Source organism: Phascolarctos cinereus, unplaced genomic scaffold, assembly GCF_003287225.1.
Source record: "Phascolarctos cinereus isolate Bilbo 61053 unplaced genomic scaffold, phaCin_HiC Scaffold_9;HRSCAF=440, whole genome shotgun sequence".
NCBI classification, from domain to species: domain Eukaryota; kingdom Metazoa; phylum Chordata; class Mammalia; order Diprotodontia; family Phascolarctidae; genus Phascolarctos; species Phascolarctos cinereus.
Window position 1 is genome coordinate 120,760,652 of NW_027556402.1, and position 72,089 is coordinate 120,832,740.

Here is a 72,089-nt window from a genome sequence, read left to right on the forward strand (position 1 = left end):
AAGACGCTTTCTAGGTCCTCCTTTTGATTATGGCTTTCAGGTAGTCCAATGATTCTGAGATTGTCTCTCCTGGATCTATTTTCAAGGTCAGTTGTTTTTGCCCATGAGGTATTTTATATTTTCTTCTCTTTTTTCATTCTTTTGAATTTGTTTGAATGATTGTTAATGTCTCATAGATTCATTAGCTTCCACTTGTCCAACTTAACTTTTAAGGAGAGGTTTTCCTCAATTAGCTTTTGTGCTTTCTTTTCCATTTGGCTGTTTTTATTTTTTAAGGAGATGTTTTCTTCAGTTGCATTTTGTATCTCCTTTTCCATTCAGCCAATTCTACTTTTTAAGCAATTGTTTTCTTTTCCCAAGCTGTTGACTCTTTTTTTTTCATACTTCTCTTGCACCACTCATTTCTTTTCCCAATTTTTCTTCTACCTCTCATATGATGTTTAGCTCTTCTATGAGTTTTTTTTTTCTGGGCTTGTCACCACTTCCCTTTTTTTCTTTGGGGTTTTGCCCATAGATGTTTTGACATTCTTGTCCTCTTCTGAGTTTGTGTTTTGATCTTCACTGTCACCATAATAACTTTCAGTGATCAGATTCTTTTTTCATTATTTTTTGCTCATCTATTTTTGCCTTTTTCCTTTCTTTTAAATTTGAGCTCTGCTCTCAGGGTGGAAAGGGCATTGTATCAGGCTTCTTATGCCAGAGACTTCAGGCCCTGGCTGCTTACCTGGTGCTACACTGATGTTGCCCTGAGGCCTACAGGGGACCCTCATGTCTGGTACTGTGCTGATGGGGTGGGCTACAGAGTGGCTGTCCTTGCTGGAGGTTTGGTAATTTAGCTGGTGCTGATCCAGGGTCCTAGTGCTGGTGTCTGGTGTGTGTTGAGGCTGGTGGGGTATTTCTGCATTTCCTTGGGGCTACAATGATGCTAGTGGAGGTCTGGCCACTGGAGGATGCCTGTTTGCCTGGGGATATACTGAAGTAAGTGGTTTTCTTAGAGTTAGAATCTACTAGTTCTGTATATGATGAGCCGTGTGTGTTTGGGGGGGCAGTTGCTTGTTAAAATGTACTGGGGTTCAGGATCTTCAGCTGGTTCCCTGATTTAGGGCTTGCTGCTTGCTTTCTGGGATACTTCCTGTTCTGGACTTTGCTGCTTTTTCCCCTGAGTGAGTGAGACCTTTATTGACAATCTTCCAAGTTTCTTGGGCTAAAAGATTGTTTCATTCCATCTTTTTGCTAGTTCTGCTGTTCTGGGATTTTTTTTGTGGGGGTTCTATTTTATGGTTGTTTGGAGGTGAACATGGGAGAGTTATAGCAATTTACTACTTACTTCCCATTTCAGCTTGTGTTGTCTCTTGAAAAATTTTTTTTCATTAACAACTGCAGCAAGTAATTTGTAATTGTTTTCCATCCCCCTTTAATCACCTACAATTTTGATTTTCCAGAGATACTGAGTTACCATGATTAGAGGTTGCTAAAAAGATTGACTATTCCAACAGTGAGCATCTTAGTATCATTGAAAGTATTGCATAATTTACCTAATTTGATTGAACTCAATCTACTCCATTTCAGTCATTTCTTGGTCCAAGTTATTGCTTATTCATTCAACTATGATGTTTTAATTTACTTAATTTTTAAGATAAGACCTACTATTTCATTGTTGTAGGCAAGTTCCACTATTGAAATTTACTTCTCAAATGCCACTCAATTTATAGTCTTCAGGAGTTTATAGCTGAGAGATCAAGTCACCTCCCCATATATCCATAGTTAATGTGTGTCAGAGGCAAATTGTGAATACAATTCAGCCTGTCTCTGAAGCTGTCACACTATATGTATGACATTGTACATAGGGTTGAAGATAAAAGGAAAAAATAAATATATTTCTTACTTTTTATTCTACTTGGTTGAGGGACAGAAGTAAGACAGGGGAATACATTAAAAATGTTTGTCTCAGATATTGTTTTTTTCTTCTATGAACTGAAGAACTCTTCATCTGTAACATTAAATTGTAATGTTTTAGGTTTTAAGGTTTTGCCATTATATTTGTCATGACTTGAATTTAGTCTTATTAGAAGTTCTAAGGAAATTTTAGAAAAGGCAAATGCAGCATCTTGTATTATTAAAAACATCATGTTTTTCTATGCATACTAAGATTTAAACTCTTGATCTTTAAATGCTGTCCCACAATTTCATGAATGTGATATGCCACATCAAGGCCAAACTACCTCTTTCTTGTTTTATCTAGACAAGAAATTCTTAACATTTTCATATGTCTTGGATTTTTGCGACCACCTTTGAAACCTGTGGAGCCCTTCTTGGAACAATGTTTTTAAATATGCAAAATAATATTCATAATATTAGAAAGAACCCAATTATGCAAAATTAATTTTATCAAAATATTTTTAAAATATAAATTCATAAATTCCACACTAATGAACATTGTTTTCTAGATATTTACATCTTCAAAACTTAATTTAAATATGCCCTGATGACTTTGCTAGCATTTTTAAAAACTTAAACTATAGCTACATTTTTTTGGTTAATTGATAATTATTTGACCACCCACAAAATGGAAAAATAGCAACTTATCCTCACTTATCCTTTAATGAGCTTAAGTGATAACCCTACATATCATAGCATGTTTTCTTCTGCCCCAGGAAAAGAAAGTGTAAAAAGTTATGTACCCTAGATATTTTCTTACAATGTTGTGGTAATAGTTTAGGACAACACTACATAAAATATTTATACAATACTATTCATTTAGCATATATGTGACATTAATATTTTATTTGTGGCATTTCTCAGTACCCTGGATTGTGCATCCATAGTGACACAAGAGAGGCAGAAGATTTTTACTTGAAAGTTAAGCCTGGGAAATTCAAGGGCTTCCAACTACTAAAAGTTATACTTATTAGCTCTATAAAGAGAAACAATCTAGACAGCTTAGACAGAGGCTGGGTATTTTATGGGATTTTATTTAGCTTTGTTATGCTTTCCCCAGATATTTGAGGGAAAATATATTTTAAAAGTTCTGTGTTTCTTCTTTCATTTGGGGATATTTGCTTGAATAATCTACCTAAGTAGTATAGAATGACATTCTTCTTGTGTCTCTATAATGCCACTTCAACTGCTCTAGTAAGTGATGAATTCCTGAACTATATAAATGCTGTATGATATGGCATTTGAATATGGTATTTTTGTAAGAGAACCCTTAAGTGTTTTATCTCTTTAATTCTCATTTTTATTTAAATTTCCCTCTGTGCTACATGAATGTAAACAGAAATGCCCATCGACAAAAGTTTCACTGAAGTCTAAAGAGTATAAACTTGATCACCTTCAGGATTGTGAATTCAGAAAGTTTAATTGCCTAGATAAAAATACAGCAGATATATTGTTTTCAATTGATCTTTGGGATGATTATCAATTGCAGAGGTAGGTTCTTCTGAAAGGGAATACTTACCATTTGCTCTGTGCATATTGAATTAAAAATGTATCTTGGTTTCAAGAAGAAAACTAAAATGTATTAAAACATCTCATACACACTCATGCACATACAATTGTCAAAGTTGATAGTTATCGAATTCTGCTTTAGGGATCTATTTTACAGTTTATTCCTTTGAGAGTTTAGCAGTTTTATTGGGAAAGAGATGGGAAAGGACCTAAAATGCTGACCTGAATGATGAAAAACTCAAAAAAAAAAAAGACTGACACAGTTATAAAAATAGGATTTTACAGATGAATTTAAGACATACACCATACACTGCAGGCCAATATTTCATGGATATTGTTCTTGGCATTAACTAGAAAAGTGAGCTATTATGACACGACTTGGAGGAGAAAACTGACGCAGAATTGTTAAGGAATTGTTGAAAAATGGGGGAGTCATCAAAAAAGTTTATTATGCATTAGTATTTTTTAGTTTTTTGTCAAGTCATAAAATGCTCTTTTCTCCTTCAGGGATTTAAAAGCATTGCTTTGCTACTTTACAATAAGATAAAGGGAATTTCAAAATCAATGCATTATCAATTAAATATTATTAGAGAAAGATCTGGCCAGTAAATAGTGACAAATCTACATTAATAAGCACTTTTTTCTACATCATGTATGCTATTAAACAAATATATAATATTTCAAAGGATCAAATTCTAAATGTATTTTAGAGAAAGTTATATGTGTATATGTATGTGAACATATATACATACATGTATATATATATATATATATATATAATAAAAGACATAGGCATATATCCACATGCACAGATAACATATATGCACATATACACTATATATGAATTTCAATGATATTATGTGTGTGTATGCATTCATGTGTAGGTGCTGTTACATAGATGTGATATAGCTATTAATATAGATATAGATGGAGATATAGACATAAATATAGAAATAAATATTCTCCCATTCCATTGCTTTTCTTATTGTAGTTGACTGTATCTTGTTTGAGAAGAAGCTTTCAAGTTTCATGTAGTCAAAGTTATCTAGTTTAGCTTTTATAATTAACTCTATTGCTTCTTTAGGTAATGGTAATACTTTATGGTTATGAAAGAAACGCAATCTACTTTGCTTCTATATTGTTTTTTAATAGAAAGATCTTTTATACCAATGTCACACATTTATTTATAATGTATTGTGGTATCTGGTGTAGGCTACTGGTGTAAGGCTAATTTATGTGAGATTGATTTACAGTTTTCACAGCAGTTTTTATAAAATAGGAAATTCTTTTTTTTCCTATTAAATCTATTTTCACATTAGTTATGTTGTAAAGATTTAGAACCAATAAGAGGAACCATAAGGAAGAAGAAACAAAACAAAACAGAAGAAAAAAGAACGAGCAAATAGTATGCTTTGAACTGCATTCAAACTCCATATTTCTTTCTCTGCATGTGGATTGAATTTTCTGTCATGAGCTTTTGGAGAAATCTTAGATCCTTGAATTGCTGAGATGAGCTAAGTCTATCAAAGTTAATCATACCACAGTGTGGAAGTTACTGGGTACAACATTCTCCAGGTTCTGCTCACTTCCCTCATAATCAGTCCATATAAGTCTTTCCAGATTTTTCTCAAGTCTGCTTGCTCATCATTTCATACAGCACAATAGTATTCTACTACATTTATAAACCACACCTTTTTCAGCCATTCCCCAATTAATGGGCATCCCCTCAGTTTCCAATTCTTTGCCACCACAAAAAGAGCTGCTGTAAATATTTTTGTTTGTGTGGGTCCTTTTCCCGATTTTACGATCTCTTTGGGCACAGCCTTAGAAGTTGTATTTTTGGATCAAAGAGTATGCATAGTTTTATAACCCTTTTGGCATAGTTTCAAATTGATCTCCAAAATGGTTGGATCATTTCACAACTCCACCAACAATGAATTATTGTTCCAATTTTCCTACATCTTTTCCAACATTTATCATTTTCCTGTTTTGTCATGTTGGCCAATATGATAGGTGTGATAGAGTACCTCAGAGTTGTTTTAATTTGCTTTTCTCTATTCAATAGTCTTTTAGAGCATTTTTATATGTCTATAAATAGCTTTAATTTCTTTATCTGAAAACAGCCTGTTCATATCCTTTGACCATTTATCAATTGGGGAATGACTTATACTCTTATAAATTTGACTTAATTCTCTACATATTTTAGAAATGAGGCCCTTATCAGAGACATTGGTTAATAAAAACATTTTCCCAGTTATCTGATTCCCTCCTAATCTTGGTTGCATTGGCTTTGTTTGTGCAAAAACCTTTCAATTTAAAGTCATCAAATTTATCCATTTTGCATTTCATAACATTCTTTATCTCTTGTTTGGTCATAAATTCTTCTGTTCTCCATAAATCTGACAGGTAAACTATTGCTTGCTCTCCCAGTTTGCTTATAGTATCAGTCTTTATATCTAAATTGTGTACCCATTTTGACTTTATTTAGGTATATAGTTTAAGATTTTGGTCTATGCCTAGTTTCTGCCATATTCTTTTCCAGTTTTACCAGCAGTTTTTGTCAAATAGTGAGCTCTTAGTAGAATTTAAGATTTGGTATGGCTAGGCCACCTTCCTTAATATCTCTTTTCATTAGTTCCCTTTATATTCTGGACATTTTATACTTCCACATAAATATTTTTATTATTTTTTCTAGCTCTATAAAACAAATTTTGGTAGTTTGATTGGTATGACACTGAATAAGCAAGTTAATTTAGGTAGAATTGCTATTTTTATTATGTTAGCTCAGCCTACCCAACAGCAACTGATGTCTGTTTGTTTGTTTTCCCAATTATTTAGATGTGCCTTTATTTGTGTGAAATGTTTGTAATTGTGTTCATATGGTTCCTGGGTTTGTTTTGGCAGGTAGATTCCTAAATATTTTTAAATGTCTACAGTAACTTTAAATGGAATTTCTCTTTCTATCTCTTTCTGTTGGGTTTTGTTGGTAATACATAGAAATGCTTTTGCTTTATGTGAGTTTATTTTGTATCCTGCAAATTTGCTAAAGTTGTTTATTATTTCAAATAGGGTTTTTTGGTTTCATTTTCTAGGATTCTCTAAATATATCATCATATCATCTGCAAAAAGGTGATAGCTTTGTTTCTTTTTTGACTGTTTTAATACCTTTAATTTCTTTTTCTTATCTTATTGATAAAGCCAATATTTCTAGTACCACATCAAAGAACAGTGGTGATAATGGACATCCTTGTTTCACCCCTGATCTTATTGGAAATGCTTCTATCTTATCACAATTACATATAATGTTTGCTGAAGATTTTTGTAGATGCTACTAATTATTCTAAGGAAAATATTTATTCCTGTGCTCTCTAGTGTTTTTAATAGGAATGTTGTATTTTATCAAAAAATTTTTCTGCACCTATTAAGATAATCATGAGGTTTCTTTTAGTTTTGTTGTTGAAATTATTAACTATTCTGATAGTTTTCCTAGTATTGAACAAGGGCTGCATTCTAGGTATAAATCCTAGATGGTCATAGTATATTATTGTAATGATAAGTTGCTCTAATCATTTTGCTAATATTCAATTTCATTTTTTGCATCTATATTCATTAGGGAAATTGGTCTATAATTTTCTTTCTCTGTTTTGACTCATTGTAGTTTAGGTTTCAGCACCACATTTATATCATAAAAGGAATTTGGTAAAACTCCTTCTTCCCCTACTTCCCAAATAGTCTATATAGTATTGGAATTCATTGTTCTTTAAATGTTTGATAGAATTTGCTCATCAATACATCTGGCCCTGGAGATTTTTTCCTAGGGAGTTCATTGATGGCTTGTTCAATTTCTTTTTCTGAGATGTGGTTATTTAAGTATTTTATTTCCTCTTCTGTGAATCTGGGAAGTTTATATTTTTGTAAATATTCATCCATTTCACTAAGATTGTTAAATTTATTTTCATAGAGTTGGGCAAAATGGTCCCTAATTATTACTTTAATTTTCTCTTCATTGGTGGTGAATTCACTCTTTTCATTTTTAATACTGATAATGTGGTTTTCTTCTTTCTTTTTTGTTAATTAAATTAACAAAAAGTTTATTATATTATTTTCTTAATAAAATCAGCTATTAGTTTCATTTATTAGTTCAATACTGTTTTATTAATTTATTTATTTTTTTAGTTTTCAAAATTCACTTTCACAACATTTTGTGTTCCAAACTTTCTCCCTATTTTGTCCTTCCTCCCACTATAAGATGGCATGCTTTCTGAATACCGTTTCCCCTAATCTGACCTCCCTTGCATCTCCCCCCACCCTTCTATTATCCCCTTCACCTTCAATATTCTTTTAGGCATGATAGATTTATATACCACATCATCTATATCTCTTATTTCCCAGTTGCAAGTGAAAACAATTTTTTAACATTTGTTTTTAAAACTTTGGAATCCAACTTTTCTCCCTTCCTGATTCCCCTCCCACCCTCACTGAGAAGGCGAGAAACTGGATACAGGCTATACATGTGCAGTCATGCAAAACACTTCCATAGTAGTCATGTGAAAAACTAAGTCTACTTCCCTTCATCTGATCCCCTCCCCCATTAATTCTATTCTCTCTTTTGACCCTGTCCCTCCTCAGAAGTTTTTTCAGGTTGTAAGGCTGGAAATTTCTTTCACTCTGTCTTTTTGTGGGTTCTGTTGCTTTAGAATTTGTTTACAGCCATTTTTACAGGTATTTGGAAAGGTTTGGGGGAGAGCTCAAGCAAGTCACTGCTTTTACTCCATCATCTTGGCTCCACCCCTCTACAATAGTATTCTCAATTTCAATTTTATCAATCTCTGCTTTGGTTTTCCATATTTCTTTTTTTTTAATTTTTATTTATTTTTAGGCAGTTGGGGTTAAGTGGCTTGCCCAGGGTCACACAGCTAGGAGGTGTTAAGCGTTTGATCTGAGGCTGGATTTGAACTCAGGTCTTCCTGACTTCAGTGCCGATGCTCTATCCACTGTGCCACCTAACTGCCCCAGTTTTCAGTACTTCTAATTTGGTTTAATTGGGGATTTTTAATTTGTTCTTTTTCTAGTTTCTGTTTTTCAACTGGATGCCCAATTCATTGATCTCTTCTTTCTCTATTTTATTCATGTAAGCATTTAGAGATATAAAACTTCCCTAAGAACTGCTTTTGTTATATCTCATAAATTTTGGTGTCTTGTCTCTTTATTGTCTTATTCTTTTGGATGAAGTTATTGATTGTTTCTATGATTTGTTACTTGACCCACTCATTCTTTAGGATTACATTATTCAGTTTCAATTAATTTTTAGTCTGTTTTACCATGGCTCTTCATTACATATCATTTTTATTGCATCATGATCTGAAAAGGATGCATTTAATATTTCTGCCTTTTTGCATTGAATTGTGGGGTTTTTACACCCTAGTACATGGTCAATTTTTGTGTTAGTATCATGTGTCACTGAGGTAAAAGTATATTTTTTCTATCTACATTCAATTTTCTCCAGATTTCTACCATGTCTAACTTTTCTAAAATTCTATTAACCTCCTTAACTTTTCTTTTTGTTTACTTTGTGGTTATATTTATCTCATTCTGAGAGGGGGAGGTTGTGGTCCCCAACTACTATAGTTTAACTGTCTATTTCTTCCTGTAACTTAATTTTTCCTCTAAGAATCTGGATGCTATACCACTTGGAGAAATATTAGTTTAGTAATGATATTACTTCATTGTCTTTGGTACCTTTTAGCATGATATAGTTTCATTCCTTATCTCTTTTAATAAGATATATTTTTGCTTTTGCTTTGTCTGAGATCAGGATTGCTACCCCTGCTTTTTTTTTTTTACTTCAGCTGAAACATAATAGATTTTACTCCTGCTTTTTACCTTTACCCTTTGTGTATCCCTCTGTTTCAAATTTGTTTCTTCTAAACAACATACTGTATAATTATTGCTTTTAATCCATTCTGCTACCCATTTCAGTTTTATGGGAGAATCCATCCCATTCACATTCAAAATTATGATTACTATCTGTGTTTTTCTCTCCATCCTATTTCCCCCTCCTCCTTCTCACTAGTATTTTGCTTTTGACCACCACCTCCCTCAATCTGCCCTACCCTTTATCTACCCCTTCCCTTTTCTTTCTCTTTTCCCTTACTACTTCTTTCCCCTCTATTTCCCTTTTTCTTTCCCCTTTCCTCTTCTTCTGCCTTTATGGCAAGTTAAATTTCTATACCTGAGTGTGTTATTTCTTCCTTGAGCCAAATCCAACGAGAATAAAGTTCAAACAATGCTCATCTCCCTCCCTTCTTTCCCTCTACTGTAGTATGTATTTGTCCCACTTCATGTGAAGTACTTCTCTGCTTTCTTCTTTCCTCTCCTCCCATTACAATTCCTTTTCAACACTTCATTAGGTTTTTTATAGTCACATCAAACTTAAACCTTTCCCCTCTGTCAATGGATATCCCTTCTAAATGTCCTAATAAAAATACAATTCTCAAGGGTTATAAACATCATCTTCCTATATAAGGATGTAAACAGATTACCCTTATTGAATAACATGTCCCCCCCCTTTCTTGTCTACCTTTTTATGCTTCTCTTGAATCTTGTATTTGAACACAAAAGTTTCCATTGAGCTCTGGTCCTTTCATCAGGAAATTCTAGAAGGCCCCTATTTCATTGAATATCCATCTCCACCCCTGAAAGTTTATGTTTGAAGATGGCAGAGTGAAAGCAGTGACTTGCTTGAGCTCTCCCCCAAACCCCTCCTAATACTCATAAAAAAAGGCTCTAAACAAATTCTGAATCAGCAGAACCCATAAAAAGACAAAGTGAAACAACTTTCTAGCCTAAGACAACCTGGATGATTGATAAGAAAAGTGCATCATGCAGGGCTGGGAGTGGAGTGCAGAGTGGCTTGGGCGGGTAGGCCGCAGTGAACTTGGAGCAGGCCTCAGAGGACTGAGTCCCGGGCAGCTGTGGCAGTGTCCAGACTCCTCAATCCACGAATTCCAAAGACAATTTAGAAGGTCAGTGGGAAAAGACTGTTTCTGTGGGTGCTGAGAGAGGAAAGCAGGTTTTCAGCTCCATTCCCCAAGAGTGTGGTCCTGGGGCAGCTGCTTCCCAATCTTCCAGGTCATAGACTGAGGGGGAATCCAGTGGCTGATCAGAGAGGGATTGCAGGGATCTCTTTGCCAGTGCTGAGGCAGGAATCTCTTGCTTTGCCCGTATTTGGATCTGGGTCACAGTTCTGGGTGGCAGTGCTGGGGTGAGGAGGAACGCTGGCATGGTGGAGCTTGTAGTAGCTGTAGAGAGAAACCCCCCTCACAGTTACAGGACAGAAAGTAGTACTTGTGGTCACAGGCCAGGAAAGGAGTAAACACCTCACCCCTTATCACACCACCTTGGAAGAACTAAAAATTTACAGGTCCCTACAAGTATCTCTGAAAAGAGCTATACAAACCCCTGAAGCTTGGCGCAGTATATTCTCCACGTTGGAAGCAGATTCTTACCTTAACAAAGAGTTTAAACCTCAAGGAATTGGCCGGGAGCATGAGCAAGCAGTGCAAAAAGAGTCAGACTATATTATCTTACTTTCATGAAAAAGGAGATCAAAATATACAACCAGAAGAAGACAACAAAGTCAAAGCTCCTACATCCAAAGCCTCCAAGAATAATATGAATCAGTCCCAGGTCTTGGAAGAGCTCAAAAGGGATCTTGAGAAGCAAATAAGGAAGTAGAGGAAAAACTGGGAAGAGAAATGAGAGTAATGCAAGAAAACAATGAAAAACAAGTCAGCAGCTTGCTAAAGGAGACCCCCCCAAAAAAAAATACTGAAGAAAATAACACCTTAAAAAATAGCCTAACCCAAATGGCAAAAGAGGTCCAAAAAGCCAATGAGGAGAAAAAGGCCCTGAAAAGAAAAATTGGCCAAATGGAAAAGGGAGTCCAAAAGCTTACTGAAGAAAATACTTCCTTAAAAATCAGAATAGAGCAATTGGAAGCTTGTGACTTTATGAGAAATCAAGACACTGTAATACAAATCCAAAAGAATGAAAAATTAGAAAACAATGTGAAATATCTCATTGGAAAAACAACTGACCTGGAAAATAGATCCAGGAGAGAGAATTTAAAAATTATTGGACTATCTGAAAGCCATGATCAAAAAAAGAGCCTAGACATCATCTTTCAAGAAATTATCAAGGAAAACTGCCCTGATATTTAGAACCAGAGGGCAAAATAGAAATTGAAAGAATCCACAGATCTCCTCCTGAAAGAGACCCCCAAAGGAAAACTCCTAGGAATATTGTAGCCAAATTCCAGAGTTCCCAGGTCAAGGAGAAAATATTACAAGCTGCCAGAAGAAACAATTCAAGTACTGTGGAAACACAATCAGGATAACACAAGATTTAGCAGCTTCTACATTAAAGGACCAGGGCATGGAATATAATATTCTGGAGGGCAAAGGAGATAGGATTACAACCAAGAATCACCTACCCAGCAAAACTGAGTATAATCCTTCAGGGGAAAAAATGGTCATTCAGTGAAATAGAGGACTTTCAAGCATTCCTGATGAAAAGACCAGAGCTGAATAGAAAATTTGACTTTCAAATATAAGACTCAAGTGGAACATGAAGAGGTAAACAGGAAAGAGAAATCATAAAAGACTTATTAAGATTGAACTGTTTACATTCCTGCATGGAAAGATAATATTTATAACTCATGAGACCTTTGTCAGTATTAGGGTAGTTGGAGGAAAAAATTATATGTATGTATATAGATAGATAGATATAGATAGATAGATATAGATAGATAGATAAGGCACAGGGTGAGTTGAAGATTAAGGGGTCATATCTGGAGAATAAAATTAAGGGATGAGAAGGATTATACTCAGAGAAGAAGAAAGGGAGAGGTAGAATGGGGTAAATTATCTCACAAAAAAAAAACAGAAAAGAAAAGGCTCTTACAGTGGAGGGGAAACGGGGGAAGGTAAGAGGGAATGAGTGAATCTTATTCTCATAGGATTTGGCTTAAGGAGGGAATAACATACACATTCAGTTGGATATAGAAATCTGTCTTACCCTATAGGAAAATAGGGGGAGAAGGGGACAAGAGAGCAGGGGGATGATAGAGGGAAGGGCAGATTGGAAAAGTGTGTAATCAGAAGTAAATACTTCTGAGGAGGGACAGGGTCTAAAGAAAGAGTAGAATAAATGGGAGGGCAGGATAGGATTAAGGGAAATAGAGTTAGTTTTTCACAACATGTCTACTATGGAAGCGTTTTGCATAACTGCACATGTACAACCTATACGGAGTTGCTTGCCTTTTCAATAAGGGTGGGTGGGGAGGATGGAGGAGAGAAAATCTGAAACTTAAAGTTTTAAAAACATATGCTTAAAAAATGTTTTCCCATGCTACTGGGAAATAAGGAACACAGGAAATGGGGTACAGAAGTCTATCCTGTTCTACAGGAAAATAGAAGGGGAAGGGGATAAGAGAAGAGGGAGGGAGAAACAGAAGAGAGGACAGACTAGGGGAAAGGATATTCAGAATGCATGCCATCTTGGTGTGGGGGGAGGGTGAGATGGGGTGAAAATTTGGTACTCAAAAACTTGTGGAAGTGAATGTTGAAAACTAAAAATAAATACATTTATATTAAAAGAAAGTTTATGCTCAATTTTGTTAAGTACTTGATCCTTGGTTGTAATCCAAACTCCTTTGCCTTTAGGAATATCATATTCCAAGCCCCTCTGATCTTTTAATATAGAAGCTGTAAGGTCCTGTGTAATCCTACCTCTAGCTCCACAATATTTGAATTGTTTCCTTCTGGTTGCTTGCAGGATTTTCTCCTTGATCTGATAATTCTGGAATTTGGCTACAATATTCCTTGGAGGTTTCAATATGGGATCTCTTTCAGAAGATGATTGTCAGATTCTTTTGATGACTGTTTTACCCTCTGGTTCTAGGGCCTCAGGGAAGTTTTCTTTGATGATTTCTTGAAAGATGCTGTTCATGTTCTTTCAGGCAGACTAATAATCCTTAAGTTATCTCTACTGGATGTATTTTCCAGGTGAGTTGTTTTTCCAATGAACAATTTTACATTTTCTTCTATTTTTCATTCTTTTGAATTTCTTTTACTGATTCTTTATGTCTCATAGAGTCATTGGCTTCCAGTTTCCCAATTCTAATTTTTAATGAATTGTTTTCTTCATTTAGCTTTTTACCTCCTTTTCCATTTGACCCGTTTTAATTTTTAGGGAGTAATTTTTTTAAGTGTCCTTTTTTCCCATTTTGTCAATTGTGTTTTTAAATGAATTGTTCAATTTTTCTTCTACCTCCCTTATTTTACCTTTAACATCCTTCTTGAGCTCTTTCAAGAAGGCTTTTGGGCTTAAGACCAGTTCATATTCTCTTCTGAGGTTTCAGATGTGGGTATATTGACAATGTTATCCTCTCCTGAATTTGTGTTTTGATCTTCCTTGTGATCAAGATACTTTTCTATGGCCATTGTTTTTCTATGTTGCTTCTTGCTCATGTTGCTTGCCTTTTATCTGTCTTTTAAAGTTGATCTCTGCTTCTGGGAAACTTGGTTCTCCAGGCTTCTTACACTGGTGGCTAGGGGACTAGTTACTGATTTGCTGAGGTAAGGCTTACCACTGGCTTTCTGGGACACCTCCCTTTCGGTACTGGTCCCCTTCAGCCACAGCAAGAGGGACCTTTCCATTAAACGCCCTAGCCTCAAGAGCAAAAAGACAACTGTATCTAGTTCTTATGCTGACTCTACTATTTCATCATTTTTCCTACTGTAATATTCTCTGGATTTTTCAAGATCAATAAGAGAAGGTAAGAGTGACTTACTGGTCACTCTTCCATCTTGGCTCCCAGAAGTCGAAGTAAGTGATTTTCAAACATTCGGTCTGTGGGCTAATATGTCCAGGATCAGTCAGTGATGCTGCTGCTGCTACTGATTCAGTCACTCCCAAGGACTGTTCCCGATTTGCTGGTACAGGGGCTGTATTGGTACACCCTGCATCCCTGTGCTGGACTGTGTTTCTGTTTCACCCAGTTGTGACAGATGCCTCCCTCTGAACTTCTAAATTGTCTGTGGTGTCTGTGGGCTGAGAAGACTGGAACATGCCACTGCTTCTGGTGATTCAGTCCCCCGAAATCTTATCTGGCTTTGCTTAGGCCGTGTCTGTGCTGAGCCCTGCATGCTGAATGCTCCTCTCTCAGGCTGGTACAACAGACCTTTCCTACAGACTTTCCAGGTTATCTTGGGCTGGAAATCTGCCTCACTCTGTTTCTTTGTGTGTTCTGCCTCTAAAAAGTGACTTTGAACAAATTCTACAATGGCATTTGAAGTCTACAAGTGCTATTTTTCTTTAACCTCACCTTTATCATTATTTCTTTGATATTCTAAATATTTTATTTTCCAAATGATTTTTTAAAAAATTTTATTGCCTTCTAAAAAAGAAAACACAAGTATATTGTGCTAATTAATTTTGGTTACTTATCATTTCTATGATATTGGTGTGGACAAGTCACAAACACTGAATATTTCTGCATTTATTTCGTGAAGAATTATAGGGTGCATAACTTTGCTTTACATTTTATACTCCTTTGCATCTCAGAACATATCATTCCATTCTCTCATGTGGTTTCTAGTAGATACAGAATATTCTTATGTTATTTACATTTCTTTGACTTTATAGTTGAAAAGTTTTCTGCTGGTACCTTGTGGCACTTGTTGTTCTCCATTGTAATGATTATATTTAATGACTATCTTGGAATTTGTAACAAAGGTTTTTGAGGGTTTTTTGCTTTTGTTTTATTTTTTTATGGGGTTATGTGAGTATTCCTTTGATTGGTACTTTTTCTGCATTCATCAATCTGTGGAAGTTTTTTGTATTGTGGTATTGAGAGTTTTTGACTTATGTTGTTCTGAGTGACTGTAATCATTAAGTTGTTTTTAGAAATCCAGTTATTTTGGGGCAGCTAGGTAGTGCACTGGATAGAGCACCAGCCTTGTATTCAGGAGAACCTGAGTTCACATTAGGCCTCAGACACATAACACTTACTAACTGTGTGACCCTGGGCAAGTCACTTAACCCCATTGCCTAGCAAAAAACAAACAAAAAAAAAAGAAATCCAGTCGTTGAGAACAACATGTGGCTCTATTTTTTGCTTTTTTTTTTGTGATGGGGCAATTGGGGTTAAGTGACTTTCTCAGGGTCACACAGCTAGTAAATGTTATGTGTCCAAGACTAGATTCGAACTCAGGTCCTTCTGACTCCAAGGCCACAGCTCTAAGAACTGCACCACCTAGCTGCCCCTGAGAACAATATGTTTTGCTTGTATAGATAACCTGTTTTCTGTTAATAATATTGTTGTTTCTTTTCTTCTTCATTGTCCTTAATGTCTGTGCATGTAAATTCATTTACATAATGTGTATATGTGTATATGTGTTTATATGGTTGTATGTATACACACACATATGTATTTGTCTATCTTTTGATTCTTTGGTGAGACTTGTTTCAGTTAATTCAAGATTTTTTTTCCTATTCTGACAATTATTTCTGTTGCTTAAGCCACAGATTCTGTTTTCGTGAATTATTTCTCTCTTGTTTCTATGGTCTCTTGTCAATCCACATGGGGATCTTCCTTATCAGATGTTCATTCATTATTTTATCTTTCAATATTTATTTATGGGTGTCAGGTTTTGTTAAGATGATTCTGGATTCTATCTTCCCTTCTGTTGTTAAAATCTTTCCCATTAGTTTATACGCTTGCGGTCATGATTTATAGTAAAATTTTCTTCTTCCTGAGATCCTTGGTAATTTTTGTATCAGTCATCCCACTTTGGGGAATTAACTTTTCACTATCCTCTGCCTGTACCTTAAATTAATTTTGGAGCTTGGGAAAAAGTTGCCTCAGTTGTAGTCCTGTCCCCTTTCCTTTGTTCCTGCTGAAGCTCCATGCACAATAGCACCCTGTTCCATTTCTCTCTGTTCCTCAATTCACTGGAAATACAGCATGGCTGCTTCTACCCTAGAAATAATAGACTTACATTTTCCTACTTGTTAACTCAGAATGGTGGAGTGTGGACAGGGGAACTGCATCACTGATTTGTATTCTGTTAGATATTATAGCTAGAGCTTTGGCAGAGCTGAGGGCAGGCATGTGTGTGTGAGGGGACGACTCATGGAGTAGGAGGTGTTGAGTGATAAAATTAGAGATTCAGTCTTTATTACCTCCTTAGGGTTCTTCATGCCTTAAACTTTATAGACAGATGCAAATATTTTGCCTCTTACTCATAAATGATACCACTTTGAAGATGTCTGAAAGATTGAAAGGATTGGAGAAAATATCTAGTTCTCATTTTGTTGGTCATATGATCCAGAAATAATAATAATAATAATAATAATAATAATAATAATAATTTATATAGAGCTTTATGGTTTGCTAACAATGTTGCACATATTACCTCATTCAGTTTCCATAATAGCTCTGGGAGGTATTTCCATTTGAGAAATGAGGAAAGCTAGGCTGAGAGCAAGGTTATATTAGTTGTCCTATGTCACATACTTTAAGTGTCTGAGGAAGTTTTTGAGTTCATATTTTCCTTATCCAAATATAGTTCTCTGTCTATTGTACCACCCAACTGCCAGAAGTATTTGTGACTCACTCTGAATTTCACCAATTAAAAATTGGTGATAATAAGAATAACAACTAGCTAAAATTTCTGTATTGTCCATTATGTACCAGGCATTGTTCTAAGAGCTTTTACAGTTATTTCATCCTCACAATGATGCTGTGATTTCCATGCTATTATTTTCCCATTTTTCAGATGATGAAACTGAGGCAAACAGAAATTAGTTGACTTGTTCAGTGTCCTGACTCCAAGTTCACTGAGCTACATAGCTACCCCTAGGTAAAGATAATAATTGCAATGATGATTTTGATACCAATAATAATAGCAATAACAGTACTATAGAAGATGATTTTGAGACTAGATAGGTTAGAATAAAATTGGTTAACAGGGCAGTGTAGTCAAGTTATGTCACTAATGGTGAGAAAACACCTACCAATGAATTCAAGTCTCCAGACCTGGGTGAATTGCACTCTAATGTACTGTATGATTACCATAGATAAGACTGCTAAAATTTCAAAACATGATGTCCTATATACTGGATATAGTACCACTATACTCTGTCTTGAAAATGCCATGTATGAAGTATAATGCTAACTTCTGAATATCTCTCTTTAAAGAGGACATTAAAAATCTCAAGTGTGTCTAGAGTTGAGTAGCCTAGAATTAAACAAAAATAAAAAAAAGAAAAGATGAATCTGTGTCATGTGAAAATGGTTTCAATGACTAGGAACTATTGAACCTGCAGAAAAGAATTAAAGAGGATATAGTTACTACTTTCGACTATTGTAAAGGTTGTTATATGGAATAGGGATTACACTTGTCCGACTTGAGTCCGATGGGTAGAATTAGAAGTTGTGTTTTAAGTTAGAAGTCAGATTTCAGTTTAATATAAGAAAAACGTATAACAATTAGAGCCGTCAAAAACTGAAATGGATTATCTCACAAAATGTTAATTCCCTGTCACTGTAGATATCCTTATTAAAGACAAATTGACCTCTTGTCAGGAATGTTACAGAAAATATCCCTGCTTCAGGTGTGGTATACACTAAATGACTTCTAAGATCTTTTCCAACTCTCAAACTGTGATTTTTAAAATGTCACATTTGGTTTTCAATGGAAAAGCATATATAGTAATGCACAGACTAATCTGTACAGTATTTATATTGGTTCAGAAGTGTATTATAAGTTACAAGCACATACCTATATACATGTATAATATCCAGGAAAATGGCACCATTTGCAGAGAAAATATCAATTGTATGTACTCCCACTATTTTAGACTTTAAAAATATTTTTCTAACTAAATTTGTGAAAATGTATCATAACTATTATATAAAAAAATGTGATTGAAAATGTCTAGCAGAAGATGAATTATAAAAAAAAAATATTTAGAAACACACACACTTTTGCTACCTTTCCCCAGCAGGCCTGCTCAAAACATTTCATTTTCTCATTTAAAAAAAATAAACTTTAAAAGAACATAGTGTATTTACTTCATGATCTACACCTTTTTACTATAATTTTCATAGTTGATGTTTGAGGCTTATTTTCTGGCATAAGAGGATTTTGGTAGGAAGAGGGCTATTTTCTTTCACAATATGAGCATATTTTAACACACAGAACTGAAGTAAATCAAGCACTTATTTGTAATAATAAATCTCATTTAATTTGTGCTTTAAAGTTTTCAGAGAGTGTAATGCACATCACCTCATTGGAATGTCACAAAAACCCTGTGAAGTGAGTAGTCTTTATTTTATTATCTCCACTTTACAGAAAATTGAAGGTCAGAGAGGTCACAGATATAAGTGTGGTGTATGAACTTTGAAACCAAATATTCTTGAATACAAATCCAACAATTAAATTTGCATTCATTTCAGGTATGGTATGCACTAAATAACCTCTAAGATATTTCCCAACTCTCAGACTGTGATTTTTTACTGTACACAAAATTGTATACAAAAAAAATGGAAATATAAATGACACATTTATACCTTTTATTATTTCTTGTCAGATAATTGCATTCTGAAATACTCTATTGCATCTATGATCTCAATGATGGTTGTATTCATTCTTATCTAACAAAATGCCATCACTCCACGTCTACCAGTTCTATGAATCTCTTGACAATGTCCTTCTTCTAATTCAACCAAGAAGGATCTCTTAAAATCATGACCATACCAGTGGGACACAAAGGTTATACATTGGCTACCTCTCAATCTCATCATAAGACCAGCACATTTTTTTGGTATTGTTTTGTTTTGTGTTTGTTAGTATTTCTTTGATTACATTCTTGATTTTATTGACTTCATTACATTTATTTTTTTAAGAATGTCAAATCTTACTCATACCCATCATGAAAAGAAATTAACAAAGTTTTGATTTCATGCTAGGGAAGAAGAATGTGACAGATTTCATTTGCCTAGGTTTTAGCAAATTAGTTTTCTCAAATCTCTTATACTATTCTTACAGATGAGGGGGAGAGTTCTAATATGCATCAGCAGCACAACATACCATCAAAAGAAGCAAATGCACAGAGGGAGGCTTAATCTCCAAAACTAGGAAGAGGATAGTTCTGCTGGATTCTGCTCTGTTTACACTGCATTCTGATTCACGTGATCAGTTCTGCAGGTGCCACATTCTAAAAAAGAGATTAACAAACCAGGATACATAAAGGATGGACAAAAGCAGAAGGAAAGTGTTCAAGGTCAGGCTGTGCAGAGATCTGTGGAAGAAAATAAGAGTGTTTCGCTTAAAAGAGAATTTTTTTGTGAAATATTAATAGTTGCCTTCAAATATGTAAAAGATGATCTTGTAAAAGATGGCATAGACTTTTCAATTTGGCCTTAGAAGTCAAACCTAGAAGCAATAGATAGAAGGTGTAAAAAAGCAAATTTAGGCTTAATGTAAAGGGAAATTTCAAAATAAATAACTACAAAAAATTGGAGTTGTACAGAAGTAGAAAATGCTACCAAGTGGGTGGTGGTGATTTCTCTTCTTCTAAAGGTCTTCAAACAAACCTGAAATATGCTATGTTACATTACATCACATTACCTTATGTTATGCTACATTACTTTACCTTATGGTACAGAAGGTATAGCAGTCAGTTGAAAGGTAACAAGTCAAATAAAGTAATCTTACAAGCATTTATTAAGTATCTTTATGCACTGGGCACTATGCTAATGTCTGGTGCTAAAAAGGAAAGAAAAAAAATAACAGTCCTTGTTCTCAAGGAGCTCAAAGTCTAAAGGTGGAAATAACCTGCAAACAACAATGTACTAACAAAACATGGAGAGAGAAAAGAGAGAGAAAGAGAGATATACAAGATATGTGTGTGTATAGTCAACCATCAACTTTTGAGGGGGTAACATTCCCAGAAAAATTGAACAAAAAGAAAACATAAATGTTGATAAATCCAGCCTATGGAAAATAGGGGATTAGGTTCCCACAACCACCAAAACTATAATATTTTTAATGAGACATTGCTGAAAATATGCTTTTCTACAAATAATTATTTATAACAAAACATTAATTCTGATAATGTATGTTTTTTCTAAAACAATAACTATGAAATATCTGATAAATGTTGTTGTTATCATATCAGTTACATCTACTCTTTATGACCCCATTGGAGGTTTTCTTGACAAAGATATAGAGCAATTTGTCATTTCCTTCTCCAGCTTCTTTTACAGATGTGGAAACTGAAGCAAAATAGGGTTAAGTGACTTCTCAAGGGTCACATAGCTAAGAAGCGTCTGAGGTCAGATTTGAACTGAGGAAGATGAATCTTCTCAATTCCAAACCCAGTGCTCTTTCCACTTCACCACTTCGCTGTCCAGCACAATAAGTAAAATTGGTTACATACAAACCATTTTTCTCACTAGTAATTCCTCAGAATTATGTGACCTTTTGTGCTAATGTCACCATTAAGAAATTAATTTAATACAATATTTACTTTTCATAGCGCATGAAATCTACAGTGCCATACTGTACAGCAAATAAAACTATTAAAACTAAAACATTTTGTAACATGAAACTTACCTTCAACTCTAGTAGATGACAGTATGAGGATATTGTATTGTATAACAAATAGTTGCTTTGTTAATACCAAACTTGTGGCCCACAGTGGCTGTAGACATTAAATCAAGAAGTATATTGTTGGGGGGATGGAGCCAAGGTGGTGGAGTAAAAGCAGTGACTTCCTTGAGCTCTCACCCTCCAAATACCTATTTAAAAAATGGCTCTAAACAAATTCTAAAGCAGCAGAACCCACAAAAAGACAGAGTGAAACACATTTCCAGACCAAGACAATCAGGACGACTGATTGAAAAGGTCAGTTGCACTGGGCTGGGAGAAGAACACAGTTCAGCATAGGTGCAAGGGCAAAACAGGCCTCAACCAAGCTGAAGCAGGCCTCAGCGGACTGAATCACAGGCAGCTGTGGTGGTTTCCAGACTTATTAACCCACTTATACCAAAGAGGACCTAGAAGGTCAGTAGGAAAAGTTTGTGACCTCGGGGAAAGAGAAGGTCTGTCCCAGCCCCAGTTCTAGTGCAGCCTCTGGGCAGTGGCTGCTTCTGGAGCTCTCAGCCCACAAACTGAGAGGGAGTTGAGTGGCTGATCAGAGGGGGATTGCAGGGATCTCTTTGCTGATGTTGAGGCAGGATTCTCTTGCTTTACCCAGGCTTGGACCTGGGTCACAGTTCTAGGTGGTGGTCCTGGGGCAAGTAAGAGCATTGGTGTGGTGGACCTTGTAGTGATGCTGAAGAGAGAATACTCCTCACAATTCAAAGTCAGAAAAGAGTACTTGTGGTCACTCATAGACAAGAGCACAGGCCAGGAAAAGAGTAAACATCTTGCCCCTGATCCAACCACCATGGAAGAACTGAAAATTTACAGATGCCTAGAATTTCACAAAACCCCCAAAGTTTAGGACAGTACATTCTCCACACTGGAATAGGTTCCATACCTTAACAAAAAGTTTATAATTCAAGTAATTGGCTGGGATCATGAGCAAACTGTGCAAAAAAAAATCAGAACATAGAATCTTTATTTGGTGACAAAGAAGATCAAAATATACAAGCAAAAGAAAACAAAGTCAAAGCTCCTACATCCAAAGCCTCCAAGAATAATATGAATCAGTCCCAGGTGATAGAAGAGCTCAAAAAGGATTTTGAGAAGCAAATAAGATAAGTAGAGGAAAAACTGGGAGGAGAAATGAGAGTGATGCAGGAAAATCATGAAAAACTAGTGAACAGCTTGCTAAAGGAGAACCACAAAGATACTGAAGAAAATAACACCTTAAAAATAGCCTAACCCAAATGACAAAAGAGGTCCAAAAAGCCAACGAGGAGAAGAAGGCCTGAAAAAGCACAATTGGCCAAATGGAAAAGGAAGTCCAAAAACTCACTGAAGAAAATAGTTCCTTAAAAATTAGAATGGAGCAATTTAAAGCTAGTGACTTTATGAGAAATCAAGACATTGTAAAACAAAACCAAAAGAATGAAAAAATAAAAAACAATATGAAATACATCATTGGAAAAACAGCTAACCTGAAAAATAATTCCAGGAGAGAGAATTTAAAAATTATTGGACTATATGAAAACCATGATAAAAAAAAAGAGTCTAGACATCATCTTTCAAGAAATTATGAAGGAAAACTATCCTGATATTTTAGAACCAGAATGCAAAATAGAAGTAGGAAGAATTGACTGATCACCTCCTGAAAGAGATCCCCAAAGGAAAACTCCTAGGAATATTGTAGCCAAATTTCTGAATTCCCAGATCAAGGAGAAAATATTGCAAGCCTCCAGAAATAAACTATTCAAGTATTATGGAAACATAATCAGGAAAACACAAAGTTTAGCAGCTTCTACATTAAGGTATTGGAGGGCTTGGAATATAATATTCCTGAAGTCAAAGGACATAGGATTACAATCAAGAATCACTTACCCAGCAAAACTGAGTATAGATATTCAGTGAAATATAGGACTTTCAAGCATTCTTGATGAAAAGACCAGAGCTGGTTAGAAAATTTGATTTTCAAATACAAGACTCAAGAAAAACATGAAGAAGTAAACAGGAAAGAGAAACAATAAGGGACATATTAAGTTTCAACTGTTTATATTCCTGCATGGGAAGATGATATTTGCAACTCATGGGACCTTTGTCAGTATTAGGGTAGTTGGAGGGGGAAAAATATGTTTATGTATATAGATAGATAGATGATGGATAGATAGATAGATAGATAGATAGATAGATAGATAGATAGATAGAGGGCACAGGGTGAGTTAAAGATGAAGGGGTGATATGTGGAGAAAAAAGGGGTGAGAGAGGATTATTCTAGGAGAAGGTGAAAGGAAGAGTAGAATGGGATAAATTATCTCACATCAAACAGACAAGAAAAGGATTTTACAATGGAGAGGAAATGGGGGAAGGTGAGAGGGAATGAGTGAATCTTATTCTCATCACATTTGACTTAAGGAGGGAATACCATACACACTCAATTGGGTATGGAAATCTATCTTACCCTACATGAAAATGGGGGGGGAGGGGACAAGAGAGCAGGGGGATGATAGAGGGAAGGCAGATTTGGCAAGGAGGTAATCAGAAGCAAACACTTTTAGGGAGGAACAGGGTCAAAAGAGAGAATAGAACAATTGGGGGGGAGGGATAGCATTAAGGGAAATATATTTACTTTTTCACATCATGACTACTATGAGTGCTTTGAATGACTACACATGTATAACTTATATTGAGTTGCTCACCTTCTCAATGAAGATGGATGAGGAGGGAGAAAGGGAAAAAAAATTAAAACCCAAAGGCATACAGGCAATGGCATATAGAAATCTATCCTACCTTACAGGAAAATTGAAGAGAAAAGGGATAAGAGAAGGGAGGCGAGATAGAAAGTAGGGCAGATGAGGGTATGGGGTATTCAGAATGCACACTGTCTAGGGGTAAGGGTAGGGGTGAGATGGGAAGAAAATTTGGAACTCAAAATCTTGTGGAAGTGAATGTTGAAAATTAAAAGTAAAGAAATCATTAAAAAATACAGAAAATATATATATTATTGATTTTTTCAAATAAAAACCTGGAGCAACAACAACAACAACAAAAAAGATGCCTATCTAACACCTTTATTTTCTCACCAAGTCACATCGTTGACTGTACATACTTGGAATTAGAGTCCAAAGGACTGGGACTGTGCTTTAGAGGCCTAATTACAACATAAAACTTGAGTTTTAAAGGCAAACAATGAAAATATTCAAGGAATTCAATTATAGTACAGTATATAACAGGTTATAACACCATAAACAAGAGCAGTGAAGTGCTTAGTAGATACCAACCTGTCCACATGGTTGAACAAACTATGTCTCTCATTTTTTTGTCTATTGTGAATAGCCACAAATGTGCATGCTTGACAAAGTGAAAGTGAAAAGGAGGTTTCTAATAAAATTATATGAATGCTTGAATTCACAAAAGTAAAATGCTGAATGTTGAGGAACACATGCACATATATGTGTATGTGTGTGTGAGGTAGGTGATATATATGTGTGTGTGTGTGTGTGTGTACGTGTGTGATGTATGTGACATATGTATGTATGTGTATATATGTGTGTGTGTGTGTGTGTATGTCTATATATGTATATATGTGTATGATAAATTATAGAGAATCCTAGAGGGAAGACTTACTGAAAAATATGAAATTGTTGCTTAGATCTAAAGGAAACCAGGAGATGAAGAAGAAAAATGACAACATTCCAGTCATGGGAGACAGTGAAAATTCAGAGTTGAGAAATGAAGTTTCATGTTTCTGAAAGGGCAAGGGGACCTATGTCACTGGATTATAGAATCTATATGGAAGGGAGCAAGGTATAAGAAGTTTGGAAATGTAGGAAGATGTCTAGTTAAGAAGAGCTTTAAAAGTAAAACAGAGAATTTTATACTTGGTCCTGGTAGTAAAAGGGAACCAGCAGAATTTAGTGATCTCGCCAGACCTGCCTTTTAGGAGGATCATTTTGATAGCCGAATAGAGGGTGCACTTGAGTATCCAATATCATTGGAGAGATGAGAGAAAAAGAGCAAGACAGTCTGAATAGTCTGAGTTTGAAGTGATAAAGACCTGCAGACCTACACCAGGGTGACAACAGTGTCAAAGGAGAGAAGAGGCATATACAAGCAATATTGTGAAGGAATAATCTATGGGGCTTTGCACAGATTGAATATGGGATGAGAGAGAGAGAGAGAGAAACAGATAAAGAGACAGAGACAGAGAGAGACAGAGAGAGACAGAGAGAGAGAAATCAGGGATGACAGGTTTTTGAGTGTGGGTAATTAGGAATATAATGATATGCCCAACATTAACAGGGAATTTAGGAAGGGGAGGTTCTGCAGAAAATATAGTCAGTTCAATTTAAATTTTGGACATGTTGAGTTTAAGATGTTTATGGGATATCTAGTTCCAGATGTCAAAAATGCAGTTAGAGATGTACTAATAGAAGTCAGAGGAGAGGTTAGGACTGGATAATGAAATCTGAGAATCAAATGCACATAGGTGATAATTGACCCTGGAGGACCTGATGAGATCACCAGTTGAAATAGTTTAGAGACAGAATAGGGCACAGGACAAATCCCTGGGAAACAACCCTAGTTATGGGTGTGACCTGGATAAATATTCAGCAAGAGACAGAAAACTATTGATCAGATAGGCAAGAAAACCAGGAGAGAACAATGCAGCCAAAACTGAGAAAGAAAATTATATAAATATGTTGTGATCATTGGTTTCAAAGACTGATAGAGGCCAAAGAAGATGAGGATTGAGAAAAAGTATCATCTGTCAATGGTAATTTTATAGATAGGAATTCCAGTAGATTGATGAGAGAGTGGAGATACTAGAGGGAAATAATCATCTGGAGAAGATGAGATGGAATTGCATCACTTGTGCATGTAGAGGCTTTGGCAAGGAGTACCACCACTTTATGTGAGACAAGGATGAAGAAAGAGATGGAGGCAGAAGACATCTGAGTGATATGAGATGAGGAGAAGAAGAAGGAGGAAGAGTAGGTGAAAGGAAAAATTATTTATTATGGGCTTACCATGGGTCAAGCACTATTCTAAGTGCTAGGGATACAGAAAAAAGAAAAACCCAAGTCTTCGATATTGGGGAGTTCACATTCTAATAGGGGATAGAATACATGCAAATAATTCTGTGTATTCAAGATATGTGCAATACAAAAGGAAAGTAAACTGAGAGTATACTCATCTTGGGAGGGGTAAGATAAAAGCTTCCTCTAGAAGGTGGGATTTGAGTTGAGTGTTGAAGGAGGCCACTGAAAGGCAAATGTAAGAGGCAGGACATTCCAGCTATAGGAACAGTAAATGAAAAGGCACAAAGTTGGGAGACCAAGGGTCATATTTGAGGAAAGAAGGAAGGAAATCATCACTTAAGTGCCTCCCATAAGCCAGACACTGTACTAATTGCTTTACAATATTATCTCATCTGATCTTTACAAAAACACTGGTGGTTGGTGCTATTATTATCCTCATTTTATAGTTAAGGAAACTAGCAGGCAGAGGTCAAAACGAATTACTCAGAGTTACACAACTGGTAAGTGTCTAAGGTCAGGTTTGAACTCAGGTCTTATCTGATTCCAAACCCAGTACTCTGTCTACTGTGCCACCTATCTGCCAAGCAAGAAATCCGGTATCTAGATCAGAGGATACATAGAGGCAAGTAGAGAGTAAGAAGACTAGAAAGGGTAAAAAAAAAAAAAAGAGAGGAGGGTTGTGAAGGGTTTCACAAGGCAATGGATTTTATGTTCAAGATAATGGGGCCTACTACAGTTTAAAACAGAAGGTGAACATGGTGTAAGGTATGGATTAAAGCTAGCTGGCCTCCAAGTCTTTTTTAACTGGAAATGTCAAAGGTAAGGGAATCAAACACTTTTAATGTAATAGAAACTTTATTATTAAGAATCTAAAGGCTTGGAAAGGTCCTCAAATGTAGACATTACTACTGAGTAGAACTTTGCAGGATTTCATTTTTCATATGATATTAAAATGATTTTTCAAAAAAGATGCCCTACAGTGGTGAAGTCATCTATCTTCAATGTACAAAACCATTCTAGTGCTGGACACACACACACACACACACACACACACACACACACGCACACACACGTAGAAATGGAAGCAATAAGAAATGTAAACTGTCAGACTGAATTAATTTCTATGGGATAGTAAATCAAAAATAAAAGTTAAAGCGATTGACACCTGAGCAGTTTAAGTTTGCCTCTGAAAAAGGAAAATAATTGCCATCACTTTTTTAAAAACCAGGTTAGAGGCTCCAGCTCTCATGACCTGTCATTTTACACTAATTGCCCTTCTACAAGAGCATAAGAAATGTAATGCATAATCACAGGGGACCCTTATAGTTATATTTTGAAGGCAAAATAGAGTATTGGAAAAAATCTGGGTTAAATTTGGATTTGGATCAATGGCTATTTGTTAAAAGCTAGACAACTATCTTTGGAGTAGGAGTAATACAATAGGGGTTTTTTTTAATAAGCAAAAGGGTTTTTTTTTTTGCATTATGAAGATTAGCTTTTTATACCTTGCAACAATAATGTGAAGTATATATTTGTAGCTTCATTTGTAGCATTATTTGTAGTTATGGATAATCATACATAGTAATACTTAGGAGGGGAATATAATTTCTTTCTTCAATATCTATGTATAAAGTTGCAAATAAACTGTGTAATATAAATAGGTCGGAGAGGTCATTACATTAATGCTTATTTTGGTGATGATGATGATGAGGGGAAGGACTTGTACATTATTGAGTAGAGGAGTAAACAGAGTGCTTGACTTAGGATCAGAAAGACCAAGGTATGAATGACGCCTCTAATTTGTATGATCATAAGCAGTACTACAGAACCTCTCAATTTCTTCCCTTTTTTATACAGGTACAATTATGTTAAGCACATTTCCACATTGGTCTTTCATATTGTGAAAGAAAAATCAGAACAGAAGAGAAAAACTATGAGAAAGAAAAAAAAGAGAAAAACAGTATTCTTCAATCTACATTCAGATTCCATAGTTCTTTCTGTGGATGTGGACAGCATTTTTTATCATGAGTCTTTTGGAAAGTCTTGGATTATTGTATTGCTGAAAAGAGCTAATTCTATCATAGTTGATCATCATACAATGTCACTGTTGCTGTGTACAATATTCTTCTAGCTCTGCTTACTTCATTCAGCATAAGTTCATGTAAGTCTTTCCAGGTTTATTTTTTGTTGTTGTTGTTGTTGTTGCTGTTTTGTTTTCTTTTGTTTTTATCAGAAATCTGCCTGCTTATCATTTCTTATAGCACAAAAGTATTACGTTACATTCACATACCACAACTCGTTCAGTCATTCCCCAGTTGACAGACATCCCCTCAATTTCTAATTCTTTTCCACCACAAAAAGAGCTACTATAACTATTTTTGTACAAAAGGGTGGTTTTCCATTTTTTATGATCTCTTTGGAATACAGATCTTATAGTGCTATTGCTGTTTCAAAATGCATGCAGTTTTATAGCTTTTTGGGCATAATTCCAAATTGTCCTCTGGAATGATTGGAAGAGTTTACAATTCTGCCAACAATGCATTAGTGTTCCAATTTTCCCACATTTTCTCCAACAGTTATCATTTTCCTTTTCTCTCACACTAGCCAAGCTGATGGCTATGAAGTACTACCTCAGAGCTGTTTTAACTTGCATTTCTCAACCAATAATGATTTAAACATTTTTTCATGTGGTTATAGATAGATTTGATTTCTTCATCTGAAAACCAGCTGTTCATATATTTTGATAATTTGTCAATTGGGGCTTTCAGTTTCTTCATCTAAGAAATGGGTAGAAGTATCTGTGGTGCCTACCATAAATTTTGTAAGAGTCAAATCACGTAGCATATATAAAGTGATTTTCAAACATCAAAGTGTTAAATAAATATGGGCTATCATCATCATCATTATCATCATCATTGTCTTTGGCTCGTCATCAATATTGTTTCTAAATCTATGGTTCTGTGATTTCTATTTCTATATACTTTCTTTCATTTGATGCCAACACTATAAAATAACAATGATACCATTAATTTCAGATCCATAGGACATGGGTAATGCTCCTAATTTTCAAAGTTGCTAAAATGTTTATTACACATACATTTAAGTATGAAATTTTATTAAATAATACTTGACATCTTAGAATTCTTTAGGCTTCCTTTTTCCTCCCACTGGAAAACTGATAGCTAAGATATCCAAAGACTATAGCTATACTTTAGAAGTTGTTTCATTTTTAATAGGATAGAAGCTAAATTCCCCATATTTGCACATTTTCTTCAATTGTGAAAAAAATCCAACATTGTAGTGTTTGATTTTTAAAACGAAAGAAAAAAATTCATTTGTCCTTGTGATAAGTTCTCAACCTCACATTCATGCTACATATATGATCAGGTATTATTGTTGTTGTTGTTGTTTTACCTTTAGCAGTTACCACAATCATTTCCTGATAAAAGTACCCTTTGCCTCCTGAACTTCTTAATAAAGAAAAAAAATAAGCAAAGCCAACCGAAACAGTGATTGTATTTAGGAGAATACCCCATTCCAAATCTATATTTTCGATCATATTACTGAAATGAAGAAATGTGTTTCATTATTAGTGCTTCAGAGAGGAGATGCATTGAATCATCACTTAGTGTTATCAGTTGCATCATTGTAGTAATATAAAATTTGCTATCTGTTTTCATCTCTATTTTACATATGAGGAATCTGAAATTTATACAGGTGAAGCAGTTTATTTATTGTTCAGCCACTTCAGTTGTGTCCAACTTTTCATGACCCTTTTTGGGGGGTTTTCTCAGCAAAGATACTGGAGTGATTTGCCATTTCCTTCTCCAGCTCATTTTACAGCTGAGGAACTGAGACAGCAAGATGAGTTTTCCTGATTCCAAGCCCAGTGCTATGTCTACTGTAGCCTTATAGATAAGTCACATGTAGGCTTTCCACCATGGTCTTCCTGATTCTAAATACAAAAGAGTTCTAATTTTTTGTGGTCTGATTAAAGTAGGAAGACAAATAAAACACTTAGAGATCCTGAAGTTAACGGAGTTTAAATCACTATAGTTCTTAAAGGTAACATCTTACCTTTTCCTTGAGAAAGACAGAAAAAAATGGGAAATACCCATTTGGCTGACAGGAAAGAAGAGACAGCTGATATCTTTTAAAATTCTTCTTACCGTTGTCACCCAAGGGAACACTAAAGTCTTGAGTTGCTGCTCCACTAGAAATGCTGCAATTCTCACTTAGGGATTGATTTCTCAAACTTTACGATGATACCAGTTTTGCAAGATCAGTCTTTGGAGTACTAGCATAACTGCAAGTCCTGACATTCCCTGTCCAAGCTATTGCTAAAATAATGAGTAATGAAATGTAGACTTTCTGATTAAATAAGCTTTGACATGCACAGTTAGTTGGGTTTTGTTCCATCTGATTTTGTTAAAACCATATGGTGTTGGTGTTGTTTTCCCACCCACAATGTTTACTTTTCTAGGTCTTTAAAAAGATGCAATTATTCTTATTGTATCATTATATTTTAATTAAACTGTTTCTATATATTTAATAAAAATTTAAAAGCCTATATTTACAAAATACAATGTTTTCCTATTAAAATGTTAATGGACTCAGTAAAAATACAGTAATGTTTAAAAAATAATGATACCTAAAACAGTGATTCTGTAAGCTAATCTCAGAAGCTGTCAATTGGCACTGTCAGTTATCTGAAGCAGGAATAAAATTAGCTATTCAGTATTAAATAGCTCTGGCCTCCCAGGAGATTCAGCCCCAGATCACATTTATGAATGTAAAGGTAGAAATTGCTTTGCAAATAGTTGTCTTCCCAATATCTAATTAACATGGCCTATAAAATATTTACGTGGGTAGCCAGCCTATGGCACTAGAGGGAGACCTTTAAAACCTTCCCAAAACAGGACATATACTTTAATATTAATAAATACTTCTGAATAAATTAGTGCACTGATATTTAATACGTTATTTAGCTATTTTGAATTTAAGGTTATATTACTTGTATTCTTATAGCCTATATAACTTTTTGCAAGTGCCTTCTCTGTATCTCAGTTTCCCCATCTGCAATATGGCAGTGTTGGGCTAGATAACTTCTGAAATGGCCAGAGAGCAATATTTGATCATTGAATGCTTTGAATATGTTACATGTTCTGTTACTTACTGACACCAGATGTCCTATTAATTTAATATCAATTTCATCTTTTATTCAAAATGACTTGTGTTTTTTTAAGCCCTTGTTTTTCTCAAGAGGTGTCTATCCTAGGCTTGAAATGACCTTTCATTCAGCAAAGTAAGAAAATGTCCAGGCATTTTTGTGGATAACTAGGTGGAGGTAATAACAAAAGCCATTGTAAAAGTACTTGAATGCACCCTGGAGCTTCTTTGGGCCTTGAAAAGAAATGTCATGAAAAATTCATAAAAATATGGCTATCCCGTGCTTTTGTTGTGAGAAATTAGCTAAAAGAATAAAGTTAGAGATGTCGTCACATGTCCTCACTCTCCTTACACGTAGTTTGCTGTTTATTCTTTTTTTCCTTTCTTATATCCCTGCTTCTTTCACTTTTTCTTCTCCTTCTTCTGATTTCCTTTTCCTCTTCTTACTTTTCCTTTCCTCCTTTATCATCCTCTTACCTTCCCCTTCTTATATGTTTACATCATACATAATAAGCCATTTAGTAGAGTACCCATTTCTTAGATTTCACTTTATTCAAATATAAGACTGAGTTCAATTTAACATAAGAAAATAAACATAGTTCATATTTTAATTTGATAAAATTCTATCTCTTCTATATGAATCTGGGAGAAAATGAGGACTTTTTAAACATCTTTGTTCGTCTTTTCCAAATGTTTGATAGTGTTTCAAATAAATGAGTCATGGGATTTATAGACTCATTTCTTAATAAGCCAATTTTTGTTGTTTCTAATTAATTTGTAAATTGCTAAGTTATCATTACCATGTGTTTTTTTAGAGTCAATGACCAGAAATGGTTCTCAGGTAATCATCCTGATTAAGAAAACATGTTATTATTCAGCAGGCTCACAAAATTACTTATAATAAAGTCTCTTTTAAAGAAAGCCAAGAATGCTTTATTTTGACCAATTTCTACTTGATTTCATTTATGACACTTGTCTTTTATTTTAATGAGTATGAATTTCTTTTTTTAATTTCCTAGAAGTTATTTATTACAGATTATTGACAAGAAAATTTCCCATAGTGAAACCCCACAATTTAGGGAGTAATATTAATTGAATATTGCTATAAAGTTGAGAAAGGAGAATAATATAGTGTGTGTAACATTTCCTTATTTTCTTCTTTGCAGGGTTTTGGAACTACTTAAGAGTACACATATTAATGGCAAAAGTTGTTATATTTGTCTTTATTAGTTGACTTCTTGTCAGCCTGATGTTCATAAAGTTAAAAATTAATTGCTAATTTTTTTTTGAACCTGACCAAATACCTTTGCAAAATCTAGATAGCCCACAAATCTGCAGCAATCAGCATTGCTGTAAAATTTTAAGAATGGATAAACCCGACTGAGCAGTTTGGGTTCATTAAACCATCTGTTCAATCTATTTTTCAAACATTCTGTGTTAATGCAAGCCTAAATGCATTGCCAAAGCCAATATCCCCGAGGCAATAAAGACTCAAGAGACTTCTTAGCAGCAAAATCATTCAGTTGCAACTTTATTCATTTAAACACAGACCATGGCAATTAGCTCTGGCATCAGCCTTGGCTTTTGGCCAGCAAAAAAAAAAAATGCCCTTTAATTCATTCTTCTAACTAGGTAGCAAATGACTCTTTCCTGTTAATATAACTGCCATTTCATTTCTCCAGGAATTTGCTTGCAAGACTTGTATCACAACTGCAGCAGACACTTATTAGTTACCTTGCTCATAAGAACATTCTGATACCTTCATTTTCTACTTTTCAGTACTGAATGGGTGTGTCTGACAAAGCTTTTGGAGGATGCACAGAGCAGAAATGGGAGGAACTGTTGAACAAGTGAGTGGCTATGTTGACTTTGACTTCTGATCTTGTTTAATTATATGATCACAGACTTAACACGAGAGATATCAAAGATGAAAATATATATGTATGTTGGCAAACTTAATAAATGATACATATATGAACACAATAGTAATTGTGCCTACCTTTACTTATGTACACGGTGGGGGGGGGGAGAAAGGCAGAGACAGAGAGAGACAGACAGAGAGAGAGAGAGAGGCAGAGAGTGAATATCAATATACGTATTTGAATGTATTCAGGAGATGGGAGTAAAAGTCAATCAGTGTCTGCCCTTATGCAGCTTACATTCTTTCAAAGTAAAAAACATGTACCCATTTAAGTATATACACAATAAAGATAAGGTTATTTTGGGGAAGAATTTCTCTACCAAGACCCCCATAGTTTTCTCAATATAGAAAACCCCTCTGACTGTTTGGCCTTTTTCCTCAATTGGTCATTTCTTCTCAGAATATCTATTTTAAGGCGAGTTATCAGGCTAGTCATCTTTACTCTTTCATTCCTCTCTGAGGTCTCCTCTTGCCTCACCAGATTTTACCTTCACACCTCAGAGGAGATACCTTATCTTTCTGCCCTTCTGCCCAGCTTGATTTTGTGTGTTATCTCCCCACCCCCCTTAGAATATAAGCTCTTTGAGGGAAGGGATTATTTTTCTTTCTGCTTGTATTTGTATTCCCAGAATTTAGTACAGTTTCCTGCACAAAATACATGCTTAATAAATGCTTGTTGACTTGGCTTGAATATCAACAAGGGTAATCAAAGATATTCCGAGATGAACAGAGTGGTCCTTATGTATTCTCCTTACCCTTAGTTAGATATCAGGAGCCTCTCAAGAAACTGATGATGCTCAATTTCCTCCCCTTTCTTCCCTAAGCCTTCAGTTCACATAAACTTCATAAAGATTTTAAGCTCTGAAGTGCATATATTTTGGGAAAGAGCTATAGCTAAAAAGATATGTGCTAATATATCTGCTCAAGGTTGGCTTCAAACAAACCTCAGAGAAAGGAAGAAAACATTTCTGAGAAAATGAACTTAGATTGTGGGAAACAACTGACTGCTCTTGGGAAAAATGTAAAATGTGGACATCAGGGGATAGGAATGGACTGGACTTTTGACTGCATTGATGCAGGGTACTCTCAGATCAGGAAACTCTACTTATGCAGATCAGCATCTTCTCTCTAATTTTCTTAGACTATTTCCAAGAGCACCGAGAAAGTTAAGTGGCTTGCACATGGTCACAGTCAGTCTCTGTTAAAAGCAGGACTTGGGCACAAGTCTGACTGTGAGGCAAGCTCACCAGACACAGTTATGCAAATTTGGGGTTTTATTTTATTTGGCTAATTATTTTTCTTAGGAAATGATATTATTTTCTCTCTATTGTAAGTATTCATGTCTCTAGGACAAATAATTTCTTTGCAATATTTCAAAAGGCATGGTAGGTTAAGACTTTACAATATGAGTGATTGTTAGAGCAAATGATTTTGTAAATCTCAGCAGGATTGACATATTTGACTCATGAGTAGATCGGGATTCATCTCTGTCCCCTGGGTCCAATTTCCCACAGTCAGCAGCATTTACCACACCCTCAGTGGGAGTCTTAAAAGGAGTCTCTTATGCACTGCAAATGTGCAGTAAGCAAGCTTGCTCCCAAACTGCAATTGTATTTTGAAAGAATAGACCCAATGAGGATTAAGCACAGCAAAGAGGATTTCAAAGGTATGAAGGTATCAGATCAACCTTATCCGTTAATGTTACTTCCTTGTTATATTTTGCATGAATGCTTTCAAGTGAGATTTTGTCTATGGAGGAAACAACAACAAAAGCCTTTTTAGAGCAAAAAAAAATCTGCTTAAATGATGGTAGATCATTTAAATTAAGAACAATGACTTTAAAGGCAAATGATGAGACAAAGTATTTTGAAGGGGTCAAAAGAAGATTTTCTCATCTCAGAAGGCATGTTGCTATAGATCTATTGTGATCTGCTACACAATAAAATGGATGAAAATGTGCTCAGTCACAGCTTCCTATGGCACTAACAACATTACTCTTCTCCTTCATCACATCTTATGGAGTTGGAAAGTTCCCTAATGTCTTGCCAAGCAATTTTTTTTATCTTTTCCTTCCCAACACCCAAATTAATAAAGGGGCTACTGAGCACAATGGGAAATTTCAGAGTATCTGCCTAACCCATCTGTTCCCCCAAAAAATTACTGTCGCCACTAACCTACTAGGAGAATAAGTTAACGGAGAAGCTGAAATAGGACAGGAAATCCTTACAATCAAATTATCATAGAGTTAGATCTGGAAATGATCTTAAAGTCATTTGTTCTAACTTTCATTTTACAGATGAGGAAATGGAAGCTGTGAATGTTAAAGCAACTGGCCAAAAGTAAAATAATAATAACAATAATAGTAAATATTAGAGACAAGGTTTGAACTCAAATCTCCATTACCATTGTAATTGTTTGAATTTTTTTCTTCCTGGGTGTGAGGGGTAGGAGAATCCAACATTCCACATGTGATTACAATTCTATTCACTCTCAATAAATATATCAACAAACATTTAATAAGAGCCTACTGTGTACTAGACTCTGTACTATACCAACAATGAACTAATCCTTGCCCTCAGAGAGGTTACATTCTACCAAGGGAAACAACATATACATATAAGAAAAAATAACAAACACAAAAACAGTAATTTCAAGAGGAAAGAGAAAAGCACCAGCAACTTGCTAAGGGAAGTAGGATAAGTCAAAGCTTCATATAGGAGGCAGCATCTGAGGGGATCTTTGAAGCAAAGTAAGGATTCTAGGAGACAAAGGTAGGGAAGGGTTACATTCAACATCTAGGACAGCCTGTGCAAACAAGGAGAAGAGATAGGAAATGCTGTGGAATAATAGGTAGGTGAGTTTGCCTGGAACAGAGCGTAAGGAAGGAGATGTGAGAAGGGTAGATTGGAGAGGAAAAAGATCTGCAACAGGTAGACACTCTCGACTTATGTGTTCTCCCTCTATCAGTCTGGACAGGGAAGTATGGCTTAATTGAAGCAGTGCTTAAGGACCAGGATTACTTCCTCATAGATGTACCTCTTCACTTTGGTTGGCTCGTCACTGTGACCTCAGTTTCATATTTTTTTTCTTGGAAAAGCACAGCAGAAGTTTCTACTTTCTTTGTATCTTAGGGGAACTTGTCCTGTTTTCTTTTCTAATTTTAATTTTCTACATTCCAAATTGTGTTGTATAATTATAGTTAAAACCTCCTATACTCACATACAAACTTGTTGATCCACTATCAATTAGGAGGATGTTTGTTTAATCAAGAAACTTGTTCTATTACTTTTTTTTCTGTCAAGAAATTGGAAGGGAATATAGAATAGATTGTCCCATTTCTTGAAAGCTGCTTGTCCAAAGTTTCTTGTTTTATTTTGTTTTCTGATAGAGGTTGTTTGGGAAAATTGAGGGGAAGGGTAGATGGACTGGAGTGAAGGATGCTTGCACTGCTGCCTTCAAGTCTTGACCTCTGGTTCTCAGTTTCAACCTGTACTAAAAACTTCACCTCACGTTTTTGACATACTTCTTTCACCTTCCTCTTTAATTTAGCCAATACTTTAGAGCTAGAATCACAAAATATTAATTGGTTAAACTATATTATAATATTTAGGTTGAGGGATAAAGAAGATGTTGAACTTACTCTTGAAGGTAAACTATAAAATTATATATTAAAGGATTTTGAGTAGGTATCCTCACTCTAGTATTGCTCTCTCTCTCTCTCTTTTTCTCTACATTAAAAAATGGTTAGTCATGGGTATCACTAATATTTTTTTTAAATAGAGCAGTAACCTAAATCATCTCTTCTGTGAATTGTGTCACACTAGAGATAACTAGCTCTGCTGTCACTCTGTATTACCGAAAAGATCACTCATCTAATTTTCAGTACTATGAAGGTATATTGTCACCTTGTTTTGTTCAAGTTTCATTTAAGAGTCTGCACTGCACCTGCACATGTGCGCACACACACACACACACACACACACACACACACACACACACACACAACTTCTTACCTGCACGTCTGGCCCCTACTATCTTATCACCACCGCTCTTTGCTGAAATAAATAACCTTGTTTTAGTTTATTGATTTGCTTAAAATGCTACCACTGTATCACCACAGTACACAAGCAGTAGTATCCTATAAACATGATTTTATTTGGCCACTTGAATGATGTTTGTCATTTAATACCTTCTGCTTCTGTACAGCAATTCTTCTGTAATAAACAGGAGTTAAGACTAAAGTAGCTCCTATGGCATTTTGAGCAATGTGAATTATAACATTTAAGATGTGTATTATCAAAAGTTAGAGGACCTAGATTTAAATCATAACCCTAACATAGGCAAGTCATTTAAACTTATTTAGATTTAGCTTTCACATCTCTAAATGGAGATAATAATAGATCATTGTCATCATCAATCATTATCATCATCCTCTCCCTCATAAGACTGTTGTGAAGATCAAAAAGGTGTCTCCCTGCACATATAGACATACGTGTATATGAAAATACCTATATCTACATATACATACATGCATATGTGCATGCATTCATACAACATGCACATGCTTTAGTTCCCTTCTGGATATTATAGCAGAATTGCCGTATAGTTGTTTTTATTCAGTCGTTTCAGTCATGACTGACTCTTCATTATCCCATTTGGGGTTTTCTTGGCAGAAATACTGTAGTGATTTGCCATTTCCTTCTCCAGTTTGTTTTAGATGAAGAAACTAAGGCAAACAAGGTTAAGTCACTTATCCAGGGTCACACAGCTAATAAGTACCTGAGGCTAGATTTGAACTCATGCCTTTCTGACTATAGGGCTAGTATTCTATCCACTGCATAATCTAGTTGCCCTGCTGTATAGTGGCAGGAGGTACTAATTGACAAACATAATCCAAAGGTCAAATAAATGAATATGTGTGTGTGTGTTTGTATGCATGTATATCATATATGCATATGCTTTAATACACACACACACACACACACACACACACACACACACACACACACATATATATATATATACACATGCTGCCTTTGTGACACTAAATCAGTCATTTAATTTCTCAGTTCTTATAGACATACATCTAAGATTATGAATTACAGAACAATTCTTGAAAAGGATGGGTGTAAAGAATTTCATCACTGGGAATATCCTACAACAATGAAATTAGAAACAGCACAAAGTAAAGGATTAAAAACACATAAATGAATGTATTTTCATATATAATGTGTGTACATATACATATGGATATGGGTGAGTATGTTTGTACTTATAAAAACACGTATATATGCATTTGCATGTATGGGTATCATATGTCTATACCTGTGGTTTCACTGGTGTAGGAAATTCCCAGTGAGGAAATTGCTTTCTCCTGATGGACCACTTTTCTGTAACATTCTTTCTCTACCCTTTTTTTAAGGCATTTGAGGTTAAGTGACTTGCCCAGGGTCACACAGCTAGTAAAGGTCAAGTGTTTGGTCTGAGGCTGGATTTGAACTCAGGTCTTCCTGACTTCAAGACTGGTGCTCTATCCACTGCACCACCTAGCTGCCCCTTCTGTAACATTCTTAGCGGGTTGCTCAAAATACTAAGAACTTAAATGACTTGGCCTGTGGTCATTCAGCCAGTAAGTTCCAAAGATCTACCTTCAACAGAGGTCTGCTTGACTCCAAAGTCATTTTTTCTTCACTGTCCCAGACGCTTTTTCTCTAATGATCCTATTATATACCTTCATGTCATATCCTGTTATATATCCTCATGTCATAAATGTTTAGAATGCTGAGGAAAGGATAACTTTTCAAAAAACAAGGAGAATATCCGATACTCCTTCCACATGCATACTTATAATAATACACACAATATCTAATAGCCAAAGGAGTATTTTACAATCTTATCATCCCATATTAAGTATCAAGTAAAGAGGCACCTCATAAATGGCTGATGTCCCATGTCCTCCCCTGTGCCACAGATAATTTTCTCCAATATCACAGCTCTTCTGGAAGGTTCCTTCTAAGCTAGATTCCTCCACTGTAGTAAGAGTTTCATTACGTACCTTACAGTGCTGCTATAAATAATTCACACCTTCTATCCTCAAAGTGTAGTGACCTTATGAATTGTTTTCACTTCCAATATTGTGCATCTTCAGAAAAAAAAAATATATATATATATATATATATATATATATATATATATATATATATATATATATATATATATATATGTATCTCCTAATGCTTGGAATTCTTTCTGCAGGTGATACATCTTTAGTCCTGATGTCTCCTTGGGTCACTATCTGCTTCCTTGTTGCTACTTCCAATCCTCTTTAAACTTCCAGGATTGTCACTTGTCATTGTCCTTTGTGGAGAAGAACCTGGGATGCTTTTAGACACATAGAGAAATTGAGAGCCCTAATCCTGTTATGGGCAGGGATTAGTCATTTTAATGATTATATTTTTTTATGTGTTGCGCCACAGAAATAGAGAAATCCTTGCTTTGAGGCTATCCCATACATGGTAAGGGGAATCTCAAAACTGGGAGGTCCTTAAGCCAACAAGTACTATGTCAGAATTGACAACAACAGCAAGTGATTTAGATCACAATTGCAAGGCAACCTTTAAGTGGGAAGAATTGGATTCCTGCCTCTGATGTCAGTTACCTCTTTGATTCTGAATCTTTCATTGCCTCCAGGCAAACTTTTAAAACTATAGTATACAGAGAGTCGCTGATTGGAGGAAGCTTCTGCACATGGAGTTCTTTTTTTTTTCAATTTATTTTGATGTATCAACTCTCACTTCCATATGGTTTTGAGTTTAAAATTTTTCTCCCCCTTCCTCCCCCCCACCCTCCCCAAGAAGGCACACAATCTGATACAGGCTATACATTTACATTCCTATTAAACAGATTTTCACATTAGTGAAGTTGTAAGTAAAAATTAAAACCAATAGGAGGAACCATCAGAAAGAGGAAACAATACTCAACAGAGGAGAAAAAAAAAGATATTACTATCTGTCTTTTTCTCCATCCTTTTCCCCCCCATTTATGATTTTCTTTCTCCTTCCCCCCCTTACTAGTATTTTGCTTTAGACCACCACCTCCTTCAGTCTCTCCTCCCTTCTATTATCTTTTTCCCTTTTCTTCCCCTTTACCCTTACTGCTTCTTCCTTCCCTTCTACCACCCTCCCTTTTCTTTCCCCTTTTCCCTCCTACTGCCTATAGGGCAAGGTTGATTTCTGTCCCTAACTGATTATGTTATTCCCTTCTTCAGCAAATTTGATGAGACTAAGGTTCAAACGATGCTCACCACCCTCCCTTCTTTCCCTCTGCTGTAATAGGATTTTCTGTCTTTTCTTGTAATGCGATTTACCCTTGTCTGCCTCCTCCTTTCTCAGTACATTTTCTAAGATCAGATTAATTCACTTACTTGGGTCCATTTAACCCACTTGATTAGATATTTTTTATCATTACATCAAAGTCAATTAAGTTCCACCCCCTTTATGTATATTCCTTTAACATGGTGTAATAACAATACAGTTCTCAAGAGCTGCAAGTGTCATCTTCCCTTGTAGGGATGTAAACAGCCCACCCTTATTAACAACATTTTGTGTCTTTCTGTCACATTTACCTTTTTATGTCTTTCTTGAATCTTGTATTTGAAGATCAAATTTTTTGTTGAGCTCTGGTCTTTTTATCAGTAAGGTTTGGAAGTCCCCTATTTCATTGAATATCCATCTCCTTCCTTGAAAAATCATGCTCATTTTTGCAGGGTAGTTGATCCTTCGCTGCAATCCAAGATCCTTTGCCTTATGAAATATCATGTTCCATGCCCTGAGGTCTTTTAATGTAGAAGCTGCAAGGTCCTGTGTAATCCTGACTGTGGTTCCATGATATTTAAGTTGTTTCTTTCTGGCTGCTTGCAGCACCTTCTGTTTCATCCGGTAATTTTGGAATTTTGCTATTATATTCCTTGGAGTTGCCAATTTGGGATCTTTTAGGTGGTGAGCGGTGGATTCTTTCTATAGTTATTTTACCTTCTGGGTCTAGGACTTCAGGGCAGTTTTCCTTTATGATTTCCTGAAAGATACTGTCCAGGATCTTTTTTTCATCATGATTTTTCAGGTAGTCCAATAAATTTTAAATTGTCTCTCCTGGATCAATTCTCCAGGTCGGTTGTTTTACCAATGAGGTATTTTACATTTAGCTCTATTTTTTCATTTTTTTGTTTCTCTTTGACTGATTCTTGCTTTCTCATAGAGTCATTAGTTTCCATTTCTCCAATTATAGTTTTTAACAGGTTATTTTCTTCTGTTAGTTTTTGTACTTCCTTCTCTAATTGGCCAATTGTAGTTTTAAGGGATTTGTTTTCTTCAGTGTACTTTTTTTCCAGTTGGCCAATTGTATTTTTTTAAGGATTCTTCTACTCTCTCATTAGACTTTTAAAACCCTTCTTGAGCTCTTCTAAGAAGGCTTTTTGGGCTTTAGACCAGTTCATACTCGCTTTTGATGTTGCAGATGTGGATTTGTTGACAATGTTGTCCTCTTCAGAATTTCTGTCTTGATCTTCACTCTTCTCATAATATCAATCTATGGTACATTTATTTTCACTCATGGTTTCTTTATTTCCTGGCCTTTAAAGAGATTGAGCTCTCCTGCTGGGGAACAGAGGGCACTAACCCAAGCTTCTTGTGTTGGGAGCCCAGGTCTTGTTCACTGGCTTTGTGTACTGGGGCCTCTTATGTTGGCAATTGGAGGCTGTAGTGTTCTGGCAGCTTACCTCTTGTTGGGCTGGAATCAGCAAGGCTGGAACTTTCAGGCAATTCTAGGTTGCCTGCTTTAGCTTTCTTCAGCTCCTTTTAAATGGGTGCTGCAGGGTGTTTTTCTGCCTGGGGCCCTTTGCAATGCTGCCTCCTTCATTTCTGCTAATTCACTGGGACATTCTTTTGAGATATAGTGCCAAGGCACCTGGTGGTTTTCTGAGCTGGTTTCCACCAGTTCACTGGCCCTCCCTGAGGCACTCAGAGGTCCAGGTGTTGGTGTTTGCCTGTTCTACCACCTGGACTTCAGGATCTCCTCCTGCTTGACAGTTGGAGGCTGTAGGGTTCTGACAGCTTACCTGGTGTTGGGTTGGAATTAGCAAGGCTGGGACTTTAGGAAGACTCTAGGTTGCTTTCTTCAGCTTCTTTCAGATGAATGCTACAGGGTGTTTATCTACCTGGGGCCCTTTGTAGTGCTGCTTCCCTTATTTTTGCTGAAGCACTGGGAGATCCATTTGGTGGACTGCTGCACTGCTGTCCCTCATCTTTCCTCTAGCTCAGCTGTTCCAGCGTTTTTTTCTGGGGTGATATTTTCTGGGTTTTCAGAGGTTGATACGGGAGGGTGAGAGTGACTACCTTTTTACTCTGCCATCTTGGCTCCCAGAAGCAGAAGTGATTGAGTTCCTTATACTGATGAAATCACAGGTCCAGATCAAATCAATGTGATAGTGGGGATTCAAGGGATATAATTGTTATGACAGCAGCTGGTATACTTCTTTGAGATTTGAAAGACATCTACTTTATCTCAGTTGAGCCTTCCAACTCTGTGAGATAGGTACTAATACTCCCAATCTACAAAAGGGAAAACTGAGACCCAGAGAGGTTAAGTGTTTTATTCATGGCAACCTACATTCAGAAAGTCTAAAGGACAGTGTAAGGAACTTGGATAAAAGAATAAATAGAACTGAGCTCTATGAAGTCAGAAAGGATTACCGGCACCTATTTCTTTGGCAAATGTCAAAAGACTTCTCTTGCTTTTCAGAATTCAGTATTTTTCACATCCTTGGGTTAGCCCAAGAGCCTGGTCTCAGATACACTGACTTCAGGGAACACATAGATGGCAGAAATCATAGTGAAAACATAACCCAGGAATCATGTAAATAGTCTAGAAGTATAATGAAGAGAGAGGTTAATTTAGCTTGTATATCAAAATTAACCTTATTTTAAGTAAGAAGAAATGAGGCAGGAAAAAAAAAAACATTCTATGAGATACCAGCTTAATGGTCAAAAACAGAGCCATCATGCAGAGATGAAGAAAGTAAATGGAACACAACTATGATGGAAAGACCAAGCAGTGGGCCAAAGGAATCAGTATGCAAGCAGGTCAGTCATTTGTAAGAAATTTATTGGAATAGTAAAACATCTTTGGATTCTTTTCTCCATAAGACTAAATCCTACCTGTCCAAAACCTGGTCAAGTCAACCAAATTCAAAGAATCAACAAGGATTTCACATGCAAGACATTGTGTTTGTTACTGGGGATACAAAGATAAAAACAAAAACATATCTGTCTGCAAGTAGATTACATTGCATTGAGGAGAAGAACATGAATATTTGTAAGAATAAGAAAACCTATGCAAAATAAATACAAAGTAATTTGGGAAGGGAGAACTGGTAGGTGAAAGGATCAGGAAAAAGCTTCATTTTTTAAAAATTAATTCATTTTTAGTTTTCAACAATCACTTCCATAAACTTTTGAGTTTAAAATTTTCTCCCCCTTTCTCCCCTCACCTCTCCAAGACAGCATACAATCTAATACAGGCTCTAGATATACATTCATATTAAACATATTTTCATATTAGTCATGTTGTAAAGATGATTTAGGACCAAGGGAAGAAACCACGAAAAAGAAAAAAACAAAAGAGAGAAACAAGATAGAGACAGAGAGAGAGCAAGTAGTATGCCTCAATCTGCATTCAGACTCCATAGTTTTTTCTCAGGAGGTGGACAGCATTTTCCAGGATGCCTTTTGGAGTTGTCTTAGATCCTTACATTGGTGAGAGGAGCCACGTAGTCATCACACAATGTGGCTGTTACTGTGTGCAATGTTCTCCTGTTTCTGCTCACTTCACTTAGCATCAGTTCATATAAGTAAAAGCTTCATTCAAAAGAAAAGATTTGAGCTGGGCTTTGACAGGAACTAAAGATGCCAAGAAGAAGAGCTGAGGAAGAAGCTCATTCTAGTAATGGGTGATAGCCTGTGAAAAACAAAAAAAAAAATTGGAATGCTGTGTGCCAGGAGTAATGAGTAGATCATTTAGCATGCATTAAACTTAGAATTCATCAAAGGATTAATGTCAAATAATCAGGAAGAAAAAAAAAAACATGGTAGACACAGATTGTGAAGGTCTTTAGGTAGCAAACAAAAAAAGTGTTGTTTTATCTTAAAGGCATTGGGGACCTATCTGACTGACATAAGCTGTGTTTGGAGGATAGGATTTTGGAAAGCCTCCGGAAGGTAACTTTAAATGGCAGGATAATGGAGGGAGGAGATGAATCAGGAAGCTTTTAAAATAATGCGGGTAAAATTAAATTGGTAGCTATATGAAAGAGATGTGTTGAGGTAGAAAGACTTGGAACTGATTTAACATGGGAGAGAATAGAAAGTTGTAAACTTGGGTAACTAGAGAGATAGTGGCAACTTAAATAAAAATGAGGAAGTTAAGATAGATGAAGGTTTTGATGAAATGATGAGTTATGTTTTGGGCATCATCAGTTTGGGAAAGCTATGGAATATTCACTTAGAAATGGTCAATAGGTAATTAGCGATAAGGGATTGGAGCTCACAGTAGAGACAAGGGCTAGAAATACAAACTTTGATATAAGTCATCTGCATAGAGATGATAATTGAACCACTGAGAGTTGATGAGGTGACCAAGAGAGAAAATTTAGAGCATAAAGAAAAGAGGGTAAAGGCAGAGTCTAGGAATATTTCTACAGTTAAAAGGAAGGATTTGAAAGAAAATAATACATGGATGAGAGTGAGACATAGTAGTCAGACAAGTAGGAAAATGAAGGGACAAAAGTATCATTAAAAACCCACTATAAAGAGAGTATCTAGAAATAGTGATTGATAATAGAGTTAAATGTTCCAGGCAGGTCAAAAAGGATGAATTCGGAAAAAGGACAAATGAAGAGTTAACTTTAAGGAGATTGGTGTCAGTTGAGCAATTTCATCAGAAGTCAGAAAGCAGAGCTAAAAAGTGAAAGAAAAGATGACAAGTATAGGATTTTTCCCCCCTAAATTTTGACCATTAAAGGGAAATATATATATATATATATATATATATATATATATATATATATATATATAGGATGATAGCTTGAGGGGGTGGTAAAGTGAAGATTTTTGAAGGATATGAAATATGTAAGAATGTTTTCAGGAAGCAGGGAAAGAGTGCAAAACAGAAGACTGAAGATGTTATTCCCATTTGGCACTGGAAGCATAGATAAATATTCTGGGGCTATCAATGATAAGGGCCCAGTTAGTCAATCTTCTCTATTCTGGAGAAATTGTATTACAGACACAATCCCAGTAATACATCACTTGAGAATATATGTTTTCCTTCTTTATTAACTTGTATTTATGTTCAGGGGGAATGGAATAAGGGAATTATTTACAGAAAATGAAACAAAATTTGTTCCTTGAACACAATTTTGGGGAATTTTCTCAATTTTAATCTTGGCTTGAGGGAATTCTGTTGGCTTTTGTTATTACTGCTTTTCTAGGTTTGTCATAAACTCATGCGACTACCTGATTTAAGGATGAAAAGGTCCTTTGAGCACATCATGATATAATGAAAAGACTGCTGGATTTAAATATTGAGAACTTGGGTTCAAATTCTAACTTTACTATTTATTATCTTTGTGCTCATTATGAGCCTTGGTTTCCTCATCTATATGATGAGAGAGTTGCACTACGTGTTTCTTTGTAATTTCCGTTTTAGTCATGTTCTGAAAGAAAACATAAAATAATAGGTACAAAAAATAAAGTAAAAGACAGTATGCTGTTATCAGTTCTTTCTCCAGAAGTAGGTAGCATTTTTCATCCTAAATCCTTCAGAATGGTTGTGGACCTTTGTACTGAGTATCTACGTCATTCGCAGTTGATTATCATGCAATATTCATTTTACTGTCTGTAATGTTCTCCTGGGTATGCTTATTTCACTTTGCATCAGTTCATGTAAGTCTTTCCAGGTTGTTCTGAGTACACCTTGCTTGTCATTTCTTATAACACAATAGTATTCCATTACAATCATATGCCACAACTTGTTCAGCCATTCCCCAATTAATTCCCTTAATTTCCAATCCTTTTCCACAATAAAAAGAACTGCTATAAATAATTTTGTACATATAGATTCTTTTCTTTTTTGTCTCTTTGGAATTCAAACCAAGTACTGCTATGTCTGCGTCAAAGGCTAAGCACTGTTTTATATCCCTTTGGACATAGTTCCAAATTGTTCTCCAGGATGTGTGGACCAGTTCACAACTCTACACATAGTGCATCAGTGTCTCAATTTTCTCACGTTCCCTCCAAAATTTATTATTTTCCTTTTCTGTCACATTAATCAATCTGTTAGGTGTGAGATGACACTTCAGAATTGTTTTAACTTGAATTTCTCAAATCAATAGTGATTTACAGAATTTTTTTATGACAAAGCAAAGAAAGCTTTGATTTCTTCTTAGGAAAACTGCCTTTTCATATCCTTTGACCATTTATCTTTGAGAGAATGATTTGTATTCTTATACATTTGACTCAATTCTGTATAATATTTGAGAAATGAGGCCTTCATTAGAGAAAGTTGGTATAAATTCCTCCCTGCTTCCCAGTTTTCTTCTTTCATCTAAATCTTGGTTGCATTGGTGTGCATTTTTTAATTTAATGTAAGCTAAGCACTATATGATCATTGTGGAACTATTTCTAAATCTATGATCCTCTTCTTAACATAGACAAATTGATTTTATGATCTCTGCCTAAGAGCGTACTAATATTTTTCATTTAACTTTTTTCTGATTTTTCTTAGAGACGAAAAGACCTGAGATCAAATCCCACTGCTAACACATCCTGGCCATGTGACAATGAGCAAGTCACTTAACCTCTCAATGTTCTAAGCAGCTGTGTAAGTCTACAAAGTGCATAGTTAATGTTTACCTGATTTGTTAGAAATAATTTATCCCTGAGAGTTTCCAATACTAATGAAATCACAAATTCAGTCTTTATTATTCTATTGCACTCTTGGCTACTTTCTAAGACTATAATTCACAGAGAAGGTGCTAACCTACATTGTTAGAATTGAATTCCCATTATTGGAGTGCCCCATAGGTTCATTTCCTATCCTTATCCCTATTATGATATTGGAAAGTATTATATCATGTAATTTATAAATTACATAGATTCTTAAAATCATAAGTTTAGAGCTACAAGGAATCTTAATCTAACTCTCTTAAGGCAGGGAAAGGCACAACATATTTGCTAGTCCTTGGAAAAATATAGAACTAGTAAAAGGAGTATAATTGTTTTTTTTTTTTTTTGCCAAATGCTTGAACTCAAATCATTCTAGGCATTTAGAGACAGGCAATTACATTTAACTGTTATATTCAATAATATAAACAAAGTTGAGTACTAATTCAACCACAATTTCTAAGTGAATGTTTATATTACAATGTATATAATTTAGTTAGAGGTTTTAAGAATTTTTTCATACATTCATGTAAATATATATATATGTTAGGAAGAGCAAAACAAATAAAACAAAAATAGTCACTCATATTAAAAAAAAAAACACTTGAATTCTAGATATGCTAGGACATTCTATATCCCAAGTGTTCATTTTGTAATTTTCTCTGGATTGTTCCTAGCATCAAATTAGTGTTTAGTTTCCCCTGTAGTTTTTCTTGATGCAAGGTATAGTCTATAATGCCTTCTATTACTATGTGAAAATCTTGTATTTAACTTTTTTTTTTTCTCCAAGACACTGAAGAAATAAGAGCACCAACTTCCCAGCTTCTGAAATGCACATATCCAAACTATATCTTAGGACAATACAGGACTGGCAGTTTTCTAAGGAAAAAGGTTGTTGCCATTAAAATATTTTTACACACCATCCACATCCATTATGATTGATCTCTGTCAGCATTCCATTTTCATAATTAGCCTTACTTATAATGTTAGCACAGTCATGCATAAGCATATATATATATATATATATATATATACATATATGTTATTAAGACATATATTAATTATTTTACATGTTTGAAGAAACTTTCCTTAGGAGTCTCATGTTCTTGAAATTGTGGAATCAGTCTTTATGAACACTACATTTTCTATGCTCATGACAATTAGATTGAACTAGAAAACCTTTCAAGGAACAATAAAAAGTTCCTATGGATACACTTCATTATCTACTTTGGTCACAGCCTCGTTGCCAGGACAGCTGTGTTTTCAGCCTTTTGATGTGAATGTGCAATGCACAGGGCACTAGCTAAAGCCATTAAAACTGCTCCTTGAGATACCAATGTGCCCTTCTAAAGACCTGGATTACTGACTACGCTTACCAGTGTTGCCAAGAATTTTAGAGCAGCTGCTTCAAGTTTTATTTTAATGCTATAGAAGATGCTTAACCTGTGAACCCCATGTTCCTCTTTCACTGTCTTGCTTCTGGGCTAACGAGCCACTAATGGTCAAAATGGGAAAATGTGTTCATTTCCTGGGTTTTAGAACCTCTCATATCTCAGATGTAGACTTTTGAAATGTTGGTCACACTGTTTATTCTTGAAAGGAAATATAAAGTCCTTCCTTTCTTAAAAGCGTGTTCATAAAACCTCTTTTCTTAAGGACTCAAATAATATACCAAACATTTTATTTCACTTTAGACTATTCCTCAGAAATAGCCATTTGACTACAAGAGGTTAGCAATGCACAATGCATGTATTGGATGATGGAGGGAATGAGAGAAAATATGACGTCTAGATTTATGATATTTATGAGTCCAAGTCCAGTACTTCTTATAGCATGCCTAACTTAGTCTCCTGAATGATCTATAAAGTACCAAAGAGATTATATATGTGTATTTTTTGAAATTCTATGCCTGTCTAATATGGATATTTTTGTGTCATAATGCAGTTTTTTATAGAGCTATGATTTTGAAATTCAATAGTCCTGAAAAAATAAAATAGACTATCTCTTATACAAATCACTGATTTTGTAAATTAGTTTTCTCTGTGTATGTGTGTGTGTGTGTGTATATGTATGTGTGTGTTTTAAGGAAAAAAAAAAAAGCTTTTTAGGGTCAGCTAGGTGGCACAGTGGATAGAACACTGGGCCCTGAGTTCAAATCTAGCCTCAGACCAGACAATTGACACTTACTAGATGTGTGATCCTGGGTAAGTCACTTAACCCCAATTGCCTCACAAAAATAATAATAGATAGATAGATAGATAGATAGATAGATAGATACATACATACATACATACATACATACATAGAGGAATGAAAGAAAAAATGCTTTTTGATAATAAGCTGGTTTTGTTTTTTTGTTTGGTGTTTTTGCTTTTTTGTTTTATTTTTTTGTGATAATAAGACTTTTTAGGGTAGACAGCCTGGAATAGCAGATAAAAAGCTAGCCTTAGAGCCAAAAATATCTGGGTTCCACTTCTGCTTCTCACATTTTGGTGGTGTCACCCTGAACAAGTCACTTTAGGTAGCTCTGTAAAATGAAAACTTACAGAGGAGGTGCTGACCTGTACCAATAGAGAAGTTCCTCAATGATAATTCTCTATTGGAATTAAATCACAAATCCAGCCCCTATAGTTCTTAACCAAGTATTTTATATACATTATTAATTGAAGTCTTAAAATAGCTCTATAAGATAGGCTCTTTAGGTATTACTACACTTATCTCTCAAATGAGGATTCTAAAACACACTAAGGCAAAATATACTGTAAGAATCACAAAACTAAAGAGTGTTGGCAGAATTTGAATATGCCTCTTTTCTTACTCAGCAAGGAGAAGTGGTAAAGGTTCTGAATTATTGAATCTAAACCTATTCAGTTCCTGGCTCTGCACTTGTTGCTCATCTAACAATGGGCTACTCTCTTATAGGTTCGTTAGGTCATAAATTTAAAGTTGGAGTCACTTTCTAGGGCATGTAATCCAACTTGCTTATTTTAGAGATGAAGAAACTAAGGCCCAGAAATATTTAATAATTTATCATAAATAGTAAGCAGCAAAGCCAATATGTGAACATATATCCTCTGATGCATGCTTTCTACTGCTTAATAGCTGGACCCCAATTTTCTCATCTGAGAAAAAGGAGGGGGTTTGGCTAGATATATCTGGGGTACATTCAGGTCTAGATTTATGATGCTATTTATGAATACAAGTCCAATACTTCTCATAGCATACCTAACTTAGTCTCCTGAATGATCTATAAAGTACCAAAGAGATTATATATGTGTAAACACAGAATTTTCACAGATCTTTGATAGCAAAGAAGTTGTGAATTCTGACCAGTAAGGATTAGCAAATAGCAACAAACCTATTACTGGGAGTTATGTTTCACCTGGTACAACAATTGAGGAAATTGGTGAGAGGTAGGTGTCATCTCAGAGTACAATCCTATCAAAAATGCAGTCTCCCTAGGAAAGGGGAAGGTCCCACCCTTGACCCACCTGGGAATGAAAAAAAAAAGGCAGGGCCAGGGTAAGATTCTCCATGGAACCATTGCCCCTGAGGGTTCTTGAGGTGAAGTGTAGGCTCAGTACTCAACAGGAGAGGTAAGAACCCTGGGTCAAAGACCCAATTACCAAATGAAAGCAACATCTCTTTAAGGAAGACTCAAAAGTTTAACATTTACTTAATTATCTTCAGGGGTATATTACAATATTAGCTAATATTTACATAATGATATAACTTTTGCAAAGTGCTTTACATATATTATCTCATCCTCAAAACAAATCTTTATCTGATTTTCAGGGTGGTGCTAGATACTTTGCATTTGAAAATATATGAATATTTCAAGTTTTTAAGTTCATTTTCTTATTTACATCTTCTCAAGTTCTGCTCTGATTCATTATAATGACAAAAAGGAGATCTTGAATTATTGAAAGTTGTACCTACTTTTATAGGTCCTAACAAGCTGGAGACCTTATTATGAGAAGTATATCTATCACTCAATGATCGTTTTAGTTAAACTTCAAGTTCATTTCCAAGAGTAGCATGACAAATTCTGGGAAACCTATCACTCTCAAAGATCTTTTACTAAGTTGTAGGGGATTCGTAATCTCTGTCCCTGGAAGTGGTGCCCACTCGAACAAATTCAATGAACTTTCACATGGTACTAGATTAATATTTTTTAAGAGCTTCTCCATACATTCTATCATTCATTCCTTCTAATATCTCAGTGAGGTGGATGTAAAATATTTCCATTCCCATTTTACAGTTTATGAAACTAGAACTTTAAGAGGTGACATGATTTGCCCAAGATCCTTCAAATTATAAATGACAGAGTTCAGACATGAGCTCATGTCTTCTGATTCTAAGTTCTGTGGTTATTCCTCTTCTATATTCTGTAGCCTTATCTAGAGCAGTGGACTAGGTAATTGTTATACTCTATGTTGTGACATGAAGTAATACCATCAAACTCCCACCTATCTCAAAGTGTATCTCACTTATCAACAATTGTTCTACTTTCTCCTCATAGCTGGTCATTTTATGGCAACTGTAGAATAAAGGAATTATTGTATTTTACACTTATAGAGTCATTTCCGTGTGATAACACAATTAAATGATATTATCTCCATTTCAAAAATGTGAAAGTTCAGGCAAAATGACTTAAGATCATATAATACTCCAGAGATTGAAACCATCATTTCTTTTTGGTAATAGACAGTTAAATGCAAATGTAGCACAAGGTTGCAAAACAAGGAAAAGCATTGTAAACCTACAAGAAGCAGAGTACAAATGGAGAGAACCCTGGGCTTCAAGTCAAGTGCACTGGTTTCAATCTCTGGATTCTATCCACTACACCACCTAGCTACCCATGCTTAATAAGGCATCAATCAATGAATTAATGAACATAGCTATGATTTGTTGGGGGAAATTATTTAATAGAAAGGTGACATTGTTTAAGAAATACATAAATGACTCAAAGTTAAGTTTGGCCAATATTATTCAATATTATGTCTGAGTTTTAGACTAATTTCTAACTACCTAGCAGACATGACATTATTCCTTAATGCCCCAGAAAAGTTTTCCTAGAAGCCTACTGCAGCCCTGGAATTCGTACGTTGAAAATGTCCTTTGCCCCATGACCTCTCCATTTAATTGAAAGGCTTCTTCCAGAAGCTCCATTTAAGGAGAACACCCTGCTTAGCCTTGTCTTCATCCCTCTGCGGGCTACAACTCAGACTTTCTGCCAAGACTCCACATTGAGTACTCCCCCCTTTTCCCCCACCTTTCTGGCTTGTGTTGTCTCATCACCACCTCCAAAAAATTAGAATATAAGCTTGCTCTTTAAGGGAAAAAACTTTCTGCTTGTAATTCTATTTCCAGGGCTTAGCATAGTGACTAGTAAGTAACAAAGCTTAGGAAATGCTTAAATGACTGACTGATACAAGGTTAGTGTTATCAACATCCTCTCAATTTCAGTACTCTGTGTGTAAAGTCTTAATAAAGGAATAATGCTGGAGGAATGATCAGACAGAGTGCCATGAGTATACAGGAAGAAGAGATTTAGCTCCTAGGTCCTATTAAGTCATCACTCTTCCTTTAATTTTTTTTTTCCAATTCAAAGGACAATAGGGATAAAGGAGTCTAAAAAACTGTAGAAATAAAATCCTAAACTTCCAAAGAGGGTAGGCTAATTTTAGGTTAGTGACAATAGCTCCTGCTAAGTATGAAGTTGTTTTGGATTGTCCAGTATATACCATAGGCATTATATAAATTTCCTGGGTCATTTGTTAAATGATATCAGTTTTCAGAGAAATTTTTGGCACAATTCACCATCTGGAGAGAGTTGTAAACTATTGCTCTTGACCACAGTCCATTTTATCATCCAACTGGCTATTCCACAACTGTATCACAAAACATGCATGTGCGTCTTTAGTTACAGGTTTGGATCATGTGCTTGGGTAAAGCCCTTAGCCTTGCCTCATTCTATACCAAACTATCACCTGACCCTTTAGAATTGAGACTCACTCAGATTTGCCCCAAGTTTCTCACTTAGGTTTTGCAGTCCACAGCAGAATTATCTTAGGTGCAAATCCCAGGATTTCTGATTGCCTGAGCAAGTTATCACAGGAAGAGCTTTAGTTGTGATATGCTGTATTTCAAATTTTGTTAGTAATAACTCCACCACAGGCAGGACCAGGAAAAACATTTGTAGAACACCCACTGAGTACGAGGCCCTTTTAATTTTAGTATCATTCTAAAATTTCCTGTACTTAATTTCAACATTCATATTTTCTAAATATATCTCATGTATAGCATGCTACTTTGAGTAATTAATGTGCCTTTTTATATTTTTATGCTAACATAGGAACCAAAATGATAATATTTCACACACATCTAGGTCTTGCTTTTAGCCTTAGTAACCACCAATAATCATGGAGATTATCATTCCCATTAATAAAGCAATATATATATGTATATATTGTATATATATATGTATATATATGTATATATATATATATACATAAATGAAAACAAGTGACTTAGAGCTAGCAATAACATTGGCAAGAAAGTTAATTGGTATCTAGCTTTCCTGATATTAATTTCTTCCTTTAGTAATTGTTCATTGATTGAAGTTAAAGTTAGCTCTGTGTGTTTGAGAAACTGAAGGAGATTGGACAATTCCCTATTAATTCATAGGGCATGCCTCCTAGTACCTTCAAGTCTCTGGTCTCTTTCCCTTCCCTATCTTTCCAGCCTCATACTTTATTTAGTTAGATTAAGGCCATTTGAGGGGTAGCCTTTTGAGCACTCTTTCTGTTACTTTTGTTTTTACTTCAATATATATCTCTAAGTGACCAAAGGGGAAGGAAAGAGAAGAGAATAAGCCTTTATATAGTACCTACCATAGGCCAAGCAATGTATTAAGAGATTTACAAATATTATCTTACTTGATACTTATGATAATCCAGCAACCCTGTTATTATCCTCATTTTACACTTGAGGAAACTGAAGCAAATATAGATTAAGTGACTTGTTTACACACATATGGCTAATAAGTGTCTGAGGCCGTATTTCCAACTCCAGATTTGGATTTATGTCTTCCTGACTTCAGACCCAGTACTCTATCTGCTGAACTATCTAGAGTTGTCTAATATATCTGTTCTATATCTCTAACTGCATCTATGCTCTTTCTCCTTCCATTTCAAGAGACAAAACCCTCTTTTCTTCTGATACTAACCCTCCTATGCATATCAATGCAACCATTCCTTCAAAGGGAAAAGAACCTATTTGTACAAAAAAAATGCTAACTCTTTTTCTGGGGGCAACAAAATGGAAACTGAAGGGAAGCCCATCAATTGGGCAATAACTAAACAATTTATGGTATATGATTCTGACAGAATACTATTGTGCTATAAGATATGATGAGCAAGATGGTTTCAGAAAAACCTGGTAAAATTTATATGAACTCATTAAAAGTTAAGTGAGCAGAACCAGGCAAACATTATATACAATAACAGCAATATGGTTAGGATGATCAACTGTGAAAAACTCTGAAGAAGACAGTGATCCAATTCCAGAAGAACCATTATGAAAAATGGTATTCACTTCCAGAAAGATAATTAATTAACTCTGAATACAGATTAAAGCATACTTTTTATAAAAACTTATTTTCTATTTTTTTAATGTTTTTTTTTCTGTAATATGACCAACATGGAAATGTTTTGCATGACTTTACAGGTATAATCAATATCAAGTTGCTTGTGTTCTCAAGGAGAGGAGAGGGACCAGAGACAGGGAGAGAATTTGGAACTGGAAATTACAAAAAAAAAAAAAATAATAAAGTTAGGTAAGACATCTGGGAGCCAGGATTGCAGAGTATGCAGTAAATTGCAGTAACTCCCCCATTTTCACCTCCAAACAGCCATAAATATCACCTAAAAATAAATTCTAAAACTGAAGAACCAGCAAAAATACTGAGTAAAACAATCTTTGAGTTCAAGAAATTTGGAAGACCAGCAGGAAAGTTCTATCTCACCTAGGTAAAAGAGGAATGTAGTCAAGGACAGGAATCACCACCTAGAGACTTCACCTCAGCAAAGTAGTTGAAGATCCTGAGCCCCAATATGGTGGAGCAGGAAAATGCCAACACCATGTGGTGTTTCTCAGAGCTGGAGTCTGTCTGCTTCATTGTAGGCCCTGGCAAACAGGCAGCCTTCAGTGGCCAGACAGTCAGGTGCTTCAGTGTATCCCCAGAGAAATGCAGAAAGATCCCACCAGCCTCAACACACACCAGACGTTAGCACTAGGACCCTGGCTCAGCACCAAGTAAGCTGTAGACCCCTATGACCTCCAGCAACACCAGTTACCCCCCTAACTCATCCCTTCGGTGCAGCGCCAGATACTAGACTCCCCCATGGGCCTTAGGGCAACATCAGTGAAGCACCAGCTAAGCAGCCAGGAACTGCAGCCCCTGGCCCAAGAAGCCTAACTCTGGGCCCCTTCCACCCTGGAAGCAGAGTTCAAATTTAAGAGAAAGGGAAAGGGCCAAAAAATATGGCCAAAAAACAATAAAAAAATAACCTGATCATAGGAAGTCATTGTGGTGACAGGGAAGGTCAAGACTCTGACTCAGAAAATGACAACAATGTCAAAATACCTCTGGGCAAAACGCCAAAGAAAATGGGAAGCCATCTCAAGTGCAGAAAGAACTCAGGGAAGACCTCAAAAAGGAGTTTAAAAAGCATATAAAAGAAGTAGAAGAAAAAATGGGAAAATAAATGAGTGGTGCAAGAGATTATGGGGGGGGGAAAGAGTCAACAGCTTGGAAAAAGAAAATAACTACTTAAAAAAGTAGAATTGGCCAAATGGAAAGGGAAATATGACAATCCACTGAAGAAAACAACTCCTTAAACATTAAAATTGGCCAAATAGAAAAGAAAGTGTAAAAACTAATGGAGGAAAACACTTTCTTAAACGTTAGAATTGAGCTGGTAGAAACTAATGAATCCATAAGATCTAAAGAATCAATGAAACAAATTCAAAAGAATGGGAAAAAAAAAGAAGAAAATATAAAATACCTCATTGGGGAAAAAAGTGGCCTGGAAAATAGAATCAGGAAAGACAATCTCAGAATCATTGAACTACCTTTAATCAAAAGGAGGACTATGACAGCATCTTTCAAGAAATTATCAGGGAAAACTGCACTAATATCCTGGAACCAGAGGGCAAAATACACATTCATAGAATCTACTGATCACCTCAGCAGAAAGATTCCAAAATTGAAGCTTCAAGGAATATTAGAACCAAATTATGGAATTATCTGGTAAGGGAAAAATATTTCAAGTGGTCAAAAAGAAACAATGCAAATATCAGGGAACTACAATCAGAATTACATAGGACTTTGCAGCTGCAACATTAAAAGAGTAGAGGTCAAGAAACATGATATTCCAGAAGATAAAGGAGCTAGGACTACAACTAATACTAACCCACCTAGTTATTAATTAAGCATAATACATCAAAGGGAAAAATTGTCATTCAATGAAATAGAAGGATTTCAAGCTTTCATAAGGGGAAGACTAGAATTGAAAAAAAGAATTATCTCTAATATCAAGACCCAAGAAAAGCCTAAAAAGGGAAAAAGGGAAAAAGGGAAAAGAAAGCATGAGGGACTCAACGGAGCTGAACTTTTTACAACCCTACATGGGCAGATTATACTTGTAATTCCTTTTTTTTTTTGCTATTTCCTTTTTTTGATTAGTTTATTTTGATTTATGACCAATCACTTCCATATGCTTTTGAGTTTAAAATTTTTCTCCCCCTTCCTCCCCACCACAGTCTCCAAGATGGTGCACAATCTGATATAGGCTATATATATATATATATATGCACACACATACATATATATATGTATATATACACATTCTTATTAAACAAATTTTCACATTAGTGATGTTATAAGTAAGAATTAGAACCAAAAGGAGGAACCACCAGAAGGAGGAAACAAAACTCAACAGAACAGAAAAAAAGTAGTAAACAGTATGCTTCTTTGGCTGTGGATAGCATTTTCTATTACAAGGCCTTTGGCGATGTCTTTGATCCTTGTTTTGCTGGGAAGGGTTAAGTTTATCAATATTAGTCATCGTACAACATAGGTGTTATTGTATACAATGTTCTCTAGGTTCTGCTCACTTGACTCAGCATCAGACCATACAAGTTTTTCCAGGTTCATCATTTCTTATAGCACAATGGTATTCCATTACATTCATATACCACAACTTGTTCAGCCATTCCCCAATTGATGGGCATCCTCTCAATATCCATTCTTTTTGTTTGTTTGTTTTTGGTTGTTTTTTTTAATATGAATTTATTTATTTTTAATTTTCAATATTTACTTCCACAAGATTGAGTTCCAAAGTTTCACCCCATCTCACCCCTCCCCCACCCCAAGATGACATGCATTCTGAATATCCCTTCCCCTGGTCTGCCATCTTTGCTATCTCTTCCCCTCTTCTCTTATCCCCTTCCCCTTCCATCTTCCTGTAGGGCAGGATAGACTTGTGTACCCCATTTCCTATATTTCTTATTCCCCAGTTGAATGTAAAAACATGTTTTTTAAACATATGTTTTTAAAACTTTGGGTTCCAAATTTTCTCCCTTCCTCCCTCTCCACCCATCCTCATTGAAAAGGTAAGCAACTCAATATAGGTTATACATGTGCAGTTAGGCAAAACACTTCCATAGTAGACATGCTGTGAAAAACTACCTCCTATCCTGACCTCCCATTTATTTTATTCTTTCTTTTGACCCTGTCCCTCCTCAGAAGCATTTGCTTCTGATTACCCCCTTTCCCAATCTGCCCTCCTCTTTATCATCCCCCTGCTCTCTTGTCTCTATTTTCCTGTAGGGTAAGATAGATTTTCATACCCAATTGAATATGTATGTTATTCTCACCTTAAGCCAAGTCATGTAAGAACAAGGTTCACTCATTCCCTCTCACCTTCCCCCATTTCTCCTCCACTGTAAGAGCCTTTTCTTTTCTGTTTTTTTTTGTTTTGGTGAGATAATTTACCCCATTCTACCTCTCCCTTTCTTCTTCTCCTAGTATAATCCTCTCTCATCCCTTAATTTTATTGTCCAGATATGACCCCTTAATCTTCAACTTACTCTGTGCCCTCTATCTGTCTATCTATCTGTCTATCTATCTATCTATCTATCTATCTATCTATCTATCTATCTATAATTTTTTCCCCTCCAACTACCCTAATACTGACAAAGGTCTTATCAGTTATAAATATCATCTTTCCATGCAGGAATGTAAACAGTTACACCTTAATAAGTCTCTGATGATTTCTCTTTTCTGTTTACCTCTTCATGTTCCACTTGAGTCTTGTATTTGAAAATAAAATTTTTCTATTCAGCTTTGGTCTTTTCATCAAGAATGCTTGAAAGTCCTCTATTTCACTGAATGACCATTTTTCCCCTGAAGGATTATACTCAGTTTTGCTGGGTAGGTGATTCTTGGTTGTAATCCTATCTTCTTTGCCCTCCCATAATTATATCCCATGCCGTGTGGTACTTTAATGTAGAAGCTGCTAAATCTTGTGTTATCCTGATTGTGGTTCCACAATACTTGAATTGTTTCTTTCTGGTAGCTTGTAATATTTTCTCCTTGACCTGGGAATTCTAGAATTTGGCTACAATATTCCTAGGATTTTTCCTTTGGGGATCTCTTTCTGGAGGAGATTGGTGGATTCTTTCAATTTTTATTTTCCCCTCTGGTTCTAACATATCAGGGCAGTTTTCCCAGCCCGGCGCAATATAGCTTTTGATGAATCATCCAGGTTGTCTTGGGCTGGAAATTTGCTTCACTCTGTCTTTTTGTGGGTTCTCCTGGTTTAGAATTTGTTCAGAGCCATTTTTATGGGTATTTGGAAGGGTCTTGGGGAGAGCTCAAGTAAGCCACTGCTTTCACTCTGTCATCTTGACTCTGACCTTATACTTGTAATTCTTAAAAATTGTACCAGCTGAGATGAATATACATAGACAGAGAGTACAGGTGTAAGATAAATGTGAGGGAACAATATAAAAATAATAGTCAAGGGATGAGAAAGAAAACTATACTGGGTGGAGAAGGAAGGGAGTGGTAGAATGTGGTAAATTATTTGACACGAAGATGTTCGAAAGACCTATTACGGTGGAGGTGAAGATGGAAAAGTGGGTGATGGGAATCACCTGAATCTTACTCTCATTAGTATTGGCTCAAAGAGGGACTAATATACAAAATCAAGTGAATATAGAAATGCATCTTACCTTGTAGGGAAGTAGAAGGGAAGGAGATTAAGAAAAGGGGGGAGGGAAGGACTGACAGGAGGGAGAGCAGACCTGGGGAGGTGGTAGACAGAAGCAAAGCAGTTTTGAGGAGAGTAAGGGTTAATGGAGAGAGAGTACACATAGAACAGTAGGATAGAGGGAAATACACAGGTAGTAATCATAACCATGAATGTGAGTGGGATGATCTCTCCCACAAACAGAAGCAAATAACAGAGTGGATCAAAAAACCAGAATCCTACAATATGTTGTTTACAAGAAACACACCTGAAGCAGAGAGAGAGACACACAGAATAAAGGTAAGGGGCTGGAGCAGAATCTATTATGCTCCAGCTAAAGTAAAAAAAAAAACAGGAGTAACAATTCTGATCTCAGATGAAGTAAAAGCAAAAATTGACCTAATTAAAAGAGATAAGGAAGGAAACTATATCTTGCTAAAAGGTACCATAGACAAAAAAGTAATATTGCTACTAAGCATATGTACCAAATTGTATATCATCCAAATTCTTAGAGGAGAAGTTAAGCAAATTACATGAAGAAATATGCAACAAAACTATATTAGTCGGGGGGACTTCCCTCAGAACTGGATGAATCCTACCAAAAACAAACAGGAAAAGCCTAAGGCAGCACACGTCACCTACACAAAAATTGACCATGTATTGGGGTAGAAAAACATGAAAATCAAATGTAGAAAGGCAGAAATAGGAAATTTTTGGATCATAATGCAATAATAATTACATTCAACAAAGGGCAATAGAAGGATGGATTAAAATTAATTGAAAGCTAGCTAGTCTAATCCTAAAGAATAAGTGGGTCAAAGAACAAATCATAGAAGCAATCAATAATTTCATTAAAGTGATGACAACAATGAGAAAACATGCTAAAATTTATGGGATGCTGCCGAAGCTGTGCCTACAGATAAACTTATTTATCTAAATTTTCACAGAAACAATATAGGAAAAGAACAGATCCATGAATTGGGCATGCAACAAAACAAAACAAAACTAGACAAAGGACAAATTAAAAATCCCCAATTGAGCACCAAATTGGGAATCTTGAAAATAATAGGAGTAAAAGTAAGAAAATCTAATGAGTTAATAAATAAATCTCGGATCTGGTTTTATGAAAGAAAAACAACAACAATAAAATAGAATAATCATTGCTTAATTTGATTTTACAAAAAAAGTAAAAGGAAAACCAAATAGCCAGTATCAAAAATGAAAATAGTGAAATCATGAGGAATTAATGACAAAAAAAATACAAAGGAGAGTTGCCTAATAATACCAGAACTCAAAGTATATTTTAAAGCGGTAATCATCAAAACTATCTGATACTGGCTAAGAAATAGAGTGGTGGATCGGTGGAATGTGGTAGGTACTGAAGACCACAGTAATCTAGTGTTTAATAAACACAAAGACCTGTAATGGAATACTATTGTGTGTTAAGAAATGATGAGCAGGAGGCAGAATTAAAAAAAAAAACTTTGAAAGACTTGCATGAACTGATGCAGAGTGAAATGAGAAGAACCACGAGAACATAGAACACAGCAACAGCCTCGTTATGGGATAACTGACTTTGATAGACTTGGCTCTTCACAGAAATGCAAGAATCTAAGACAACCACAACATATTCATGACAGAAATTGTTATCCACACCCAGAGAAAGAAGTGTGAAGTCTGAATGCAGATGGAAGCATACTATTTGATCACTTCGTCCTTTGTTGTTTTGTTTTATTGCCTCATTCTCATTGTTTCCTCCCATTAGTTCTAATTCTTCTTTACATCATGACCAATGGGAAAATAAGCTTAAAATGAATGTATATGCAAGGCCTATATCAGATTATACACCATCTCAGTAGGGGGAGGAAGAAATGGGAAGCTGAGAAAATTTAAAACTCAAAATCCTATGGAAGTGAATGTTAAAAATTCAAACTCTATAAGTTAAAGATAAAATAAACACAAAGACCATAGCCTTTGGAATAAGACCTCACTAATTGACAAAATCTTTTGTGAAAACTTGAAAACAATAGGACACAAAGTAGATATAGACCAACATCTCAAACTTTTTGCCAAGATAAGGTCAAAATGGGTGCGTGATTTAGACATTAAGGGTGGCACCATAAGCAAATTAGAAAAGCAAGGAATAGTCTACCTGTCAGATCTATGGAGCAGGGAAGCATTTGTGACCAAACAAGAGATAGAGAGCATAATAAAAATGTAAGATAGATAATTTTGATTATATTAAAAGAAAAGGCTTTTGTACAAACTAAACCAATGCAACTAAGATTAGAGGGAAAACAGGAAACTGGGAAACAATCTTTATAGCAAAGGTCTCGATAAAGGCTTCATTTCTCAAATATCTAGAGAGCCAAATTTGCAAGAATACAAGCTATTCCCCAATTTATAAATGGTAAAAGGATATGAGCAGACAGTTTTCAGATGAAGAAATCAAAGCTATCTATAAGTATATGAAGAAGTGCTCTAAATCACTTTTAAATAGAAGAATGCAAATTAAAACAACTCTGAGGTAATACGTCACACTTTTTCAGCTTGGCTAATATGACAAAGAAAGGAAAACAAAAAATGTTGGAGATGATGTGCAAAATTAATGCACTGTTGGTTAAGTTGTGAACTGATCTAGTCATTCAGGAGGGCAATTTGGAAGTACGCCAAAAAGGCAACCAGATTATGTGTACCTTTTGATCCAACAGTACAACTACTTGGTCTGTATTCCAAAAAGATCATAAAAAAGAAAGAAAGAAAAGGACCTACATGTGCAAAAATATTTATAGGAGCCCTTTTTATGGTGGCAAAATATTGGAAATTTAGGGCATTCCCATCAATTGCTGAATGGCTGAACAAGTTGTGGTATGGGAATGTAATGGAATACTACTAAGCAATAACAATGATGAAAAGGCAGGTTTCATAAAAACCTAGAAAGACTTGTATGAAATGCCAAATAAAATGAACAGGAACAGGAAAACATTGTACATAACATTACAATGACCAAATATGAATGACTTAGCTCTTCTTAACAACACATTGATATAAGAGAAGTACAAAGTAGTCATAAAGGAAAATGATCGTCATATCCAGATTTTTTCACTTACTTTATTCAGTCTGAGTTCAGTTTGGATTCAGTTAAAGAGCTGCACTTGAAGACTTAGAGAGCCACATGTCACCTTTAGGCAACAGGTTCCCCAAACCTGATTCTAGACAATTGTGACTCAATTCTTTCTTTCCCTTTGTTCTATTTATTTAACTTCTCTGTTCTTCTCTGCAGTCATGATTCTTATTTGACCTCTCCTATTGCCCCTTCCCTGATTATTCTTCCACTTCCCATAAGTGGGTACTCAACATAATTCTTTCCTGGAACCTCATTGATGATAAAGATGTTGATTGTGATCTTTCATATATTCTTCTCTTGGCAGAACTCATGTATTCTCATAATTTCAGTGATCCTCTCTGCAGTCAGAGGATCTAGGTTCAAATCTTAACTCTGATGCTAATTACCTCTATCACCTTGGACAAGTAATATAACTACCATCAATTTTCACATTTCCAGATTGAGGGGGTTTGAAACTGATGTCCTATGAGGCCTTTTCCAGGTCTAATGCTACAACTGCAAAATCCTTTCAAATTTTCTTTCTTTTTACTTTCAGTTGTAGGTATTATGAAATATTGCTCTAACAGAAGAAAAATAAATGCAGGATGAAGATTCATGGAGTTTGAATACGTCCTCTGAGGGCAAAAATGGGTTTTCATATCTCTATCTTTTCCATTACTTTTCACAAAGTTTATTTTACACAGTAGTGAGTTTAAATTGTGGGTTGAATGACTGAATTGTGAATGAATGAAAATATCATGATACTGTACCATAGCCCCAAGGGAGGTTGACATAGATTTTAGGGAAGAGTATCACAGGCATATTGGCTATGATAGAGGAATACAGCTACCACTGGGTAGTTTATTACTAGCCTCTGGTATGTCCATAGCAAGCAAATACCTTAAATTTCAGCATTAGTCAGACATGACAAGAACAAAGTAATCTATTCTAGCAATACTATCAGTTATTTCCAAATGGGGAAAGGAAAGTAGGAAGAATGTCATACCTTTTGTTGATTATTTTTCTTAAAATTTATATGAAAATCATGCTTAAAGACGAGACAGATTTGTAATCTCATCCTATGGGTACTTCATTCCCTCCATACCTGCTCATTCTTATCTATGTATTTCTGTAAATTCATTATGGGGAATTTTCCCAATGCCCTTAAAGTTTTTCTCTGGTTCTTTTCAATTTCTTAAACAAAGTTATTAATATACACTCATTGTGAGAAATAAATATTTCTCTCTTGTATTTAGTAACTAATTATTGAATCAAGACCAAAGTTTTTCCCATTTTCTACTTCCTCAAAAATGGGGAATCACTCTTAAAGATTTGCCCAGGCCAAGATCTAATAAGATAGTAAAAGAAATTCTAAGTTTGGGCTAATGGGTGTATTCCTGCTCATTGCGTTTGCTCAGACAGGTCAGGGAAAGTATTGATTTCCGTTTTTGGAAAAGAGGTGATGTGGAAATTGATGCCCCTTTGACAAAGATTTGGTTAATCCAAGTCATGTAGCCCAAAACCTTCATTTTAATATAGCCTACCTCCCATTGGGTTAACTAATCAAAGTTGATTACCACCACCCCCCAGGAACAACTGCTTTTCAAAAATTGATGTAAATGTGAGCCCACCACTATTAATGTTCTAAGAAAGGGCTGAATGGCCATGCCTTTATTAATAAACATGTTGGTCACCTTAATAAAATGATAAAAATTACCCAGAAACTGTCTTTTCAATGCTTTTAATCACCATGTCAACTCATGTTCTAATTTTGTTGTTATAGCTGATATATATATATATATATACACACACACAATATATGTAATATCATTACCAACATGTATAGTTTCCTCCCTGTTTGTCTTTTTTAGTCTACTCATCTTATTAATCCTATATTCTTATTTATTCCATTGATCCATATTCAAAATGTGTTTTATTTTTAACTTTCGGACTACCTGCAATTTTGATTCTCCCAAGGTACCATAGCATGATGGATATAATGATGCATTCAGAATCACAGAACCAGGGTTCACATCTATGGTGTAATTCTTCCTACCTATATAAATATGCATAATTACTCATCTGTGAAATGAGACGATTGTACTAAATCAGAGTTTTATCCCCATGAGTCCTGAAGGTCTGTAAACTTAGATGGGGAAAAATAATCAGTAACCTTTATTATTTTCATTAACCTTCAGTTTCTTTTGTGATCATAGCATATGCTTTAAATACATGTGTGTGTGTGTGTGTGTGTGTGTGTGTGTGTGTGTGTGCACGTGCGTGCGTATTATTCTGAGAAGTCCCTAAATTTCACCAGATGGCCAAAGGGCTCCATGGCACACAAAAAATACGAAGATACACTGGACTACATAATCTCTAAATACCCTTCCAGTTCTTGATGGTTTGTTTAACTTGTTTAATTCATTGGTATGAGACTCTTGTCTGTGGAAAGGGATGCCTGGGGTGGGCAATGGAGCAGAGTTAATAAAAGGAACTATTTTCAGGTCTTGGCCAGTCCCCTTTATGACATTAAGTAAGTTTTAAGTCCCCCTTTGAGTCCCTTCAGAGCACTCTTTTTGGACAGGATTTCTTTAATCACTGAGTTTGGTTCTAGCTTCAAGAGAAAAGTGGAAGAGGCCAACCTCTCTTCAGATTGCTGAGGGAAAAAGATTATAGGAGGTCATGAGAGGAGCAGGCTGTCTTCATCATGTCTATACCCCCCAGTTGCTACTGTAAAGACTTTGGGGATTTTTCTCTTGGATGAGATTCAGTACCCTCTCTCTTGGTTGAATTTGCTCTCATTGTGAGAGTTCTTTGCCTTTCTTTCTGTGTATTCATTTTGAAACTAGTACTTGGTGAGGAAGAGATCAAACTTTGGATATAGGCCTTTGATTTCCCCTTCCCCTCAAAATAGCAAAGTTATCAAAAGTTACCTCAAACTTGACCATATCTGCTAGATGAATAATATTTAAGGGAACAGATAGATATACTTCTAGCCTAGTACCCTCTATCTCTGATAAGAACAGAGTAGTGGTCCCTGGCCCCAACCTCCTACTTCTTCTCCTGGCAAGAATGAAAGTTTCCCTTGAAGAAATAGAACCCAAAACTATACTAGTTGGGGATCTCAACCTCCCCCTCTCTGAACTAGATAAATGTAACCACAAAAAAAATAAGAAAGAAGTTAAGGAGGCTAATAGAACATTAGAAAACTTAGGTATGATAGACCTCTGGAGAAAACTGAATGGGGATAGAAAGGAATAAACTATTTTCTCAGTGGTACATGGCACATACACACAAATTGACCATGTTCTAGAGCATAAAAAACCTCACAATCCAATGCCGAAAGGGAGAAATGTTAAATGTAGCCTTTTCAGATCATGATGCAATAAAAAATTATATGTAATAAAGGGCCACATTAAAATAGACTAAAAAAAATTGGAGACTAAATAATCTAAACCTAAAAAATGATTGGGTCAAACAACAAATCATAGAAACAATCAATAATTTCATTCAAGAGAATGACAATAATGAGACAACATACCAAAACTTATAAGATGCAGTGAAAGCAGTTCTTAGGGGAAGTTTTATGTCTCTAAATGCTTACATAAATAAAATAGAAAGAGATGAGATCAATGAATTGGACATTCAACTAAAAAAATTAGAAAAAGAACAAATTAAAAATCCTCAATTAAAAACCAAATTAGAAATATTTAAAACCAAAGGAAAAATTAAGAAAATTGAAATTAAGAAAACTATTGAACTAATAAATAAAACTAAGAGCTGGTTTTATGAAAAAAACCCAATAAAATAGATAAACCTTTGGTTAATTTAATAAAAAAAAGAAAGAAGAAAACCAAATTACTAGTATCAAGAATGAAAAGGGTGAAGCTACCACCAAGGAAGAGGAAATTAAAACAATAATTAGGAATTATTTTGCCCAACTATATGCCAACAAATTTGACAATCTTAGTGAAATGGATACATATTTACAAAATATAAATTGCCCAGATTAACAGAAGAGGAAGTAAAATACTTAAATAACCCCATCTCAGAAAAAGAAATTGAACAAGCCATTGATGAACTCCTAGGAAAAAATCTCCAGGGAGATGGATTTACAAGTGAATTCTATCAAACATTTAAAGAACAATTAATTCCAATATTATATAGACTATTTGGGAAAATAGGTGAAGAAGGAGTCTTACCAAATTGTTTTTATGATACAGATGTGGTGCTGATACTTAAAACAGGAAGAGTCAAAACAGAGAAAAAAAAATTATAGACCAATTTCTCTAATGAATATAGTTGCAAAATTTTTAAACAAAATATTAGCAAATAGATTGCAGCAACTTATCACAAGAATAATACACTATGACCAGGTAGGATTTATACCAGGAATGCCGGGTTGGTTCAATATTAGGAAAACTCAGAATAATTGAGCATATCAATACCAAAACCAACAGAAACCACATGATCATCTCAATAGATGCAGAAAAAGCTTTTGATAAAATACAACACCCATTCCTATTAAAAACATTAGAAAGCATAGGTATAAATGGATTCTTCCTTAAAATAATAAATACCATTTATCTAAAACCTTCAGCAAGCATAATATGTAATGGGGACATGCTAGAAGCATTTCCAATAAGATTGGGGATGAAACAAGGATGATCATAATAGCTCCTGTTATTCAAAATCGTACTGGAATCTTGAGCTTTACCAATAAGAGAAGAAAAATAAATTGAAGGTATTAGATTAGACAAAGAAGAAATGAAGCTATAACTCTTTGCAGATGACATGACAATATACTTAGAGAATCCTAGAGAATCAAGTAAAAAGTACTTGAAATAATAAACAACTTTAGCAAATTTGCAGGCTATAAAATGAACCCACATAAATCATTGGCATTTCTATATATTACCAACAAAGCCCAACAGCAAGAGATAGAAAGAGAAATTCCATTTAAACTTACTGTAGATATTATAAAATATTTAGGAATCTACCTCCCAAAACAAACCCAGGAACTCTATGAACACAATTACAAAATGTTTTTTACGCAAATAAAGTCAAGTGTAAATAATTGGAAAAACATCAGTTGCTCATGGGTAGGCCAAGCTAATATAATACAAATTACAATTCAGTGCTATACCAATCAAACTACCAAAAATTATTTTATAGAGTTAGAAAAATAATAACAATTCATTTGGAAAACAAAAGTCCAGAATATCAAGGAACTAATGAAAAGAAATGCAGGGGAAGGTGGCCTAGCAATTTCTGATCTTAAATTGTATTGAAAAGCAGCAGTCATCAGAACTGCTTGGTACTGGCTAAGAAATAGAGTCATTGATCAGTGGAATAGGTTAAATATGAAAGACACAGTAGTCAATGACTTCAGTAATCTATTATTTGATAAACCGAAAGATCCCAACTTCTGGGATAAGAACCTACTCTTTGAAAAAAACTGCTAGGAAAACTGGAAAAGAGTATGGCAGAAACAAGGTATAGACCAAAATCTCACACCATATACAAAAATAAAGTCAAAATGGTTCATGATTTAGATATAAAGGCTGATAATATAAGCAAACTGGGAGCGCAAGGAATAGTTTACCTATAAGATCTATGGAGAACAGAAGAATTCACGACCAAATGGGAGACAGAGAACATTATGAAAAGAAAAATGGATAAATTTGATTACAATAAATTGAAAAGTTTTTGCACAAACAAAGCCAATGAAACTAAGATTAGAAGGAAGGTAGAAAATTGGGAAAGCATTTTTACAACCAGTCTGATAAGGGCCTTAGTCTAAAATATCTAGAGAATTAAGTCAAATTTATAAGAATACAATCCATTACCCAAGTGCTAAATGGTCAAAGGACACAGTTCTCAGATCAAGAAATTAAAGCTCTCTATAGTTATATGAAAAAAACGCTCTAAATCACATACTGATTAGAGCAATGCAAATCAAAACAACTATGTACCACATCACACCCATCAGATTGGCCAACATGACAAAACAGGAAAATGATAAATGTTGGAGAAGGTGTGGGAAAATTGGAATACTAATGCATTTTTGGTGGAGTTGTGAAATGATCCAACCATTTTGGAGAGCAATTTGGGACTATGCCTAAAGAGCTATTAAAATGTGCATACCCTTTGACCCAGCAATAGCACTTCTGGAACGATAGTCCAAAGAGATCATACAAATGGGAAAAGGACCCACATGTACAAAAATATTCATAGCAGCTCTTTTTGTGGTGGCAAAGAATTGGAAATTGAGAGGATGCCTATCAATTGGGGAATGGCTGAGCAAGTTGTGGTATATGAATGTAATGGAATAATATTGTGGTATAAGAAATTATGAACAGGCTGACTTCACAAAAGACTTGTATGATCTGATGCTGAGTGAAGTGAGCAGAGCCAAGATAATGTTGTACACAATAACAGTCATGTTGTGGGATGATTAATATTGATAAACTTAAGCCTTCCCAGCAATATAAGGATATAAGACATCTCCAGAGGCCTCACAATGATGAAAAATGCTATCCACATCCAAAGGAAGAACTGTGGAAGTTGAATTGCTCTTTTTTTTCTCTCTTCTGTTGAGTTTTGTTTCCTCTTTCTGATGTTTCCTTCTATTGGTTTTAAATTTTACTTACAACATCACTAATGTGAAAACATGTTTAAGAGGAATGTAAATGTATAGCCTATATCAGATTGTATGCCATCTTAGGAAAGGTGGTGGGGAGGAAGCGGGGGAGGAATTCAAACTCAAAAGCATATGGAAGTGATTGTTGACAAATAAAAATTAGTTAATAAAAATTTAAAAATAAAGAGAAAGTTTCCCTTGGAGAAGAGTTAGGGGAAGAGAAGCTACAGATAATCTATTCTCCCTCCGTTTGAGCACAGTAGGGCAGCACCTCGTCACACATGGAGCCTTACTACTCATATGGGATCTACTTCTTTCACTATTTCATCCCTTACATTTATATTATTGCTTGATATCCAGACAAACAGCATATTGGTGTTATATCAAAGGATTCCTGTGGCAGTGAACAAATTGAAATCATTGAAGGTTTGATGAAATTCAATAAAGCCCAATCTCCTCTTCACCCCTATTTTAGGTCAACTAATTGCTGATTATTAGCAGCAAAAAAACATGTATGTGTTTGAAAAAAACACAATCAAATATTGCAAGCACATCCTCTAAGGAATCCATTACTTTTGGTTAGATTCAACTGTCTTGAAACGTGAACAGCAAACTCATTACTTTGAGTTCTCCATCACGTGTACTAATCAGTACTACTAATGTACATTGCTCATAAGGCAGTGTTTTGATTCCTTCATACGTCTGACATTTAATTTGGCTGTTGACATAATTATGATGCCAGAGGTCCAATATTCAATTAGATATATCTCCTGTTAACCAGTGGTTGAATTCTCTATCTTGTCATTGGTTCTGAGAAAGGATTGGGAATATGTGAATGTGCTGGCAGGATTCCAACCATCACAGCTGTTCCTGTGTATTGTTTGCTTTGAGAAGATGGCTGTATTTTCCCTGCAGACTACTATAGTTCCGAATTCAACTTTTTATGCTGACTTTCTAGTCCCAAAGACCTTTTCCTATTGAAATTCTGCACCGTTATCTCTAAACATTTTCCCCCATAGGTTATTGTCAGAGGTTTGGAGCTCAACTATTACTCACCTCTGATATCATCACCAATAAATTATAAAAAAGAAAAAAAAAGTATCCAACTTCTAACATGATAGAAAATGTTGTCTGCTAAGTTAAAAATCTGTGATTGTGAGACTGGGCAGTAAGAAGCTTATCAAAGTCTTATGATGACTCTAAAATATTAATGGCAAATACATGACTAATATATGTCATTGTTTAAAATGTTCCTAAACATTTGTTGTCATTAAAATGAGAGATCAGTCCTTCTTCTTCTGCATAGTAAATCACACTGTATGGTAGGAACCACGCTTTCAACATACTTAAAACCAAATTCTCCTTCACCACTATGACATGACACTTTTTTTTTCCTGGTGCTAGGTACTAGGCACATTTGCAACTAGTGCATATTGCATTTGTCTAAATAGAAAGGGTTCTTAACCAAGGTCCACAAACCATCAAGGAATATATGGATAGATTTCAGGGGTTTGAGGAACTTGACTGGGAATATATATATATATATATATATATATATATATATAATTAACCTCTCACTGAAATTTAGCATTTCCTTCAATTACTTAAAAACATTACTCTCAGAAGTATCTATAGGCTTCACTAGACTTTCAGAGGGGTCCATTACACACACGCATGCGCGCACACACACACACATACACACACACACTTAGTTAAAACTACTTATACTCTCTAGAGTTTTAGGAACAGGGAACTGTTAATACAGTGATTTAAAGGAATGGAAACATTTTGTCTGTTGAAAGGTTGGAAATAGAAGGGATCTGTGGATTAAAGCAAAGATCACTATTAATAGCTATCATATGTGTGTGTGTGTGTGTATTCTTTTAATGTTTGTAAAATGCTTTGTATGTATTATTTTGTCCTCATAAAAACCCAAGATGATTGCTAGTATTATCCCCATTTTATAGATGGGTGTGGGGAGACAGAGAGAGAGAGAAAGAGAGAGAGAGAGAGAGAGAGAGAGAGAGAGAGAGAGAGAGAGAGAGAACTGAAGACAAATCTCCAATAATAAACCACTCTTGGTATGGACTCTTTAGACGATTCACACTTACCATGTAACTCTACATTGTCCTTTGTATCACCCACAACATAAATTCTTCAGAAATTGTAGTATTCTTTAACTTGAAGAAATGGCCCATTGCCGGGAGACTATCAGTGTTAAATAGATGGGCCTTTATTTCAGAGAGAAGCTTGGGGTTACCAAAAATTATTGACTAATTTCTCCAATGAAATCTAGACCATTTTCATCACCCTCTCTAATTGTATATACAGTTGTCCACCCAAAGTGTTGATTCAAAATATCTGTGTGTGTGTGTGTGTGTGTGTGTGTGTGTGTGTGTGTGTGTGTGTGTGTGTAAGGGTCTGTGATATCACCAGCATAGAAAACTCTAGGTGTTGGCACTTCCTCCTCCAATACATGAAAAGACTTTCTTGATTCCCAAATCCACAAGTGAATCTTCTGGTGCACAGTGTGCTAGACTTAGAGTCAGAAAGATATGGATTTAAATCCTGCCTCAGATAGTTGCTCGCTGTGGGACATTGTGTGAAATGTCTTTTGGTTTTAGATACCACATATATCAAACAGAGGGAATAATAACACCTAATTCACATGATTCTGTTGAGAATTAGATCATGTATATGAAGCTCTTGGTAAACACTAAAACCCCACAAAAA